This window comes from Camellia sinensis, chromosome 11, assembly GCF_055761805.1.
Source record: "Camellia sinensis isolate YWXY chromosome 11, ASM5576180v1, whole genome shotgun sequence".
Lineage (NCBI taxonomy): Eukaryota > Viridiplantae > Streptophyta > Magnoliopsida > Ericales > Theaceae > Camellia > Camellia sinensis.
The window spans coordinates 130408201-130480289 of NC_138971.1; the positions used below are offsets into that span (position 1 = coordinate 130408201).

The following is a 72089-nucleotide window of genomic DNA, read 5'->3' on the forward strand; positions in this document are numbered from 1 at the left end:
TTAATCCCTAATGCCTCGGTGTGTTCTACATCTATATCCTCAACAAGATGCCTTAAACTAGGCCTAAGAATGCCTAGAACGGGATGAGGATGCAAAGATGCACATTTAAAAGCATTTTCAGAAAAACAGAGTCCCGCTCGAGCGCACGTTTCCCCGCTCGAGCGGTCATGCAACAAAGGTACACGCTCGAGCGTAAACTTTCCCGCTCGAGCGTACTGTAAAAGTACTGGATGGGTGAAATCTCCGCTCGATGCCCACTCGAGCGTGAGACCTGACTCCGCTCGAGCGCCCAATCCTCCGCTCGAGCGTAAGGTAAAACAGTGCAGAGATACTGGATGCTCGAATTCTACGCTCGAGCGGCACTTCCTCCGCTCGAGCGGAAGTGCAAAATCTGGAAAACCCAGATTGCACCTCCAAGTTCAAAACCAAGTTGTTAACAACTCAAAACCGATCCCCTTGGGCTCATTTTCTGGAAAACTCTTATAAACACATAGAATATCATGTTTCAAAGCTCAATTTTAAGAAATCAAAGCCCAAGGTGAGTCAATTAAAACCATAATCAAACCCATTTTCAAGAACAACATTCAAACATGCATGGATGAGTTTTAAACCAAATTAAAGCTCTAAAGCTTGCTCAAATGAGCTCATTTCTTTTCAAAACCAGATGAAAACATGGTCTGTAACAACAATATGAGCATGCATGTACTAATGTCCATGTAATCAACCTCAAAATGCAACAATACTAACATGCATGCAAGAGATGAGCTTCAATCTACCATTAATGAACCAAATCATGACTTAGCTCTACAAATTAACTTGAACCATGCATGAATCAACTTAAAGACAAAATCAAAAGATGAAATTCATACCTAGGTTCCTCGAATGCAAGTCTAGAGGTTCAATATAGCAATCTACACTTCAATTCCAAGCAATTCAAGCCAAATCAACAAGAACAATTCTCTCTCTCTCTCTAACTCTCCTCTCATGGTCGGCTAAGCTCAGGAGAAATGGCTGATGGAAATGTGTTTTGATACAAGGTGTAATGAGGCTCAAACATGTATGTTGAGTGGGCCACTAAGGGTGGCAATATGGTAAATAAACCAAACTCTTTAATTAGCTTATTTTATCTAATTTAATCATACCTAATCAGTTTTCAGATAAATATACCATAAAATCACATTAATTATGTGGATCATAAAACATCAATCAATTTCTAATTCGGCCGCCGATATGGCCTTCAATTAGCAGTTTAAACATATAAGCATGAACAGATAATCATACGGTCAAACAGATAAAATGCAATTTAACTAACATATACTCAATCAATTCGGTTTCCAATTTCAATCAGTCAGTTCAGTACTTTAATCAGTCCAATTATCAGTCATAATCAATTCAGTTTAACGGTAATCGGTGTTTATCGGTAATCAATCAGTCAGTAATCGGTAAACAGTATGAGGGTTGTTACAGTCTCCCCTCCTTATAAAGAGTTTAGTCCTCTAAACTCGAGTTACCTTCATTCTGGAAGAAAACAGGGTTCAGTGGAAACAGTTCAGGATATCGTTTGGCCATGTCATCTTCCCTTTCCCAAGTGGCATACACGCCACCGTGGTTTTGCCAGTCAACTTTCACTAACGGGATCTCTTTGTTCCTCAGTTTCTTGATCCGTCGGTTTACAATCTGTATAGGCCGTTCCTCATAAGTGTAGTCATCACTCAGCACTACATGAGTAGGCTCTATTATATGGAAGGGATCCCAGAGATAATCTCTTAACATCGAAATGTGAAAGACGTTATGCATGTGCTCCATTTCAGGAGGAAGCGCAACTTGATACGCCATCGGATTGATTTTCTCAATGATCTCATATGGTCCGACGTATCTCGGTGCTAACTTGCCTTTGACTCCAAAACGAGTCTGGCCTTTCATTGGTGTCACTTTCACAAAAACGTGATCACCCACTTCATACTCTCTGTCCCGTCTTCTGACATCTGCATAACTTTTCTGTCTACTCTGTGCAGTTTTCAGTCTTTGCTGTATCAGTTTCACTTTTTCAGTTGTTTCATACACAATCTCGGGCCCAAGCAAAGGCCCATCTCCGACTTCTGCCCAGCAAATCGGAGATCTACATTTTCTGCCATACAATGCCTCGAAAGGCGCCATACCAATACTCGAATGGTAGCTATTGTTGTAGGCGAATTCAACTAATGGCAGATGACTTTCCCAGTCTCCCTGAAAATCAAGGACACACATTCTCAGTAAATCCTCCAGAGTTTGGATGGTCCTTTCTGATTGGCCATCTGTCTGAGGATGATAGGCACTACTCAGTCTCAGTTCAGTACCCAGTGCAGTTTGTAGGCTTTGCCAAAACCTCGATGTAAACTTCGAATCCCTGTCGGAAACAATAGACACAGGCACTCCATGCAGTCTAACAATTTCATCAATATAGATAACAGCCAATTTGTCCGCGTTATAGATTGTCTTGACAGGTAAGAAGTGAGCAGATTTGGTTAATCTATCAACAATAACCCAAATTGAATCCATACCTTTTTTGGAGCGAGGTAATCCCACAATAAAATCCATCGTGATATGCTCCCATTTCCACTCTGGTATGGGTAGGGGTTGCAATAGTCCGGCAGGTCGTTGATGTTCAGCTTTGACCTGTTGGCAATGAAGACATTTGGATACAAGATCAGCAATTTCTTTCTTCATTCCCGGCCACCAGAAATTCTGTTTCAGATCTTGGTACATTTTCGTATTCCCCGGATGGATAGACAATTTCGAATTGTGGCCTTCTTGCAGAACTCTTCTTTTCAGTTCAGTATCATTCGGTACACACAGTCTTTCTTGAAATTTCAGTACATTATTCTCAAATTTGAATCCCGGTCTCGGTTTAGATTCTCTTTCCTCGATGATCTTCTTCAAGAAATCATCCAGTTGCTGTTTCTCTTTAATCTCTTCAATCAGTGCCGGTTGAGCAGAAATAGCAGCTAAGGTTCCACCTTGTTCTCGTAAAACAATTTCAATTTCAGATTTTTCAAGGTCACAAAGCAACTCTTTCTGTCCGGTGAGCAAACATGCTAGATTTCCAATCGATTTCCGGCTCAATGCATCGGCAACGGTATTGGCTTTTCCCGGATGGTACAATATCTGTAGGTCATAGTCTTTAATCAGTTCCAGCCATCTCCGCTGTCTCATATTCAGTTCTTTCTGTGTGAAGAAATACTTTAAACTCTTGTGGTCGGTGTAAACTTCACATGTCACCCCATACAGATAGTGACGCCAGATTTTCAGTGCAAACACCACTGCAGCAAGTTCCAGGTCATGGGTCGGGTAGTTCTTTTCATGTGGTCTCAGTTGACGGGAAGCATAAGCAATAACTTTCCCATTCTGCATTAAAACACATCCCAAACCCTTATGAGAAGCATCACTAAATACAGTGTAACCATCCGTACCTGAAGGTAAGGTAAGAACCGGTGCAGTCACTAATCGGGTTTTCAACTCCTGGAAAGCAGATTCTCTTTGGTCAGTCCAGTCAAATAATGTCCCCTTCTGTGTCAGTTGAGTCAACGGTAAAGCAATCTTGGAGAAATCTTTGACAAATCTTCTGTAATATCCAACCAATCCCAAAAAACTTCGGACTTCAGTCACATTGGTCGGTCTAGGCCAGTTCACTACAGCTTCAATTTTCTGTGGATCAACAGAAATTCCATTTTTGCTAACAACATGCCCCCAAAAACATAACATGGTCAAGCCAGAATTCACATTTAGACAGTTTAGCATACAGTTTCTGTTCTCTTAAGGTTTGTAGGGCACGTCTCAGAAGATGTTCATGCTGTTCTATACTTTTGGAGTAAATCAATATGTCATCGATAAATACAACAATAAAGTCATCAAGGTATGGTTTAAAAATTCTGTTCATGAGGTCCATAAAAGCAGCAGGGGCATTCGTGACTCCGAATGGCATAACTAAAAATTCATAATGGCCATACCTTGTTCTAAAAGCAGTTTTATCAATGTCTTCTGGTTTAACCTTCAGTTGATGATACCCCGATCTGAGATCGATTTTGGAAAATACTTGTGCACCCTGTAACTGATCAAATAAGTCATCAATACGTGGCAAAGGGTATTTATTTTTCACAGTTACCTTGTTCAGTTCACGGTAGTCTATACACAACCTCAACGAGCCATCTTTCTTCTTGACAAACAAAACTGGTGCACCCCATGGTGAGGTACTGGGTCTGATGAACTTTTTGTCTAACAGTTCTTGCAGTTGCACTTTCAGTTCTTTCAGTTCAGTTGGGGCCATTCGGTAAGGGGCTTGAGAAACTGGTTGTGTTCCGGGAATCACATCAACGGTAAATTCAATCTCCCTGTCAGTCAAATCTCCTGGAAGATTATCTGGAAAAACATCTGGAAATTCTCTGACTATAGGAATACAATTCACGTCAGTTTTAATACTATCATCAGTAGACACAGTTAGTACAGAACACAGATATCCTTTACAGCCCTTTCTAATCAGTTTAACAGCCTTCACAGATGAAATCAAATACGGAGGAGGTACTACTCCACTCCCATTAAACACAAATTCAGGCAAACCAGGTGGACGGAAAACAACTTGCTTGGTCACACAGTCAATAGTGGCATGATATTTTTTGTAACCAATCCATCCCCAATATTACGTCAAAATGATCAATGTTCAATGGCAGTAAATCAATAAACAGATGCATATCCCCAACAATAATTTCACATGCGGGGTACATATAAGCACATGTCATGGATCCCCTACGGGTGATGATACGGCTAGCAGATAGTTCATGGGTTCTAAGGGTCTATTCAATTTCCGTGAGAAAGCATGCGATACATAAGAATGTGTAGACCCCGAATCAATCAGTTCATATGCATTTTGAGTACAGATAGAGAGAATACCTAACACAACGGTCTCGGTATTCTGCACATCTCCCGGTACTAATGCGAACACTCGGCCTTGCCTCATAGGCTCTTTTCCGGTAGCTTTAGGGTTCGGTTTTGGTGGAGCATTTGATGCTGCGCCGCTGGCTGCAGCTTTGCTATTGCCTTGAGGAGCAGAAGGGCAATCTTTAACCATGTGGCCCACCTTGCCACACCTGTAACAGGCTCCAGATAATTTGTGACAAACCCCTTTGTGCCTGTTGCCACATACAGAGCAGGGTGGAATGAACCCACTCCCTTGGCTGGGGCTAGTCATTGATCCCGTGTTCTGTTTCTTATTGGGTGGGTTGTGCTTGCCTTTCTTGAATTTGAAACCCTGCCTTTTTCCATGCCATTCAGTTGTTGGTGTTTCAGATTATTTCACTGCTGCAATGTTCGACTCGGCCATCAATGCCCGGTCGAGAACACCCACAAAGGTCGGTAATTTCAAAACATTTATCCGGTCAAGTATTGCCACATTAAGGCCACCTTCAAATTTCCTGGCCTTCTTATATTCAGTATCCACCATATGCGGTGCATATCGGGCAAGTTCAGTAAATTTCGTCTCATATTCTGCAACAGACATTGTGCCCTGCTTCAGCTGTTCGAATTCAGTCACTTTTCTATCCCTGACACACTGAGGGAAATACTTTTCAAAGAAGGACTCCTTGAACTGAGCCCAAGTCATAACAGTATTTGTATCGCGGATCAACATCCACCACCTTCTAGCTTCTTCTTGTAGGGTGAAGGTAGCTAGCAATACTTTATTCGCTTCCGAGCACGGAAACACTTCAAATAATTTTTCTGTCTCAAGCACCCAAGCTTCAGCCTTTAGCGGTTCCAATCCTCCCTGAAAGGATGGCGGTTTCATCTTGCTGAATTTATGGGTGAGAGCAATAATATCCCCATCATTCACATTCACATTAGGCTCCGGCTGTACCGGAGGAGGAGGAGGTGGGGGCTGTTGGTTCTGTTGTTGTTCCAGTCTAGCAGTTATCAGTTCTATCATTCTTTCCATTCTTTCCATTCTTGCCTCAGTAGATGAGGACTCAGGTTCATTTGCATTGTCCATTTCACTATAAGCAGTTATAACAGTTTTAAACATAAGCAGTCATTGGTTTAACAGTTTACCACATTAGCATGTATTCAGTCATAACATAACCACACACTTATCATGCTCATGAGATGCCCTAATAACTTTTCTAGGACACCCTATAGCTCATTTGGACACGTGTGTGCAGTATAACTCGTGGTAAGTATCGCTCTGATACCACTCTGTCACGACCCAAACCCGGCCCTATGGGTTTAGCACCGTAACCGGCCAGTAATCCGAGATTACCGAAGGCCTGCAGATACAGTAATACAGTAAAACAGAGTACAGGGCCTGGCGGAAGCCAATACAGTAATTAAACAATGTCCAATGAGCTGTGACAGTCTGTATGCAAAAGATTTTTCCATGCATTCATACATAAACAGTACAGAACAGTATGTACAATACTTACATCCATTCAAACTAGGGACTCAACCCTACATAACAGTACAGAAAACATTCCGTCTGTACAAAATTTACAGTCACACAGTACAGGGACCTAATCCCTTGGTAACAGTACAGTAACACCCAGTCTGTACAGAACAGTAAAACAGTACGGAAGGGGGAAAACAAACAAAACACCCCAAGCCATAGCATGGCAACTCGGAACCTCGCAATGAGGCACAAAGGCTGGCTTGACAAAACTGGAGTCTAACCCTGACGCTCCTAGCTCCGATCTGGTGCCTGTACACCTACATATATATATGAGCAGTGAGCTAAAGCCCAGTGAATAACATAAAGCGTAAAGGGGTTTAGGATGAATGTCCTTACAGTAATGAAAACAGTTCAATTCAATCAGTATTTCAGTTGTTCAGTACAGTAAACAGTCATATGTGGTACATCCATTAGTATAACAGTAACAATAGGTCTTAAAAGACCGAACAGTAATGATGGCCATCAGTCAGTAAACAGTAGTGGTTCCACGAGGGAACCGACAGAGAATTCTGTCGCAGTAACAGTAACAGTAAACAGTAGGTACTAAGGATGCCACAGTACAGTTCAGAAATAAAGGACATACATTCATTCAGTAAATAATACCAGTTCAGTAAACAGTTCAGTTCAGTATTCAAAAGATAATCAGTTGAACATATCTTTACACAATTGTTACTCACAGAGTTCTGGGCTACAGTATGCTAGAGCGCGTCTCCCCAGTTGCCAACCCTACACAGTTAACAGGTTGAACACACTAAGCTACACAGTTGGGAAATCTCATAACTTAATCCCTAATGCCTCGGTGTGTTCTACATCTATATCCTCAACAAGATGCCTTAAACTAGGCCTAAGAATGCCTAGAACGGGATGAGGATGCAAAGATGCACATTTAAAAGCATTTTCAGAAAAACAGAGTCCCGCTCGAGCGCACGTTTCCCCGCTCGAGCGGTCATGCAACAAAGGTACACGCTCGAGCGTAAACTTTCCCGCTCGAGCGTACTGTAAAAGTACTGGATGGGTGAAATCTCCGCTCGATGCCCGCTCGAGCATGAGACCTGACTCCGCTCGAGCGCCCAATCCTCCGCTCGAGCGTAAGGTAAAACAGTGCAGAGATACTGGATGCTCGAATTCTACGCTCGAGCGGCACTTCCTCCGCTCGAGCGGAAGTGCAAAATCTGGAAAACCCAGATTGCACCTCCAAGTTCAAAACCAAGTTGTTAACAACTCAAAACCGATCCCCTTGGGCTCATTTTCTGGAAAACTCTTATAAACACATAGAATATCATGTTTCAAAGCTCAATTTTAAGAAATCAAAGCCCAAGGTGAGTCAATTAAAACCATAATCAAACCCATTTTCAAGAACAACATTCAAACATGCATGGATGAGTTTTAAACCAAATTAAAGCTCTAAAGCTTGCTCAAATGAGCTCATTTCTTTTCAAAATCAGATGAAAACATGGTCTGTAACAACAATATGAGCATGCATGTACTAATGTCCATGTAATCAACCTCAAAATGCAACAATACTAACATGCATGCAAGAGATGAGCTTCAATCTACCATTAATGAACCAAATCATGACTTAGCTCTACAAATTAACATGAACCATGCATGAATCAACTTAAAGACAAAATCAAAAGATGAAATTCATACCTAGGTTCCTCGAATGCAAGTCTAGAGGTTCAATATAGCAATCTACACTTCAATTCCAAGCAATTCAAGCCAAATCAACAAGAACAATTCTCTCTCTCTCTAACTCTCCTCTCATGGTCGGCTAAGCTCAGGAGAAATGGCTGATGGAAATGTGTTTTGATACAAGGTGTAATGAGGCTCAAACATGTATGTTGAGTGGGCCACTAAGGGTGGCAATATGGTAAATAAACCAAACTCTTTAATTAGCTTATTTTATCTAATTTAATCATACCTAATCAGTTTTCAGATAAATATACCATAAAATCACATTAATTATGTGGATCATAAAACATCAATCAATTTCTAATTCGGCCGCCGATATGGCCTTCAATTAGCAGTTTAAACATATAAGCATGAACAGATAATCATACGGTCAAACAGATAAAATGCAATTTAACTAACATATACTCAATCAATTCGGTTTCCAATTTCAATCAGTCAGTTCAGTACTTTAATCAGTCCAATTATCAGTCATAATCAATTCAGTTTAACGGTAATCGGTGTTTATCGGTAATCAATCAGTCAGTAATCGGTAAACAGTATGAGGGTTGTTACAGTCTCCCCTCCTTATAAAGAGTTTAGTCCTCTAAACTCGAGTTACCTTCATTCTGGAAGAAAACAGGGTTCAGTGGAAACAGTTCAGGATATCGTTTGGCCATGTCATCTTCCCTTTCCCAAGTGGCATACACGCCACCGTGGTTTTGCCAGTCAACTTTCACTAACGGGATCTCTTTGTTCCTCAGTTTCTTGATCCGTCGGTTTACAATCTGTATAGGCCGTTCCTCATAAGTGTAGTCATCACTCAGCACTACATGAGTAGGCTCTATTATATGGAAGGGATCCCAGAGATAATCTCTTAACATCGAAATGTGAAAGACGTTATGCATGTGCTCCATTTCAGGAGGAAGCGCAACTTGATACGCCATCGGATTGATTTTCTCAATGATCTCATATGGTCCGACGTATCTCGGTGCTAACTTGCCTTTGACTCCAAAACGAGTCTGGCCTTTCATTGGTGTCACTTTCACAAAAACGTGATCACCCACTTCATACTCTCTGTCCCGTTTTCTGACATCTGCATAACTTTTCTGTCTACTCTGTGCAGTTTTCAGTCTTTGCTGTATCAGTTTCACTTTTTCAGTTGTTTCATACACAATCTCGGGCCCAAGCAAAGGCCCATCTCCGACTTCTGCCCAGCAAATCGGAGATCTACATTTTCTGCCATACAATGCCTCGAAAGGCGCCATACCAATACTCGAATGGTAGCTATTGTTGTAGGCGAATTCAACTAATGGCAGATGACTTTCCCAGTCTCCCTGAAAATCAAGGACACACATTCTCAGTAAATCCTCCAGAGTTTGGATGGTCCTTTCTGATTGGCCATCTGTCTGAGGATGATAGGCACTACTCAGTCTCAGTTCAGTACCCAGTGCAGTTTGTAGGCTTTGCCAAAACCTCGATGTAAACTTCGAATCCCTGTCGGAAACAATAGACACAGGCACTCCATGCAGTCTAACAATTTCATCAATATAGATAACAGCCAATTTGTCCGCGTTATAGATTGTCTTGACAGGTAAGAAGTGAGCAGATTTGGTTAATCTATCAACAATAACCCAAATTGAATCCATACCTTTTTTGGAGCGAGGTAATCCCACAATAAAATCCATCGTGATATGCTCCCATTTCCACTCTGGTATGGGTAGGGGTTGCAATAGTCCGGCAGGTCGTTGATGTTCAGCTTTGACCTGTTGGCAATGAAGACATTTGGATACAAGATCAGCAATTTCTTTCTTCATTCCCGGCCACCAGAAATTCTGTTTCAGATCTTGGTACATTTTCGTATTCCCCGGATGGATAGACAATTTCGAATTGTGGCCTTCTTGCAGAACTCTTCTTTTCAGTTCAGTATCATTCGGTACACATAGTCTTTCTTGAAATTTCAGTACATTATTCTCAAATTTGAATCCCGGTCTCGGTTTAGATTCTCTTTCCTCGATGATCTTCTTCAAGAAATCATCCAGTTGCTGTTTCTCTTTAATCTCTTCAATCAGTGCCGGTTGAGCAGAAATAGCAGCTAAGGTTCCACCTTGTTCTCGTAAAACAATTTCAATTTCAGATTTTTCAAGGTCACAAAGCAACTCTTTCTGTCCGGTGAGCAAACATGCTAGATTTCCAATCGATTTCCGGCTCAATGCATCGGCAACGGTATTGGCTTTTCCCGGATGGTACAATATCTGTAGGTCATAGTCTTTAATCAGTTCCAGCCATCTCCGCTGTCTCATATTCAGTTCTTTCTGTGTGAAGAAATACTTTAAACTCTTGTGGTCGGTGTAAACTTCACATGTCACCCCATACAGATAGTGACGCCAGATTTTCAGTGCAAACACCACTGCAGCAAGTTCCAGGTCATGGGTCGGGTAGTTCTTTTCATGTGGTCTCAGTTGACGGGAAGCATAAGCAATAACTTTCCCATTCTGCATTAAAACACATCCCAAACCCTTATGAGAAGCATCACTAAATACAGTGTAACCATCCGTACCTGAAGGTAAGGTAAGAACCGGTGCAGTCACTAATCGGGTTTTCAACTCCTGGAAAGCAGATTCTCTTTGGTCAGTCCAGTCAAATAATGTCCCCTTCTGTGTCAGTTGAGTCAACGGTAAAGCAATCTTGGAGAAATCTTTGACAAATCTTCTGTAATATCCAACCAATCCCAAAAAACTTCGGACTTCAGTCACATTGGTCGGTCTAGGCCAGTTCACTACAGCTTCAATTTTCTGTGGATCAACAGAAATTCCATTTTTGCTAACAACATGCCCCCAAAAACATAACATGGTCAAGCCAGAATTCACATTTAGACAGTTTAGCATACAGTTTCTGTTCTCTTAAGGTTTGTAGGGCACGTCTCAGAAGATGTTCATGCTGTTCAATACTTTTGGAGTAAATCAATATGTCATCGATAAATACAACAATAAAGTCATCAAGGTATGGTTTAAAAATTCTGTTCATGAGGTCCATAAAAGCAGCAGGGGCATTCGTGACTCCGAATGGCATAACTAAAAATTCATAATGGCCATACCTTGTTCTAAAAGCAGTTTTATCAATGTCTTCTGGTTTAACCTTCAGTTGCCGGAAGGGAGCATACAACGGTGGCATCAGTTGGCCGAAGCGTTTGTTACGCGCTTCAAAACCAACACAAAAACACCAAAGGAAGTCGATCACTTGCTGAGTGTCAAGATGGAACCGTGCGACACACTGAAGGCATACAATTCAAGGTATTGGGAAACCTTCAACGAGATCCTGGATTGCCCGGTCAACCTTGCAATCACGCAATATAAGCGTGGTCTCCCGGTCGGACATAGACTGCGGGACTCGCTTACCATGCACCAGCCGACCTCCATGGGCCAGCTCATGCAGCGCATCAATGAGCACATCCGAGTAGAGGATGATGCATCAGCTTCCACCGTGAAGGCCACTCCGGTCGGAACAGACAAGAAGACAGCAGGCAAAGTGCACGCAGTTGGGCAAGAGTCCAGCCGCTCAAATGACCGAGCAGAGGAATCAGACCGAGGTTCAAATCGTAAAAACCGGGGAAGAGGACGTCGGAATGACCGGGATGATTACCCCCGGGATGACATTGAGGACGCAAACAGAAGAATGAAGGCGAGGACTGGCATAACCACGATCTTCAAGATTCCAATCTATCGCATACTTAGTGAAATCCGAGACGAGGAGTATGCCCGGTTTCCTGCTAAGTTGGGTGATGGACAAAAGGGCTACAATCCGCGGTATCGATGTACGTTTCACCGGGAGAGGGGCCACCGGACTGAGGATTGTTTGCCTTTGCGACAACACTTGGAAGAACTGGTTGCGGCCGGGCATCTGGACCTTTACATTGATGGCGGCGTGAAACCGAATCAGGCTCCGGTCGATCCCAGGGGACAGGATGACCGAGATGCACCACCACAAGGAGTTATTAATGTCATCCACGGCATCGTGGAACCGGAGCGTGTCTGTGAACTCCGGGGCATGATCAAGAAGGCAGAACATATGAGGGAAGTTTTGTCAGTACAGCCCGCCATCAAAAGGGGGAAGACAGAAGAGAAAGACGTGATTAGATTCACCTCAAGGGATTTAGAGCGTATCCAGACGCCGCACAACGATGCTCTTGTAGTAACACTACGCGTCAAAGAATTTGATGTTAGACGGATCTTGATCGATCAGGGAAGCTCGGTCGAGATCATGTATTATGATGCGTTCAAACAGCTCAAACTCCGTGAGACAGACTTGGCTCCGGCCACTTCGCCACTGGTTGGATTTAACTCGCAGCCGGAGTGGCCATTGGGAAAGATTATCCTGCCGGTCAAAGCGGGATCCGTGGTCAAGCAAGTGGAGTTTTGGGTGCTACAAGTGCCTTCAACGTACAACCTTATCCTTGGAAGAGGATGGCTTCACGCCATGCAGGCCGTAGCATCGACCTACCACCAGGTGATGAGATTCCCCTCGGCTATGGGGGCAATTGAGGAGATTTGAGGGGATCAGGTCATGTCCAAGCAATGCTTCGTGGCGGTCAACGGGAGTCGGGCTGCCAAAGGATTCGTTCAAATGATCGAGGGACCGGAGGACCGGAGTGTCTTGGATGATGTTGGCACCAAAGCCGAAGACAAGGCTGTTGAAGAATTGGTTGAGGTGCGGATTGATGCCGAGCAGCCGGACAGATTGTTCTTGCTCGGTTCAAGTCTCTCGGCCATGGAGAGAACCGAGATGATTGAGTTTTTGATGGCGAATATCGAAGTCTTTGCATGGTCGCCCTACGACATGCCTGGCCTTGACCCAAGTTTTATCTGCCATCACCTCAATGTCTTCCCTGGAGCAAAGCCAGTCATCCAGCGAACAAGGAGATCGGCGCTGCATCACGCCGAGGTAGTAGCGGAGGAGGTAAAAACTTGCTTGAGGCACGAGCAATACAGGAAGTGCACTACCCTCGGTGGATTTCCAACACGGTAGTGGTGCCTAAGAAGAATGGAAAGTGGCGAGTCTGTGTCGACTACAAGACAGTCAACCGAGCTTGTCCAAAAGATAGCTTCCCTTTGCCGCGCATTGACCAGCTAGTGGATTTGACGGCTGGACACAATCGGCTCAGTTTCTTGGATGCATACCGTGGCTATCACCAGATTGCCATGCATGGGCCTGATCAAGAGATCACCTCTTTCACGACTCCAAGGGGACTCTTCTGCTATCGAGTTATGCCCTTTGGTTTGAAAAACGCCGGGGCAACCTTTCAGAGGATGGTGACCAAAATGTTTGCTCCTTTGCTCGGCCGGACAATGGAGGCTTACATCGATGATATGGTGGTAAAGAGCCGACATGAGGCAAACCATTTGTCCGACTTAACCGAGATGTTCGCCATTTTGAAGAAGCACAAGTTGCGCTTGAACGCCTCGAAGTGTGCCTTTGGTGTGGGATCCGGGAAATTTTTGGGATTCTTAGTCACGAACCGAGGCATCGAAGCAGACCCTACTCAGATTAGAGCCGTGCAAGAGTTGAAGCAGCCCCGCTCGGCTAAGGACGTGCAGCATCTGGCCGGGATGGCCGCCGCGCTTAATCGATTTATAAGCCGGTCATCAGATCGCTGCCGCCCTTTCTTTCAAGCATTGAAGTCAAAGTTCTCATGGGATGACGAGTGTGACCGAGCTTTGGCCGAGCTCAAAGATTATTTGTCTTCTCCGCCGCTGTTGGTTACACCAGAGCCCGGTGAGGAACTCTACCTTTACCTTGTCGTCTCCCAGCACGCAGTAAGTGCGGTGTTAGTCCGGGCTGAAGGAATCAAGCACCTCCCAATTTTTTACGTAAGTAAGACCTTGCTGCCGGCTGAGACGAGGTACTTGCCGCTGGAAAAGCTTGCGTTGGCACTGATGATGGCTTCGAGGAAATTGGCACATTATTTTCACGCCCATACCATCGTCGTACTGACCGAGTTCCCCCTCAAGGCCTTGTTTGAGCGCGCAGACTTTTCAGGCCGAATTTTAAAATGGGCGGTCGAGTTGGGACAGTTCGATGTGAAGTTCCAGCCGCGCACCGCAATCAAAGCCCAAACCTTGGCCGATTTTGTTGCCGAGTTCTCACCTGGCACTCATCCGGTATGCCCGGTCGACATTACCGAGGCAGATGATGAGACGCACACAATGACAACCGAGGAACAACCAGCTGCAGAAGGTCGCGCCGCGGAGTTAGCGCGCACCATCGAAGTTCCCTCAGTTTGCACGGTAATACCTCCCGGTGCTGCGATGACGGAGTTGTGTATCACCAACCCATCCACTCTGTCCGGTACCGCATCACCAAGGGGGGAAGGAATGGTTCCACACAGCTCAGAACTTGATGATTCGCCTACGGACTTGGGCATTCTGAACCAACTTGCTGAGTCCGGTGCCGAATCATCAAGAGGGGGAGGAATGGTTCCAGACAGCTCAGAACCTGCGGCCGGCTTCACACCGCAACCTGGTGATTCGCCTACGGACTTGGGCATTACGGACCAACTTGCTGAGTCCGGTGTCGAATCACCAAGGGGCACTGAATTTGAACCGGTCAACACCAAACTTGACACCGCACAGCCGAGCAGTTGTGATCCCATTGCCCTTCGCAACTCTCAGGACCCATCTGACTGCTGGAAGCTTTTTGCGGGGGACATGTGGAAGCTTTTTGTTGATGGAGCGTCCAACCGTCATGGTGCCGGCCTAGGTATCGTTCTTATATCCCCGGATGGCCTAACCATTGAGCATTCTATCACACTCGGCTTCCCGGCGTCTAACAACGAGGCTGAGTACGAGGCGCTTCTTGCTGGGCTCAAGAGCGCAATTCAAATGAAGGCTGCCGAGCTTCTGGTATATAGTGATTCCCAGCTTGTGGTTAACCAAGTTTCAGGGATTTATGAAGCGAAGGACGACAGGATGGCGAAGTACCAAGCTCTGGTCAGGGACCATATCAAGCAGTTTGAGGCAATCAGAGTCCAACGGATTGGCCGGGAAGAAAACAGCCGGGCTGATGAACTCGCCGGCCTCGCTTCCATGGTAGATAGTACGTCTCCAAACCCCCTGTTGATTGACTTTCTTCCGCGGCCGAGCATTGAAAACGCCGGGCAGACGGATGTACTCTGCGCCGAGCTAGGTCCTTCATGGATGGACCCCTTGATCTTGTTCCTCAGAGACCGGACTCTTCCAGCGGACAAGAAAGAAGCACACAAAATCCGGGTGAAGTCAGAGCGGTTTTGGCTCTCTCCATCAGGCGCGTTGTATAAGAAGTCCTTCACCGGTCCTTATCTCAAGTGCGTGCACCCGAACAGTGTGGAGGCCTTCTTGTTTGAAATTCATGAAGGCATTTGTGGCAGCCACATCGGGGGCAGGTCCTTGGCCTACCAAGCTATTTCGCAGGGATACTGGTGGCCGTGCATGCAGGCCGACGCGCAAAAATATGTCCGCAAGTGCGAGAAATGCCAGAAATTCGCCCATCAGATCCACCAGCCTGCCAGGGAACTTCTTCCCCTCACCAGTCCTTGGCCTTTCGCCATGTGGGGGCTAGATATAGTGGGACCATTGCCAACAGCACCGGGCAACCGGAAATTCTTCATCGCGGCCACAGATTACTTCACAAAGTGGGTTGAAGCTGAGCCCTTGGCAACCATCAAAGAGAAAGACGTGAAGCGATTTGTCTGGCAGAACGTTGTCACGCGGTTTGGCGTCCCCAAGATTTTGATCTCTGACAACGGCACCCAGTTTGACGGTCGCCTATTCAGAGGATTTTGTGAAGATCTGAAGATAGAATTCTACAACTCCACCCCGGCCTACCCGCAGTCCAATGGTCAAGCCGAAGCGTCGAACAAGACTATACTAGATGGGTTGAAGAAACGGCTGGAAAAGGCCAAGGGAAAGTGGGCTGAGGAATTGCCCAGTGTACTTTGGGCATATCGAACAACCCCGCGACGTTCAACCGGGGAAACTCCATTTGCTTTGGCTTACGGCATGGAGGCGGTCATACCCTTGGAAGTTGAAATGCCCACCCTCAGAACCGAGAGTTTTGAGCCCGAGCTAAATGCCGAGGCTATTGCCTTGGAGCTGGACTTAGCGGAAGAGCGCCGGGAGAAAGCCCTCATCCATGTGGCCGCCTACCAACAAGAGCTCTCCAAGAAGTATAACAAGACAGTGCACCCCAGACCGTTCAAAGTTGGAGATTGGGTTTTGAGGAAGATTATGGGCAACACCCTGGTGCCAGGAGAAGGCAAACTAGGGGCAAATTGCGAAGGACCCTACAAGATCACTGGTCTGGCTGGCAAGGGGGCTTACCACTTGGAGGATCTAGAGGGAAGAGCTATACCCCGGCCATGGAATGCGGCCAACTTGAAATTGTATTATTTTTAAGCTTTACTTTCCTCTTTTTGTAAAGAAATTTTTTGGCTTGCAAAGCAGAATGTAATTCTTTTTGTCAAAATTATAGAAGTAATTTTGCTTTAACACATGGATTATTGTTTTAATGTTTAGAACCGAGATGGTGTACTCCGGTTGGAAGAGTTGGTGTTTTGTCCAACTTAGAATTCCCAACCGAGATGGTGTACTCCGGTTGGAAGAGTTGGTGTTTTGTCCAACTTAGGATTCCCAACCGAGATGGTGTACTCCGGTTGGAAGAGTTGGTGTTTTGTCCAACTTAGAATTCCCAACCGAGATGGTGTACTCCGGTTGGAAGAGTTGGTGTTTTGTCCAACTTAGAATTCCCAACCGAGAGGATGTACTCCGGTTGGAAGAGTTGGTGTTTTGTCCAACTTAGGATTCCCAACCGAGATGGTGTACTCCGGTTGGAAGAGTTTATGTTTTGTCCAACTTAGGATTCCCAACCGAGATGATGTACTCCGGTTGGAAGAGTTGGCGTTTTGTCCAACTTTGGATTCCCAACCGAGGTGATGTACTCCGGTTGGAAGAGTTGGTGTCTTGTCCAACTTTGGATTCCCAACTGAGATGATGTACTCCGGTTGGAAGTGTTGATTTGTTCGACTTAGTTACAGCCGAAGTGGCTACTTCGGTTCATGAATTTGTCTTGTTCTGCTGAAGTGCTTAGACCGTGTTATGTATTCCGGTTCGATGAGTTATACTGAGATGTTTTGCTGAAGACAGAACTGATTACAACCGTGCATACACTTGCAAAAATTTGAATTTTCATTGATAAGAAATTCATTACAAACGGAGGGGACAGAGCCCGGTTACATCAAAAGAGTTGGAAGCAAAAATACAAAAACAAGGAAAAAGAAACCTAAACTAAGGGCGAAAGATTGGTGAACGCATCCTCGGCAGCATCAGCATCAAGGTCAATAGCTTGGCTTGCTTCTTGGGCGCCGGGCTCATCGTTGCCGGGCTGCTCAGGCACCTCGGCCTCTTCTTCCTCAGAATCTGTCTCCCCGTCCCCATCTTCAAGTCCCTCCTCGGCCTCAGCCTGTAAAGCGCTAAAAACATCGTTTGCATATGGCACAAGGTAGACTGGTAGAGAAGCTGGAGGAGGGTTGGCAAATACGTCGGTGTCAGAACTTTGGCCGAGGTGTTCGCAGGCGGACTTCCAACCGGCCTTAAAGTAGATGTCTTGGGTTGCAAAGACCTGCTTTTTGTAGCTCTCCTCGGCCTCGTTGAAGCCAGCGGTGTTTGCAGCCCGGCAAGCTTTCTTCTTCGACTTCTTCAGAGCGTCCACCTCGGCTTGGAGCTCATCTCGTTTTTTCTCAGCTGCATCCAGCTGGCCGAGCAGTCTGTTGTTATCATTGTTGGCCATCTCGAGAGAAGCTTTAGCCCGGCCGAGCTCGGCTTGAAGGCTTTCAACCTGGCTGGCAGTGTCGTTGGCTTTCTGCCTAAGCCGATGGATGCGCTCCAAAACCAAGTGTTGTTTTTGAATGGCCTGCACAAAGAAGCAAAGTTGATCAGAAAGGAGACCGAGCAGAAAGGAAACCGAACAAACACTTATGAAATTTTTCAAAGCAACATCCACTTACCCTGGCCATGGACTTCACCGATGATTTGACCAACCGGGTGTCTGGGACGTGGTCGCTGCCGACCACGTCGCTCGGTAGCAGCAGGGCCTTGGTCAGATCAAAGGCGAGCAAATGCTCTTTGTCAGCTTTGATAGAAGCCGTTGCCGGGATGTCCTGACCCCGGTGCTTCAAATGTGGGCGCCAGGCCGGCACAGGGGCGGGCGCGTCTGTTGGGTGCTCGGTGGTAAGCTCGGTGACTAGCTCGGCGGACGGGTCTGCCCGAGCTCTCTTCCCGGCGCGCCTTGCAGAGGGTTCTCGGCTGGATTGCCCGGCGGATGGAGTGGCAAGGGCGACCACAGCGCTACTGGATTGGCCGGCGGCTGGCGACCGGGTTACAACGCTCGGCAGCTCGGCGGAGGTGGCGGTGAGAAGATTCTTGATTCTGCTGCGCTTTGCCATCTCTTGCTCCTCGGTCAGGCGAATGAGTGGAACGTCTGGAAGGGTAGGATCTGGAGGTGGCGAAGGAGCTCTGAGGAAGTCAGTTACTCTGCTCCGGCGCGGAGCGGAATATCTGTAAGTCGGGGTGTAGCCGAGCAGTTCATTGCAATCTCGGTGACGGTACCTAAGCACGGCCCGAATTGCCTCGACGTTTGGGAATTGATAGTTGGCTTGTAAGGCTTGGATTGCTGCAAAGGAGACAGGAAAACCAGTTAGATGCAGAGTAAAGAGTTAGACCAACCGAGCAAGGTGAGTGGCTTACATGAAGAACCAAAGTTTTTGTTTATAGACCAGCCCGGTACCTCGGCTGTTTCGTAGTTGCCGGACACCCAGAAAAAATCGTCGTCATGCATGTCTTTATCCGGGGTGCCGGTTATGATTTTTTCCTTGCCCGGTCTTATTTTCAAATAGTAAGCTAGGCCATCACCGGTATGGCCCATAGTGTATTGCCTCAGTATCTCGGCTAGACCTAAGTTGATGCCTAGCCAATTGTTTAATTCGTGGACGCCGTTGATTATTCTATAAGTGTTGGTGGACACCTGTGTGGGTGTCAGCCCGGTGCGGCGGAGGAACTCGGTTATAAGAGGGTTGAGCGGGAAACGAAGACCCCCTTCAACGATGGATAGCACGGTGAAGGGGCGTCCTCCCTACCCCAAGGTGTGGTCTCCTCTTCTGCGAGCTGCAGGTGGACATCGGTCGGGACGCCGTACTCCTCCCTGAACGTAGCCAGCGCAGCCGGAGTATCCACTAGGAAGCGGAATTTCCCCATTTTTGGTCGGCCTAGTGTATCCCGGCTGAGGGGTTTGGCTCTGGGTATTGAATGTTGCCCGGTCCTGAGAGCCTCAGGAATGACAGTGGTCCCCTTGGACTCTGCAGGAAAAGGATGGCAAGTGTTAAGTGTTAGCGCGGTCGCGCGAAAGGTGCTGGATTTTAGCTCAGTCATTAAGGGTGCCAAACAACCTCGGTTGTCTACTCTATCTAAGGAGCCCGGTCGCCCAAGCGGACCAGATGTTAGCCCGGTTGAACGGCCAAGTCCTTTTGTTATCTCGGTTTTCGCTGGGGTTGAAACAAACATGTTGTTTGCCCGGTTTGGTTGGTTTTTTGGATCAAAAGAAGGCCCATAGCCCTGTTCACCCCAGTTCTTCAGCGTTCTTCAGGAAGACGAAGAACACCAAGAACAGTGGGGGGTTTGGGACAGATTCTATGGCCTTTGCCCTAAATGCTACGTTTTTGTGCCCTAATATGTGCAATACGAGAGAAAATAACAACGAAATGAGGGTGGAATGACTTACCAATGAAAAGTAGGACCTAATCCTTCAAGCACGAAGAATGGCAGCGAGTCTAGATGAGGATGCAAGAGCTCTGGGATCGAATGTCGAAATGGCAGTAAGAGGATTTGGAGTTCGAGCAGGGCATGTATGTATAAGCAAAGAAAACCGCCCAAATTCAAATTCTGGCAAAAACGGCGGGTTGGCTGCCCGATGACTAATGGCAGACCGCCACGTGTCCCCATTTATGGCTTTGACAGGACTGAAGCGACGGGTTGAAAAGACGAAGAGCCAACCGAGCTACTTTCGACGAGAATAGGTCAGCCGAGGAATATAACCGGTCAAATCTGCGGACAATTACGTCAACTAGCTCGGTCGAGGCTTGGCATCTTGACGACCGGAGAAACGTTATCTCGGTCGAGGTGAGTAATCCCAGTCACGCTTCCGCGGACGGAATTAAGGGGCAATTGAGAGGGTGATTTATGATCTGGAGTTGGGCCGAGATATCGACCGATCAGGTTGAGAGCCCAGCAGTGCATTGGGCCGAGATGATCCACTGTTCGCCCAGAGAAGGGCTGCCAAAACTTGGGCCGGGCAGAGTTTGGACCGAGTGTGTGCCACCCCGGACCGTACAGAAATTGCTCGGCCAGGAAGTGACCTTCCTGGCCGAGCAGACCAGGATGCTCGGTCCGAGGATGGTCGAAGCCAGACAGGCTGAGAGACCGGCGCCCGGAAAGGCGCGGTCAGCCGAGGTAGTTGATTGACCGGCAGGAAGGCCAACCAAAGGAGGTGCCCGGGCTAGGCTTTGCCGAGATGCCGCCTAGCCCGGTCATCCACGTGTTTTTCCGGCTAGGCGCATGAGTATGAAGCATGACATGGCCGAGGAAGAGCAGCTCGGCTGCCGAGCTCCAGCTGCGAAGTCAGGCAGTTGAGGTTAGGTGGTGAATGGCATGGTTTATGCTGACAGATGAGATAGCAGAGCCACGTGTCAGGAGACGACTGAGAGTGGATATGGGGGTCAGAAGGTATATAAGCATGTCTGCGCCCCCCATACGGGACAGACGAACACATCTGTAAGGATTTCTTACACCCAAACACTCTCTCCCTTCTCTCTATCCATCCTAAGGTGTGTGCTAACTTGACCGTCGGAGGGTTTTTCCGGCCACACACCGCCGGGTAGCTCACCCTTACTTGCTCGCAGGTGATCGGACATCGACGGAGCTCGGAAGAAAGGAATACGGGCACGCTGAAATATTTGCTCCCCGTACATCACTCTTGGAACATCCCAGGCCTAACTCAAACTCTTGATACACTCTTGAGCCCCACGCCTGATACACACTTGATGCACTGATACACACTTGAAACACTCAACCTCCATACTTGCCGAACACACAGACTCCTCCATTGCCGTCGAGGACCACTCGTGACCGAACCTCCTTTGCTTCATCTTTGAACATCGACAGCCTCTGAACATTTTGTTAACACTCTAAAATTAAACCCCTTTGCTTCCTTCTCCTCTGAGCCTCTAAACCTCTTCACCTCTAAACCTCCTTTGCTTCCTTCTTCTCTTCTCCGTGGCCCAAACATCACCCTTCATTGCAGATGCCTAGCTTTTTCTTGCTTCACTCTCCTCTTCAAGCTTAACCGAACACAAACACCGACCACCAAAGGATTGAACGAAAATCATCCCTCAAACTCCCACTCGCACGGAGCGCTCGAATGAAGATCCTAAACATCTCTGGATCCTCCACCCCTCAAACTTCCTCTCGCAGCGAAGTGCCCGAATGAATTTCCTGAACCAACCCACCCAAGGTCAATGCAAGGCCGAAGCTAAACACCAAGGCCGAAGCTGAAACACCAAGCAAAACCACCCAAGGCCGAGAAAAGAACCCACCAAACCCACCCAACAAAGCTTCCAAAACACCAACCCACAAAGTGAAGAAAGATCTAAAACCACCCAAGGGATAAACAGCTAAAAAACCCAAAAAAAACCTGAGAACACAAACAACCTAAACAAAAACGAAAGGACCCTAAACAAATCTAGAGGTTAGATCTGAAAAGAAAGAAAACTGGAAAACAAATGGGGGCTCAAGATTATTAGGAGAAAAACAATAGCACAAAGAGAGAAAGTTAGGCCAGCCAACCGCCATGGCCAAAGGCGGCGGCCGGCTGGCCAACGGTGAGGCCGAGATGGAGGTTTTTTAGAGAGAGAATTTTTAAAACGAGAGAGGGTGTAAATTATTGAAACAAGTTGATTGTTTTTTCTTAATTTATGGACATGATTTGCATTCAAATTTAAATTTGAATTATTCCATTAAATTTTGATAAAATATTTTCATGAGTCTTACATATTTGGGTTGACCCAATTGTCAAAATAGATTCACTTTTCTTTAATGTGACCCATAATTTAAAATGGATTAAGATCCATTATTTTAGTACGATCCATATCTATTTGAAAATTTTGACCATCTTAATTTTGACCAATCAAAAAAATTTATTTTCCCTAATTAATCGTAATCAAGACACGTGAAAATTTAAGGTTCTACAGTTACACATCTTTCTCTCTTATTATTTCACCTTAAAGTTTTGTGTACATCACACCTTTATCAGTCATTTTCATCTTTGTGAGCTAGAAAATCATGTTGATTATTGCCAGGATTAGTGAGGCAAATTTATTAATATATATATATATATATATATATTTCCTTACTTCGTGTTCATACCCGTAGCTCTTATTTTTTAAATTTGTGAAACTATATACCGATTTGGTTCTTATAATCATACCAATCTGAACTGTTTACCTCAATAATTTACACCTTAATATATGATTCTGCCATGTGGGAACTAAACTTCAATAAATTGTAATTTTGTGCACAAAACTAAGCCTACAAATGTGAATTTTTACCATTTGAGGAAATTCGGCTATTTTTATTAGAGTTATTAAATGAACCAAACTACTCGAATTTAACTCGTATTCAGTTCATTCAAAATTCATTTGAAATCAACTCAATATATAAATAAATCAAACTTGAACATAATTTTCAGCTCAATAAATTCTTTAAGTCAAGTTTGACTATTAACGTGTACTATTCAGCTCCATAAATTTATATACACTACAACAAATCGAACTAATCGAGTTTTACTCAAATCTCATTTGAAATTGACTCATTATAAAAACAAATCAAATTTAAACACAATTTTTAACTTACTAAATTATCAAATACAACTTGAATAACTTACTACTCGATATATTTTCATGCTAATTTCAATTTAAGTTATTGATGGACGGAATGACTTGAAATTTAATCTTTATCAGTGTTTAATAATTAATATAAACAATGAAATTTATTAAATTGACATAATGATAACTAATGAAATAACTTATAAAACATAACATATAATAAATCAACATAATATTATTATTAGATTTTTATCAAAACCAACTGATGGGATCATAGGGATAGAAAATTAATTAGTTAGGAAAACTATGCAAATCCTAAAATTAAAAATTGAGTGATGCTAAGAATTCTAAATAATTTATTAAATTTTTTATCAAATTTCTCAAGCCTTATATACCTGTGAGTTTGTGTTGATCTTAGGCATTTGTGTTGATCTTAGGCACTTACAATAAGGTTGATAAAAAATTTAATAAATTATTTGACATTCATACTTCTATAATATAAAGTAAAAAGAGATTGCGCAGCAACATTTCATGATTTCATTGCTCCATGTTGACCAGTTTGACTGTAGGCAAATCTCCACCGTTTATCTTCCACCTTGAGTCAAATCCAACCGTCCACTTTCCTGAAGCATCTTCAGAAGCTGGGCCCCTTTTCTCCTCCCTCTAGCACTACAATCCCCATGCAAAGCCAGCGCCACAGCACGCGCCACCTCCTCCGGCGGAGCCGCCGTGGCCACCACCACCTCTTCTGCGCCGCCGCAGCCTCCACCACCGTAAATCACCGCCAATACACTTATAGCATATTCCTTCCCCCGCCCCGCCATCTTCCCCATCACCTCCACCATCATCGGCACCGCCAGCGCGTGGGCCCTCACCTCCGCCGCCCCCTCCGCCACCGTGCACAGCAATTCCAGCGCCGCCAAAGCCCTCTCCGCCGCCGCACCTTCCAAGTCCGCCACCGCCTCCACCACCCGCCCCACCGCCCCAGCCTCCACCGCCACGCGCCGGTTCACCTCCGCCAAACAAAGCGCTAACAACACTTTCGTCGCCGGTTTTGCCCCTGAACTTTCCTTCAAATACCCAACCACACCCCTCATCACCGCCGCCGGACAGGCCACCTCATCGCCTCCGTCCACGGCCGCGGCAGCTGTGGGGGGGTTCGGAACGAGCCAGCGTTCAAGCATGTGGAGGGCGTTGAGTCGGTCAGAATCGGATTCTGAAGTGAGTTGGAGCTCGGCGATGTGGAAGAGTTCTGGAGGCGGTGGTTGTGGGTAAGAATGGCGGTGGGTTTGGGGTGGTGATGGGTCAGATTCCGGCGGTGGTGGTGGTGGGTGAGAGTGGTGTGAGATGGGTGAGTTTGGGAGTGGGAATCTCCACTGGGTAAAGCTTTGGGAAGTGTTGGAAGATGAGGAGGACTCAGAGTCGGGTTGTTGGGGTGGTGGTGGGTCAGATGATGAGGATAGTAGGGGAGGAGGAGGTGGTGGTTGTGGTGGTGGGTCAGATTGGGAAAGAGGAAGTGGTGGAGGGTTGGAGGTGGTTGGACTGAGAACAGTTTGAGTGCAGTGACGAAACAAACCGCAAGAGAAGAGTGGGCGTTGTGTGGTCCTGAGCTTTGGACGATGAGTTTTCATGGTGAAGAGAGAGAGCGAGAGAGAGAGAGTGCACTGATAGAGTTAAAAAAAAAAAAAGAGAGAGAGGGCACTGACAGTAGTTTCAGAATGTGTAATAATGTCACGGCAGATAGAGAGAAGAGAGAGTGAGGGTTGCTCAATATTTGTTGTGAGTTGCAAGTTCAATAGTGTTTAAGTGTCAAATAGCATTCTGGGTTTGAAGAAGTCCGGTAAAAATACAAGACATAAAACAAAACAAACAAACAATTGAAAAAAAAAAAAAAAAAGTTAGGGATCATGAAAATGATCATGAAAAAATATGATTCTTAAATTATTTTGATTAGTGTGTGATGTTTTATTTTAATTGTAATTTAATGATCATAAAATTTTTATAATTATTTTCATGAAAAAAATTTCATGATACCTAGTATTACTGAAAAAAAAAATTCACAATCATATCACACTATCAATTATAGACATGAACCTCGTCTTTTTTCTGTGTTTTTTTGTTCTTTTTTTTCTTTTGTCTTTTTCGTATAAAAGAATCAATTTCACAGTCTATTTATTTATGGGGGTTTCATCTAAAGTCAAAACAAATGTTTTGTGAGTAATATTACGAATTATGAAAAAAATATTATGAAAATAATTATGAAAGATTTTTTTTTATATTATATTTAGAATAAAACATAACACACAAATTAAAGAATAAAAAATCTTCATAATATTTTTTTAATAATACCTAATATTATCCATGTTTTGTATAGACATGACTTGGAAGAGTGGGTATTGAATTTAAGATTTGGAGGGAGTATTTTTAGGTCCCAGACTTTGTCCACTGACCCAATCTCTTGAGGTTTATGGTCTCGTTTTTCTATAATCGGATATCAGTTCAAATTACACGCAAATGTATTTTAAGTTGTGCCAACTGGATCAAAATATGATCCCGTTTGACACACAAATAATGATAATATAAAATTAATATTTATAATATAATATTAAAAAATAATTACATATTCCAAGCTGAATCATCATCTCCATCAATAGAAGTTAAATGGTAAATTACACTGTTATTCCTGAGGTTTTTATTTAATATAGATCATTTTTTTATTTGAAAAAATATATTTATTTTTTATCAAATTAAAATGACATATTTATTTCTTAATTTTTATACATATAAAATAATAAAATAATACAGATATTTTATTTATGTTTTTTCAAAAAAAATAACAATCATTTTATTTGGTTTAACTCACACAAAGAATTTTTTTTCGTTTTTTTTATTTTTTACTGAATTTTTTTAATATTTGAAGTAATTTTTTTTTTATTTTTTAGATGCATCTAATCCAGATATACTTAAGAAGTATAATATTTTGAGCTTTTTTTTAAAAAAAAATTCACCAAATACAAAAAATAAAAAATAAATAAAAAATACTACAATTTAAAACATTATCTTTTTTTGTTGTATTCAATGAATTTTTTTTAAATTTTTGTATAAATTTTATACTCTTTAAATATATCTAAATTAAATTGATCTAATTTAGATATAATGGTGGAAATAAAAATGAAAAATTATATTCATATATAAAAGTTTATACAAAAAAATTATAAAAATGTTGTGATAGTGATATTGTTTTTTTTTTTTTGTTACAGGAAAATCCTCCCTACTCTCCCGCAGATTCAAGGCAGCGCCCCTTTTCAGAGATCACCAAGGTGCCCTGTTAGCCGTTCCGAGCGAGAAGACTATAACCTGGAAACTTGCCCCGACCTCCCAAGACAAGCTCCGCTTAAGTCAAAACTATGGGTGATAGTGATATTATTGTAAATATAAATCATGTCTATGGGTGTTTTGCTTTAAAGTGAAAGATCACCGTTGAGCTATATGATTATATTTGAAAATTCTATGTAAAATTTATGTTTATATATCACCATTTAATAAGAATATGTTTAGGTAAAATTTAATGATAAAAGTTGTACAATGTAATATGATGATAGGAAGAAGAAATTGTAAGAAAAATGGCAAGATAGCTATTTAAAAAAATTTAAGATATGACGTCAACAATACATGAGATAAATTATAATGAGATTACAAACCTCAATGAGAGATATTATTTTTTAAATGTGAAGATAAAATTTGTGTTAAACAGAAATGTCAATGTAATTTACCCAAGTTAAATCAAATAAATTGTCTTTTTATTGGTTAACAAATGACGATAAAGAATGTTATTGAAGTACATACATTGATGCAAAATAACTAGTTTATTTTTTTATGTACTTTTATTAGACATTTTGTCCAACATAATTGCTCATTCTTATATTTAGCCACATAGACTCTTATAGAAACCATTTGTTTAATCTCTCTTGGTTGTCCAATTGTAGCTAACTCCCTCACAAATGAAGCAAAATACCTAATGTATTATTTTACCTGTTGGAGAATTAGAATTGTAATTTGGCTATGTAAAAAAAAGGTGAGTTACAAATACATCTCCTAAGATTTGATTAAAATACGAATCGTCCTTTATAGTTTTGGAAATTACAATCTACTCCTGAGGTTTTTAATTTCATAACAAATCGTTCCTTTTATTAATAAATCATCAAGTCAATTAGCAGTTTTTAATGATATTAGAAATATGTTTTAATTAATAATTTAGATAATTTTATTATTGTATAGGAGAACAATTATGAATTTTATTTTTTTAATTAATTTTGTTAAATAAAAAATTTCTAACAATGAGGTATTTGTAATTTGACAATTTATAGTTTAATCAAATCTCAGAATGTGTATTTATAATTTACCTTTTAAGATAGTTAACAAGCACAACATAGAGAAGAGAGCTTGTTGAAGTTGCTCTTAATTAGATAACCTGGTGCACACTCGGAAAATGTTTGGGACTCCCACAAAGGAGGGCCCCTACCCAGTGACATGAATGGTTTAGATCATTTTGAAGGTTGTGGAGGTTGTGTTTTGTGGGGATCTCTATCATTACTGGTGCACACTCCAACAACATTCTCTGGCCTGTTTTGGCAACATGCATAAAAAGTTAAAAATTAATTTTTAATCTATTTTGAGCCACATTACCTCTCACATGAAACAGTAAAAAAAGTTAAAAAAATCAAAAAGTTAATTTTTAACCATCTTTTCAAAACAACCTTTATTTCGGAGATTAACTTACCTAATTCCTAAGACTCTAAATACAGGTAGTCAAGAAGAGATGAGACTAAATAATCTGTGTTGTCTATCTTGTTGAAACTCATTTTTGTTATGATATATTAAGCAAAATAGCTAAAATATAAATACCTCTCCTCTCGGAGATTCTATTAAGAGAAGTTATGGGAAAGCTATGCTCGAAAATGAAAAAATAAAAAAAAAATTAAAATTTTATTTGATGCTTTTGGAACATGCCACTCCAGAAGTATTGTGTACTGATTACTTTCTGGCCCCAACATATGAAGCTCACATGTGAAGGCCATTGGTGGGCCTTACCTCTGTAGTGAAATATTACCAAATACACTAAAAGCAGTGTTTGATTTGTATTTTTAAACGAATTATCATTTGTCTTTAGTGATTTTTTAATATTTATTTTAGATATTTCAAGTTTAGAAACATTTAAAAAATCAAAAAGTTTAACTAAAATATAAAAAAATTACGAAAGTCCGAACAAAAATATACATAGATTTTTGTTCCATTTTTCGTTTGTTTTCAGTAATTTTTTAAAATATTTTAGTCAATTTTTTTTTTTAACTTTTAAATGCAACTCGATTAGGTGCATCTAAAAAGTATTAAAAAAAAAATTGACTAAAATATTTTTAAAAAAAATTCTTAACAATAAATGAAAGCTCATCTAAAAATAGTTTTTGAAAAATTAAACAAAAAATTCACTGAGGTTTCTGATAAATATAGATTTTTTCTTATAATTTTAAAATTACAATTACCATTATCCTCTTATCAATGACAAAAACAAATTTTTTTGTGTAATTTTAAAATTACAATTACCCTCTTATTAATCAACTGACAGTAAAATAATATTAGTTGTTAGATTAATACTTCTGATAATTAGTTTCCTCATCATTTACAAAGTACCAAATGCTTGTCTTTTTAATTTAACTCTCCTAAGAGAAATTAAATCCATAGCATTCCCTTAAAAACTAAGCCCGTAAGCCTCCGTTTGAGAAGTAGATTGGTTTTTTGGCTTTTTGGTTTTTTTAGCTATTTTAGCCTGGGCTTAAAAGCTTGGTTTGGGAAGGGCTTTTTGGCTTTTTTGAGTTTTTTTGTGACAGAAGAAGAATGTAATGATTATGGGTTGGATGTGATGTTTTGTTTGTTATGACTAAAATAGCCTATTTTATTTTTTGTGATTAAAATAGTCAAAAAAACCTGCAAACTCACTTGTCAAACACAGACAGTTTCATCATCTCCATTGGAAACCTCTGTGAATGATTAGATGGTCAATTTGAAGGGAAGTGATTTCTACAAGATAACTTTGAAGCTATTAGATAGCTGTGTCCATAGTTACCAACAACAGTACTAAAAATTCAAATTTAACTACTTAGAAATTATTTTAAATTATTATCTTATGTGGGTCATATTTATTTTGTATATAGATTCTATGCTATACAAATTTAATTTTCACCATATAATCACTAAAAAAATTTATAGCGATAAGTCTTGGTTCCAAACTTTTGAGTTACAAATGGATGAAAAATTCAAAGGCAAAGTCTCAGTCTAAAGAAAATGACAAATGAGTGGATTTGATGAATATATTCTGGATTTTGATGAGTGAATTTTTTTTTTTTTTTTTTTTTAAAATTTGCCTTACCAAATATCAAAAATATATAAAGTAATTTAAAAAAAAAAACAAATTCATTGGAAACAAACGGAAGTTGAGTAAACAGTAATCACTTTGTTTGGGTCTAATTTTCAAAAAAATTTACTTTTTTATTTTTCAAATTTTAATGTTTTCAATAAATTTTTTTAATATTTTAAGCAATTTTTTTAATTTTTAGACACACCTAATATAAATACACTTAAAAAGTATAATATTTATAAAAAAATCTTTAAAAAATATACTAAATATCAAAAAATATGAAAATTCAATACATTTTTTATTTTTTTTGTGTATTTATTAATTTTTTAAAATATTTTTTCACAAATATTTTACTATTTAGATACATTTAAATAAGATGCATCAAAAAAATAAAAAAAAATACTTAAAAATTAAAAAATATGCACGAAAAATAAAAAACTCAATTTTTAAAAAATTGAATTCAAAAAACTGAAACCACAAATTCATCGGCAAAGCGTCTTGATGGTGAGAAAATAAATTTATTCACATTGATTGGGCACAAATTCAAAATTACAAGCTTCATATCTATATAAAAAAATAAAAAAAATACTAGAGACCAATAAGATTAAACTCATAAATTTATCAATAATGACGTAATAAAGGATTAGGCCTATAGGATTGTGTGTGACAAATTAAAAATTAATATCTATCATGTCACATTATTATAAGTCAAATTAAAAATAAAAATAAAAAAAGAATCCCTAAGATAGCATATAAACCCTACAAAAACTGGTGAATTCATAATTTTAAACTAATCAAAACATATATTTCATTTATACCTAACAAGGTTTATGAATAAAATTGGATTGCAGAAAACATGTATTACCTTATAACTCATCATATTAAATGTTAAAAATAGATAGAATAGCAAATAAAAAATTTCATAATTGCACATATTCAAGACAAAGAATATGTGATCGGTGAGAAGTTATTTAGTGATCTTAAAATATTTCTTCATACCACACATACTAGGACAAGTGATATGTTATCTTTTTCAAAGGAAACCGAAAAAAAATAAATAATGAAACATACAGCCACATGAGCAAACTATTCCAATGCTATCCTAGGAAGTTATTTGAAGAGCTTAGGGCAAAGCTAGGAAATACCAAGAGTGTTGTAATTAATGAAAATAAAATTCACCACTTTATATTGGAGCAAGACAATAATAAATAATAATAAAAAAAAAAACTTGATAATTGATGATTGATTGGGAGTAAGGTCATTTGATGCCATTGGGGCACCTAATAATTTTTGAAAAAATTGCTATTTAGTGATGTCAGCAAAAAAAATATTACAAATTCATAATAAAATTTATAATTTTGAGGCCTTGTTTGGAAAGTAAATTGGCACTGATTTAGTTCACTAAAAGATAAAAACAAGTTAAAAAAATAATAAGATAAAATGGTACATGTAAATCATAATCATTTTATTTTTTCTCTCATAAAATTACAAAAAAAAATTCTTTTTAAATAATTTTTTTGGGAAAATTATTTATAAGTCCTGTTAGGAAAACTTATGTTACATATGGTTCTACTAAAAAACTTATGTTCCCATAAGTCTTGTCGGAAGTTTGTTGACACATTTACCCTCAATATTAGTTGTTAATATCATAAATAATAGTAAAACCATATATAAGAATTGAATGTTACCATAGATCATATCGATATAAACGTAACGTAACGTGACACCTACATAAACGTAACGTGACACTTATGATCTATGGTAACATTCAATTTCCTATAACAATTTCCTATATAGGAAATTGAATGTTACCATAAATCATATCTACATAAACGTAACTGTACGAGCACGAAATAATCTTCTCGTATAATCCTGTTGATCAAGTCTGCGCTCCTCCAAACATCGTCACTTTACTCCCTGAAAATACAAACGTGAGCTAGCTGGCGGGTGTGTGTCGGATACCTCTCCGATGCATAAGTCAGCAAAATAGACAAATAGACAAAAGCTGTGATAACCCTGTTCCATATTATGCTAATGGGTCCTTATTATGAGTTTGATTATATGTTTAATATGATTTTGTGTGTCATTATGTGAAAATGTGTGATTTTGAATTTCTATCTGTTCACCATAGGAATATATGTTTGCTTGTATGCTTTGGGAATTAAATTGAAGGCCTTATCGGCCACAGAACCCGAAATTGATTACGCCATTGTGATTGGCATAATTTTTAGAGCTTACGGTGAAGTTTAATTGAAAAATTGATTCAGACCAGATTAGGTTGATTAAATTAATGAATTAGTGCCCAATTGTTATTATTATTATTATGAAATTAGTGGAGAGTGTTGTAAAAAAGCACTATACACTCAAAACCCCTCCTTCTTATCATTTTGCTGATTTTGGCTCCAAGAGAGGGAGGGAGAGTCGGCTGTAGAGAGAAAGAAAGGGAGAGAATTGTGCAATTTAGCTCAAAGCTTGGTGATCTTGAAAATTATTCAAGAATTTGCTATTGATTGGAAAAATTGAGCCACTAGGTAAGCAATTGATTCTTGAATTCATGAGTGTAATGTGTAATCTTGTGTGTTCAAAATTGATTAATGGTCAAGAACAAGAATTGAAATGAAATTGAGTTGATCATGTTGAATTGAAGGTCAATGTTGCATGCATGTATGTAGTTGCTTTGAATTTGTGTATTTGAGCACCAAATGCATGATCTGTGTGAGTTTTTAGTTGAAGATTATGTTCTTGACCACCTCTTCATCATATAAGTTGAGAATGAGAATAATATACCACATGCATGTGCAAATTACAAGGGAGTAAGTGTTGAATGCATGAAATTGTTATATTGGTAATGAGGTTGGTGGAAAATGAGCCATGCATGTGTTTGAGTCATGAAATTGAGCTTTATATTGATGTGTTTTAGTGTTGGTACCATGTTAATACAAGTATATGTGAAATTGAAGCCATATTATGTAAAGAATGTGGTTGGAATGTCGAATTTGAGCTCAAGAATACATTCTGGAAAACCCAGAAATTTGATGTCCGCTCGAGCGGGGGAACCGCCGCTCGAGCGTGAATTTCGTGCTCCCAGTATTTTCTGCAGACCATGATATCCGCTCAAGCAGTGAAGTCCACGCTCGAGCGGGGAGCTATGTAAGATGGACTTCCGCTCGAGCGTCGAAGTTCCACGCTCGAGCGTAAAAATGACATAACCAGTACTTTTACAGACCTCATGGGTCCACTCGAGCGGGTAAGTTCACGCTCGAGCGGGGACCCTGTTTTTGAAAATTTTGTGTGATCGTTCTGTGCTTCGTTTTCTGTTCTCTTTCACTTGCGCGCACTCTTAAGCATGCATTAAGCATTATAATTGAGTTAAAGAGATAAGAATGAAGCCTAAAGAGGAATATGTGAATTAAAGAATGGATTGAATCGTTTGTGAGCCATATGTGTTATATGATGTGTAGGGTCAAGCTCCAGGGCAAATCCACGAGCCGATCACTGTGAGTAATATCGATGTTCTGAAGTTTGTCAATTGTCCAATTGCTTATTTCTTTGTGAGTTTGCTAGTTTGAATTATGGACAACCGATTGATATAAATAATTGGACCGAAGGCCGATGGATATAAATGATTGGGCCGAAGGCCGATGGATATGAATGATTGGGCCGAAGGCTGATTAACACGAATGATTGGACCGAAGGCTGTTTTGACAAGAAAAAATGATTGTGGGCCGAAGGCCGATTGACATGAATGATTGGGCCGAAGGCCAATTGACATAAATGGTTAGGCCAAAGGCCGTTTGACATAAATGAAAGTTTGACATGCATGAATGGGCCAGAGGCCAGTTTGACATGCATGAATGGGCCAGAGGCCAGTTTGACACTCACGAATGGGCCAGAGGCCAGTTTGACATGTATGAATGGGCCAGAGGCCAATTTGACACGCACGAATGGGCCAGAGGCCAGTTTGACATGCATGAATGAGCCACGGCCAGTTTGACATGCATGAATGGGCCAGAGGCCAGATTAACATGAATAAAAGTTTGAAAGGCCTAAAGGCCAGTTTGATATGAAAGGCCTAAAGGCCAGTTTGATATAAAAGTTTGAAAGGCCTAAAGGCTAGTTTGATATGAAAGTTTGAAAAGGCCAAAGGCCAGTTTGACACGAATAACAGTTTGACACTAATGAATTGGGCCCGAGGCCGTATGATGTGTTTGGAACCGCAGTTACTTAACTTACATATGTCTATGTATGTATGTATTAGTAGAAATATAAATTGGGCCCAAGGCCATTTGATGTATATTGTTCCAATGTGTATTCTTTATTTGATATTATTCACTGGGCTTTCGCTCACGCTCATTCATGTGTTTGTAGGTGAGCCAAGAGAAGTTCGAGGCCAGCCCCAGTGAAGTCTGTATGGAACAACTAAGGTTTTGAAGAGTCAGCCTTTGCGTCTCATGCACGAGACACGTCTTCGCCCTTCCGTCATTCTATGTTATTTTGTCATGTTGGCGAGGACTTTGGTGTGCATCTGTATATAGCTTTGTTTTGGCTGACTTAGATTTGAATGATCCTGTCTGTATAGAACTTTATGTTACTATACTTTCTGTTGTGAGTTATTAACATATGTATGTATGGAATGTTATGATGTGCATATAAGCTCGACTCTATGGACAAAGTTTTAAATTTGCTTCCATTTGGTCCCTTTACTCTGATGAGTTTTGTCTCGTTTGGTTTGAGGCCATAGGTAATCTCGTGATTACTGGTCAGTTATGGCTTTAACCCATAGGGACGGGTGCGGGTCGTGACAAAAGCTCTGTGTATTCGGGAATCAAAGTTGTGTTACCTGTACATAGGTTCTGTTGAGAGCTTTTATAGTTTTTGCTTGGCATAATCCTAGTAGGGCTCTTATTCTTCTATGTAGAGTCCTCCTAGGAATCACACTTCTGAAGGATAATGCTTATCCTTTAACACTCTCCTCACTGCTTAAACCAAGTGAGATGGTTTTACCACGGGTGGATAACAGTATGACCGAGCTAACACTTGCCCATTGTCATAATCCAGCGCCTTCATACGCAACACGTAGCTCGGCTCTGATTCTCTGGTACTTCGGTTTTGCTTGTTTAGACCGAGCTAATCTGTGGCAATAACCGACCGAGCTAACAATGTGAGGTCCAATTTGTAAAGTACAAACACCCCGGTTCATAGCTCGGCACATACGTTATCTGGCCCAAGCTCATTAGTTTTATGGACCGAGCTATAACAGCTCCTACCTCGGTCCGTTGTGCAACTCGACTTCCAAAGAAGCCTGTTACTTATTTATAAATTACCCTCTCAGTAACATAACGTAACACCTACATAAACGTAACGTGACACCTATGATCTATGGCAACATTCAATTTCCTATTTAGAAAATTGAATGTTTTCATAGATCATATTCATATGAAACGTAATGTGACACCAATATAAACTATCAACATTTTCACATTTAATTTAAAAAAATAAAAACTTATTAAGTTTGCGAAACGTAACGTGACACGTTACGTTACATTTATATAGGTGTCACGTTACGTTACGTTACGTTACGTTTATATAGGTGTCACATTACGTTACGTTTATGTAAGTGTCACGCGACGTTACGTTTACGTAGGATCTTGTGGAATACATTCTTATCTAAATAGGACTTGAAACTCTATAAGAAATTACACAAGACTTATCCTACTATAAGTATCTGAAAAAAGACTTATAAATAAGTCCCCCAATTTTTTTTAACCAAACTAAAACAATTATAAAAAATTAAAAATTAGACAAAAATAAATCCTTCTAAACGAAGGTTAATTATTAATATTTACTACTTATTTATAATTAATTTTTATTGACCCTTGGGTGTGATTTGCCAATAATTTTTTCATAAAAAATGATTTAGAACTCTAATTATTGAGCTTTAAATCCAGCTCTGACAGTGAGCCCTACCTAAGGTAATATTTTGGTCTTGATTTTTTTTTTCACCTTGCTATGTTATTATTGTTCCATCAAAACACCAAAATTAATGATTATTGCTGTTTTCCATATGAATCCGGATCACCCGTCGCCCTTTCCTGTCGCCATCCCCTGTCGCCCCCAAAACGACGTCGTTTTGGGGGCAAATTTTCAAAAAAAAAAAACGCAGAGAAGAGGGAGGAAGGAGAGGAAGAGGGAGAGGGAGGAAGGCGAGGAAGAGGGAGAGGGAGGAAGGAGGGAGGAGGAGGATCCGGAGGCTGTGAGCTCGCCGTCCTCGTCCATCGCAGCCGTCGCAGCCGCCGTCGCAGCCGCCGTCCCACCTCGTCGCAGCACCTGCGACCACCGTCGCCTCCGCCTCCGACCGTCTCCACCTCCTCCGCCTCCTCCCCTGTATGTAAGGCCCCCTCCAGTCCGGCCCCTCCTCTCCTCCTCCTCCTCCTCCTCCTCCTCCCTCCTCCCTCCTCCCTCTGTCTTCCTCTCCTTCCTCCCTCTTCTGCGTTTTTTTTTTTTGAAAATTCGCCCCCAAAACGACGTCGTTTTGGGGGCGACAGGGGATGGCTACAGGGGAGGGCGACCGACGATCCGTTTCCTTTTCCATATGGCGGGGGTGCTGTACTGCAGGAAGATTCAGACAGGCACGCGGCACCATGTAACTTCCATACAAAACAGGAAAAAGTTTAGGGTAATGTTTAAGTGCGCAACTCCCTTACGGTTGCACATTATATGTAAGGTGTAAATGTAAGGTTGAATATTATTGTTTACACCATAGAAGGTGTAAATGCAAGGTCGTAAATGCCTTGCATACCATATGCAAGGCACACTTAAGAAAAGTCCAAAATTTTAATATACATTTTTTTTTTTTTTTTTAAGAAAAATGCTTGGGACTTCTAATTTAGAGATACTACTAGGGACACCCACTGCCACTGGCAGTCATGTGTCTTGATTTTTTTTTTTTTCCCCTTTTCCACCTCATTAGAGGTGTGTTTAGAGGTGTGTTTTTAGAGGTCTCTAATATTATTATTTTTTTAAATAGTATATCATATCTACTCTAATTATATATATTTTTAGCTATGATTAATTATTTTTTAATTATAATATTATTTTAGCTATGATTTATAAATTTTTTAATTATGCCTCATATTATATTGAGTTATAATATATTTTTTAATTATGATTTAAAAAATTAAAATTATATATATATATATATATATATATATATACATATTTAATAATAATGTATATGTAATAGACACTCTTTCAAAAATATGCACTACAATGTTTCTCTACAAATAGTACTCTGATTCCACAAGATTAATAGTGATGTATTAATAATCCAATCAAATTAGTGTGGTATTCATAATCTCACCTTTACCCCATTACTAATAATCCTACAAATTTGTTGGATTAATTATCCATTGAATTGATAATCTTAAAACAAAATGTCGAAACGAACATAGGATAATTAGGTCCGCGAATTAATAATCTCAATCCCATGCTCTAATCCTTCCAATCAAACAAGATGGTCATTTCTTCCATTGTTTGCTCAAATTTAGATGGACTAGGTACTATTCCTTCTCTTCATGCTCCTGGGAATTATTTATTTGCGAATTGAAAATAATTGTGATAGATATCTCCACGCATACATATCTCACTACCTCCACTCTTATCCCAATCACTCATAATGTGAGACCTATACATACATAAATGGACCTTATACAAACGTAGGACCAAAATCAAATTGAAATTCATAAAATCCCCCAAAAAAGAGGATCCAAACATTTCTAAAATGAAAAAGTACTCTCAATGAAAAGATGGTCATTTCTTCCCTTGTTTGTTCAAATTTAAGCTTTGTTTGGATAGTTAACTATTTTAATTGGTTGTTTGACTTTTTTGATTACTTTTACTTAATTAAAATAGTTGTGTCTGAAAAGTCATTTGGCCTTTTTTTTATAGCTAATTTAATGATTGTGAGAAAAAAATTAAAGTGATTATGAGTTAGATATGATATTTTATTTTATTAACTATTTTAATATATTTTATCTTTTAGTGAGTTAGTTTAGCCCAACCCTCTTCCCAAACACCCCCTTAGATGGGACTAGCTGCTATCCATACTCTTTGTGAGTTTCAATTCGCATACATAAATGATATAAAGAATAATGCTTGGGACCCCATTTTGGGGGTCACCCCCTCACCCCCCCTTTGCCACGTGGAGGGTGGTGATTGGAGGAGCAGGAAAAAAAAGAAAAAGAAAAAGAAAAGGTAACCAATGAGAGAGAGAGGGGGTGGGGGGAAAAGGGGGATGAATCATTGTTGTGATATAAATTACTTACTTTATAAATCTGACAGTGAAAGTTATCCTCATAATAAATCAAATTCATCTAACAACTATAAATATAAGAATAAATCATATTTTGTTTTATAAAATGAATAATTCATAAATTATAAACTTAAATTTTATAAAAACAAAATGTGATTTATATCTATTTTTATAATTATTCGATGCAATTAATTTTTTACATAAATAAGCTTTACTGTGAAGTGTATGAGATCAACCATTTAAATCATTAATGTATGCCCAGATCTATAAAGCATGGACATTTCTCCAAGGGTTGCATATCAGTGTTGGATACAGACATGTATCAGATACGGACACACGTCCAATACACGATGGACATGCAGTAGAAGGTGTCCGTTTTTTTTTTTTTTTGAGTTTTTGCAAACGGACACGTAATGAACACGTTCGGGACACCGCAGGATGAAATTCATGATTTATGAAACTTCTGTGGGGTCAATTTGTAAAAAGACAAAAATAGATCAATTTGTAACCTAGAATCAAATAGAGAGAACAAAAGAGAGTGAGAGAAAGGCTTGTCGGACACACCTGGTCGCTCTTCACTAGTCAATCGTCACTTGTCGGTGGTCGATCGTCGATGGTCGCTGCTTTTGTTGTTATCTAAAGTACAACTTCGATCTTCTTCTTCTACTCCTTCAATCTTCTTCTTCTCGGATCTTCTCTCTCTCTCTCAGTCGCCCTCTCTCTCTTCTACTCTCCTCTTGAACTCTTTTTTTTTTTTTTTCTTTTTTCTTTTATAGGCAGATGGTAACATCTATCTCTTTTTTCTATATTTTTTCGATTTTATTTTATTTTTTCTTCTCTCTACCATTGTTATTTGATTATATAAGTTATGCTGATTAGTTTTGTTAAATCAATGAAATGTTTTTTATTTTTATTTTTATAATAATTTTAATTGTATTATTTTATATTTTTTTTATTACCTTTCAATGATTTTTTTATATAATTTTATGACATATAATAAATAAATTTAATTATATATATTGAACGTGTTCCCAACATGTCGTGTCTCTTATTTTTTTAAAATTTATATATTCGTATTATGTCACGTATCCGTGTCTATACTTCACGGGCCCAAATTGTAGCCCATAAGATAAATATGGAGATGAAGTATGATGACAAGTTCCTGCCAATTAGATGGGATGAATGGACGGTAGGGAACGCCTCGGTATTTGCACATTGTTATACAATTTTTTAAGAAAATACTATATTTTTTATTACGCATTATTTATGATTTAAAAATAAAGTTTCACATTTTTGTTATAATATTACAAATATGTATCACAAAAATACGAAACATTATTACCAAAATAAATAACTTGATTTTAAATCACAAATTATAATAACTCTACTAAAAAATTATATAAAATTTGTCACAAAAAACATAACAAGATGTATACATAAGGAAGGGATTTCATGAACGGCAGTAGTAGATGAGAGTTGCCGTAACGTTAATATATCCGAAGCTGAAGAGTAATAAAAGAAATTTCTTCAGATATCATCGTAAAGATTTGGTGTTAAAAGAAGATGAAAACTTTAAACTAAAGATAACCCCATTTCCAGGATGCAATCAAACCTCGTGAACATTGCAAACTTTTTCTATGAAATTTCGAGTTTTACAAAAATTAAGGCACTAAAAACCTAGACATTCCATAACAAAATCTAATAAAAATAACACAAAAGGAGATGATGCTACAAAAATTAAGCAAAATTACTAGTTAGTAGCAGAGCTCCTGATCGAAAACAAAGTTAAGGTGTACCGCGACTGAGAAAAATTAGAAAGGACAAAAGACACTTCAAAAGGCAGACTTCACTCACCTCCACTTCTCTTGCAGTTCCTTCCTCTCTGACAAAATCCACGTTACAAAGATTGCGACAAGGAGAACGACGATTGTGATGAGAAGTAGAGCGTAGCTGAAATCCTCTGTAAGTGAATCGTAGGTCCTCGAAGGTGCAAGGCGGGTAAAGAAGAGATCCACTCCATATGTGAAGACAAGGGTGGTTGACTCTAGCTTTGCAGGGACTGTCACTATGCCTCTGAGGCCTTCCACTTTAAGGGCGTGTGTCACGTAAGACTACAAAACAGTCCTCCAATCAGTATAATAAGCAAACAAGGAACAAATCACAAAATGTAGTACTGTGTGGCCCAAAAATAAGAACTGAAATCGTTACCACCACCTGACGTCCACATTTTGACTATTATTAACACAGTTCTAAGGACAGGTGTGATTTGACACACATGAAGGGTGGTAAAAGAAACAGATGACGACCTCAGAGGATTCGGGTTGAGGAAATAAGATGAGGAAGTACGTGACTATCTTAAACTTAATTGGAGATATGACTAAGACTGTTTGGAGCATGGATTTGGGTAAGGATTTAAAAAGGAAAAGGGAAAAAGTGTGTGAAATGCAAGTGAAATGTAATTATATTACATTCCCATTTACCTACTTTTTCTTTTTCCTTTCTAAATCCCTATCCAAATCCATACTTCAAACACAGCCTAAAGGAAATAGATTCATGTAGCTGGCTCCAAGTAAATGGGACAAAGCTTGTTGAGTTGAGTTGAGTTCCAAATCTTACAATTACTTATCAAACTCCAGCCTCGTGACCTTTAATATTAAGGAGCATAGAAAAAGCTAAGCAAAAGCAAAGACTGAGCTAAAACATTGGAACTCTATGCTCAATCATTCCCTTTGTTATACAATTCTATTTGAGAGGCACCTACCAACGAGCAAGGATGAGAACTCGACACTCAGATGGTAAGGAGACATAACAAGAGATGGCATGGCAACAATTACGGAAAGAAGAGAAAGGTATAGGGTTAATGCACCTGTGGGATGATTGGTAATGAATCTGTAAGAGGTATAATTCCTTCCTCTTTCTCAGCTTGAGTGGGATTGACTGTTCGACGAGGATCTAGAAAACGCTTATCAAGAGCCAGAACCTGTAAAATGTAAGTTGGTCTCAGTGTGTGTACCCAAAAATATCCCAAGTATACATCACAGGATGAAGTATCAAAGAACAGACAAATCACGAAACCAAAATGAAACCTTTGTGAGGACGTAGAAATTTGATTTGAGCTAACCTGATCACCGATTGTGCCGATAAGAAGCTGCTTGGAAGTAATGCCCTTCGCTGTTGATGTTACTGCAATATTTTTCACAGTATGGGTGAAATAATATGATTGCGACTTTGTTACAACCTCAGGACGAGAATATGAAGAAATAGGTGAAGTGAGATTATGCTTTCCAAGGACAAGTTTCCAGACGTCTTTGTTATCCTGCAGATGGCAATCGTCAATTTAGAAAAGTCAAACTGCAAAAGTTGCAAACACAGATACCGAAGAAATGCAGAAATTCAAGTTCAAATACATACCGCCCGAGACTGATCATAGATCTCAATGACTGACATCTCATATCTGTGTGCTTTTAGATTGAAGTGGTGGTAGACAACCCAATTCTCACTAAAAACCTTCAGAGAAAAAAAATGCATAATTTAAATATGGTCTATCCATGAAAAAGATGAAGTCGAACAAGAAAAACCATACTTACTGCATGGACAGGACCCTGAGAACCATGATGAGTCATGCGGTGCAGAATACGTCCAGTCACAGTATCAATAAGATATACAATCAGCCATGACTTCTCTGGGGTTACCAAACCAATTCCGCCAATGGCTTTGGGTGCAACAGTAGCCACAAAAAGCAGATTTTTCGATACATATTTATACATCACATCATGTTCAGCCATAACCTTTGCTTGAGTATGAACCACCTAAAGAACATAAGAAATGAAAGGATTTTTACAGTTACATAAATGAATCACCACAACCAGAATATACTAATAAGAACAAGAAACATCCGGATTAGAGATAGTAGTAGGTCACAGGAATGCAACACACTTAATCTAAATGATTGCAATTTACAAATACTACATACAAGTCATATGGAGTGACAATATTCCGTTTAACAATCTCATAATCAAGTGTAACACTTAAAGCATAATACAATCATGCCAAGATCATGCCAGTGGAAGCCCCAAAGTCTCGTAGACAAGAAATTTGTAGCACTGTGCTAGTGCAGAGACAAGGTCTAAATTAAATGATTTGTAATTAGGCACATATGGCAGTCCTATGCTTGTGTTTCGAGCAGGATCAGCATTCAAGAGAAAATATTTATCAGAATTTTCATAATCCAAGTAGTAGGGAAGAATCAAGTGAATGTACATATTGCCACATGTCAAAGTCCAACACTTCTTGGACAATCCTAGAAACATGTTCGACACTTCCTCAATATGCCATAATTACAAAATGAAATTTCATTTCTTCCAAACTTTGACAACACCAATCAAACACTACCTCAACGTGACCTATGTGGTGAATCTCTCAATAGAACAGTATTCTGCATTGTTAGTAATACAACTCACACACCCCAAATATATCATGAAACATTTTTAAAAAGACTACATCATAAGCACAGAAAAGAATATAGTAATAAAGATAAAAACTGGTGAGTACAGTGAGGAATAAGGAGGCAGTTGAGAAGGGGAAGAAATAGAGGGTAACAGAAGAAATTACGAAGGGAATGAAAAGAGAAGAATGGGAGAGAGAGGTAATTCTTTCAATTCAATTCAATCAAATCTTATCTGACTGAATTCATTACATCAAGTCTTATATATAGGCAGACAAATTAAGGGGTCAATCCAATAAGGAAACAATTGTAGAATACGAAATAAAATTCTAAACAAATTCAACATTGTAAATAAATTAGAATTCCTAAAAATTCAATTTAGGCCTCGTTTGGCAAATGTCTGTTTTAGCTTAAAAGCCAAAAAGTCACTAAAAAAACTAAAAAGCCTACAATTTTTATCTTACAAACCTATGCACAGTAGCCTAAAAACCTATGCACAGTAGCTAGTGTACTAGGCAGCCAAATTGGTTTTTTGTTTCACACCTTTTCGTGTACTAGGCAGCCATCAAAAATTGTTCACTGTGATTGTGTGGAAAAAATTTATTGGAAGTCTTGGGTGTATTTGATTTGTGTTTTGAGATAAATTTTTTTTAAAAAAAATTTAGGGAGAGAATTTAGAAATTTTTTTGATTTGTTTGGTTGTATATTTTGAAAATAGTTTTGAAGTTTCGGAGTTTGGGATGATTGATATTTTGTTATAGTTGAGTAAATATGTATGAGAGAAAAAGTGATTGAGAAAGGGAGGGAAGAGAGAAAAAGTGACGTACAATAGAGAGAGAAGTAATTTTAAAATTTTTTTGAGGAAATTTGTAACCAAACATGTTTTTAGAAATTTTCAAATCTAAGTCAATTTTCAAGAAATAAAAAATAATATTGAACACAAGTTACAAACATGACATGATGGCTGCCAGTCTGCACAGTGTCGTGCCATCATACTGTCACGGGTTATGACAAGGGTTGTCAATTTACCCATTTTTATATTATTTATTATCATAATTTTAGCTAAAAAGTCAAAAAGTTCATCCCAAATAAATTACTTTTTTTTTGGGGTCATATTTTAGCCAAAAAGTGAAAAAGTTATTAAAATAGCATGTTCCCAAACGAGGCCTTACTCTTCAACCAATCCCCTTATGATCCCCATCATTTCTCCTCGGCTGAGAAAATCTCTCATCCTGAGAGTGATGATAGCAAAATTACTTCAAAAAATGAACGGAAGTACTGACAAACCCATGTAAGAAAACTATGACCCAAATAGCATCAGTAAAATATGAACATTAGAATACTTCCTCAACCACAATAGCATGTGAACAGTAAAGTACTTCCTCACCAAGCTAAGACCGACAAACCCCATGTAAGAAAACAATGACCCGACTCTCTATAACATCAATAATCAGGTTTCCAATAAACTGACTGAAATAAAGTAACTAGAAGAACAGGTGCTGGACCAATACTTAAATTTAATATTGGTCTGAGGTGCCCCAATCAAGTGACATATTGGATGAATATTTAAATTTATAGAAAATCAACAAAAACATGAATTTAAATTCAAAGTGAAATGATTGAATGGAGAAGGAACTTGATGCAAAGGGATGATAGTAATGCCCTAATGCTTAAAGTAGTAGAGAACATCCAAACTATTAATATTAGACAAAGAAACATGATAACCAACTTAGGAAGTGAATAGTGAAATATAATTTCAAGTGAACTCTCAACATCAGAGAAAGAGCTACTACAAACTCAGCCATATAAGATGAAACAGACTTACAAGAAACTGCAGGGTTATGGATTTAACATGTGGTGCCTCAAGTGTCCCATTTAAGGATTCTTGGATCACATTAGCTTCTATAGATGAGGACTCAATCATCAACTCAGATGTTATGGCCACTTCTAAGGAAGGAAAACATATACAAACAACTGATTGTGTAATCTCTCCAACTAGATAACATTCAACAACCACTAAGGCATCCTCATAGGCCTCTGCTAAACTGCTATATGAGATCAATATTTGCCCACTAATTTCTAGTCCCAACCCAAGAAGAATTTATTTAAAAATAATCAAAGGTTGAGTACCAAAGTCCCATATGTCCTTAAGATACTCGAATTGTGTACAATAGTCAGATACACTAGCAATTTGTTGTGCAAGATTGAGCCATTAGATATAAAATTGACTCTTGTACGAAAATGACACATCCTTTGTTTTCAATATCCATTCCATTTCAGTCCACAAAGTAATGTGTGGCCTTCCTAAATCAATTACACTCCTTAGGACATCTTGCCAAATTGCTTGGCTGAACCCTTCAATTTCATTGCAGCAAAACGAATGCAAAGTGAGTTTTAACACACTATGCCATTCAAAATAATCCTTCAAATTAGCTACCTAATCCAAGAATACACTAGGACTTCATGTACCATAAAAAAAAAAATTGACAGGGTTGGTTCTATTTGAAAAAGTAACATAATATGGCTCATACATACTTATGGTTGACTCTTGAAAAATGTGAGCACATACAACAAAAGCAACCATAGACTTTTGCAAAATTTACCGACTTTCCAATGAATAAAAATATTATTCCCGATTATGGGTGAACTGGGTTGGATTCAAATCGGGTGTCATTTTCATAACAAAAATTGTACAAACCCAAGTCGGCCCAACCCAAGGCCAAAATTAAATTCCCAAGCCCGTTCATACAGCCCATTAGCTAATAAAAATAAATATATTTGTATAGAAATTAAATGCAATCGATATTGGTAGTATAAATACTTTTGTAAGTAACTTTTTAATGGCCCTGTTTAGCAAGTTGCTTTTTCAGCTTCTTTGTCTAAAATAGCCAATAAAGACAAAATAGGCTAAAATAGCCAATAAGACAAAATGTCACATCCAATCCATAATCATTTCATTTTTTCTCTCACAACTATCAAAAAAAAAAAAAAAACCCAACTATTTTGCCAAGATAAAATAGCCGACTTCCCAAACAAGGCCAATCTATAACAAAGCAATACAATATAAAATATGATATATGTAATATCTGTGTGTAAATATGTTTTATATACAAAATTTGCAAGGCAGGTTGAGCTTCAAGCGATCTTGTATGAGAGTTGACTACCCCAAGCCCGCACAAGAAGGAATCATATAATCCTAAGCCCATCCATACAGCCCCTTAGTTAATAAAATTAAATATATTTGTATAAAAATTATATGCAAATGATATTGGTAGTTTAATGGGTAGAGTGTTTGTTTATAAGCTTAAGGTTAAGAGCTCAAATCTTTTAAAAGATTCTTTTGTAAGTTAATTTTTATATCTAACAACAAAATAAAATAATATAAAATATGAATATGAATATATGTAATATGTTTGTGTACAAATATGTTATATACATGAAATTTGTGAGACAAAGGGTATAATCGTCATTGTATCACTAATGTTAACGGAGTTACAGTTACAATTTAACCCAAAGCCACATGGGGGTCATGTGGCTATTTTTAGAAGACGGGGGGGGGGGGGGGGGGGGGGGGGGGGTGGGTTAAAGGGCTCTTGGCCTATACCACAAGGGGTAAAATGGATTTCACCCTTATGGATAAGATATATGAATTATACTAAGGTCTTGTTGTGTCTTTACCTTGTTTGTGTTGTGCTTGTATCGTGTAATGTATGTGTCTATGCTATATATTACATAACTAAACAACAAGGGTTGTCAATATAACAAGGGATGGATAGTAGAAAATATTATATCAATTAAGATCAACGAGGTAGATTATACCATGTTATGTTAGAGCAGCATTAGGTGTTGAAGCTGAAAGGCAATGGTTAAAAAAAAGTCAAACTCTACCTCACCCTGGAAAGGTATCCAACCGTTCTCAAATACCCAAAAAAAAACCCATATTGTCTTGTTGGCTATTTTAGCCTCTTTTTTTTTTTGGTCTTTATTGGAGATTTTAGCCAAGAACGCTATTCCCAAACACAGCCTTAAACTCAGCTGGAAGTGTAACTACAAAGTGAGAAGTCCATACCATTTCAAAAATTGATTGCAGTAGGCATACAAGGGAAAAATAAATAAATAAAACTATCAACAACCACAAAATAAAAGTTCAGATTGAAAACTTAGGATATCTGAGAAAGCAAAAGGAAGATACCTCATTTGATTTTCTTGTCACAGTTGCAACAATCTTTTCTGACTCAGATGGCAATACAATGGACCATAAATCTCTTGTGCTAAAACAGTATTCATCTGCTACCTCAAGAATACAATTGTCCTTCAAGACATGACCCCTTATAATGCCATTATCAGCTTCAACTGAGTACCAGTATATGTTCGCAAACTCACGCTGGAAGATACCAAGTGCCTCATGAGTTCTGGGGTATAAATGGGCATGCTGGTCGGCATCTATTAGTAGATGAAGGCGCTGTTCTGTTGAATCAGTAAAAGGCAGTGGAATAACTTGCACGACGGAATGAACAGCACCTAAACGATTAAGCTCCTTCCCTGTGTATGCATCAACAATTGAAAGGACACCAGGGGCATCCAAACTACATCCACATCTGCCAACTACAAGAACAGATGGATTCTCATCCAACGCATGATGATGTGGGATCTGCCACTGATATATGTTAAGCCCGTTGGGATAGTCACATCCTTCAGATTTACGAAGAGAATGCAATAAGCGAGACCAGACAACTCGTCCATCTCCTGTGTGTAAAGCAAAAAGTTTACCCGCTCTAGTAAGTACTATGAGCAGCTTTCGAAAACCATTGTGGTCTCGGGTCATCTTGCTCTTTTCAGAGCTTTTCAACCTAATTTTTTGTATCTCTGCTATTTCATCAGGGCTTGCGAGCATTAGAGTTCCTTTAAGCTTCAGCACGTGTCCCTACCAACACCAGAACATATCAAAAACCCATGGGAATAAATCAGTCAATGAGTTGCATCCACATGTGGAAGTAAGGAATATAGTACAAAAGATAACATCTAATTGAAAGAAAGATGGAAAAAGAGAAAAAGAAAGAAATACACAGAGAGAGAAAGGAGAAGAACAAGAAACCATTCTTCATCACAGTGGTTCTTCTGTCCTGCCATTGAAGGTACCTGATTCTTCACAAATATAAGAGTAAAATGTCCTAAAACTACTACAGGTAACCTTTCCAAAAATATGCATCCAGGCAATAACAAAAGACTAGGAGATTAAAGCACAGTAAAAAATTACTAATTCTTTTTTACTTTTGATCAGGTGGGCAAGGTTCTCAATTCCAGGACCACTCTTAGCATTCAGAATTTCAGCAAACCTTGTAAATGCCAAGATATGAAATCAAATATCACTTAACTAGAATTGGTAAAGAAGTATACTGCATCAACCTCTAACTCTAAATAAGGGAAACACCCATGTTAGACACAAATTTGGACACATGTAGGATACTGAAACTCCTGGTATTCTGGTATATACAATGTTTATTTTATTTTATATTATTTGGTGTGCAAACATTGATTAGTGTAGTTTACAACATAGACCATATACCATGCACAAAACTTCAAGAAGCTGTAGAATAATAGCACAATCATGAACCTTTTATGACTCTCTATATTTAACACAATTCATACATGCATTACCATTTAATCTAAATTACCCTATTACATAAGAATCATGACTCCAAATACATGGGATTCCAGAACCTCACCAGTGCAACAAATAAAAAGACTTGTCCTAATAATAATTTGTTCTCAGTCAACTCATCTTCAGTTCATGCTACTCCTACCATTTCATGAATATTTCCATTTCTATTATGTATTTCCTAGTCTCACAGAATATCCATCTAAGCATCCTCATCTCGATTCTCAACTACACTCATTTTGTGAAGGTTGTTTCTTAATTGACCAACATTATGCCTCATAAAGCATCATTGGAATTATAGGCTATAGTTCTATAAAATGTTACAATGTTGTTGGTATTAGTAGATCACATAATATGCCAGAAGCACTTGTGCACTAGAGTCAACCTACTTTGATTCAGTGGATATGTATCTCCAACCTATCCATCCTTGCTAGTAATCAAACTTGAGTAATGAAAATGTTCACTCTTTGTTATCTCCTGATTTTCAATCATCACTTTGCCATTATTTCTACTTCTATTGCTACTAAAGTTAGTTCTACTAACTTCAAATATTTTTTACTCAAGTGCTTCTATGCAAATTTCTATATTAGTGTCAATTCATCCCTTAGTTTTTCGTCCACTTAAATGATTCATTTGCAAACAACAAGTACCATAGGATATCATCGTAAATGTATTTAATTAATGCATCCATGAATAAGAAGGCAAATAGGTAAAAACTCAAAGTTAACTCTTGATACAGTTCACTAGTCTCACCTATAGGTAATCTAATTTTAGTCACAACTTCGTCATACATGCTCTTTATCACATCAATAAATCCTTCGGTCACACACTTTTTCTCTATCACCCATATTATATCTCTAAGCATCCTATCGAAAGTTTTTATAAATCTATAGAAACTTGTGTAACATATACTCTTTCATTTCGCCCAATGTACCTATGTCCACCAAGCATGACAGGGGTACAGATGTGAGATATGTGTTTGACACATATACCCAATTTAGACATTTGGATCCTCTAATGAATGGGAGACATAAATTTCAAATGAATGGGAGGCATAAATTTCATAGTTTTCTTAAATTTCATTTAATTAAAGTACATTTCTAAATAATTTACAACATCTTATCTAAAAATATTATACCATATAAACAATATATGTGTTTATGACGTGTCCTAGTATCCATATTCAACTTTTGAATGCATATCTTAATACCCTAAGATTTAGGTTTAGAAAGATGTGACACTTGGACACGCATTCGCACCCAATACTCATATCCGCGTCTATATAACATAGATAAAAACCACATGCATCTCTTCTCTTCTTTATGTACTTCTCTAGTAATTTTAGTAGATATATCACTATTATATTTGATCTACCGAGCATAAATCCAAGCTAATTTTTTCACTTTTGTAAGTTGTAACTCTTACAAAATCTAAGGATGCATTTTTGTAACTCTTACAAAACAAGTGATGTTGAATCCAAGGAAGCACAGATCAGATACGATACGGATACGGATACAGCGATATGACAAAATCTAAAATAGTAGGATACGGGTACGGTAGAAATACGTTTGTAAAAAACATATTTTTGTAATTTTTAATAATATAGTATGCATAAAATAAAATAAAAAACATGAGTTCATTCATTTAGTTAATATCAAACGTTGATTTTGAAAATACCAATTCCTAAAGCAAACTAATAAAAAAAATTATATTAATTTAGAATATTAATCTCAATTTTTGCTTGTTCCTTTTTATGAGAGAGTGGCATAGAGGTATTTTTGTGAAGAAAGAAAGAAAGAAAGAAAGAAAGAAAAAAGAAAAAAAAAAAAAAAGGAGAGACAGGATCAACCTTTGGAGATCAATGGTGCTTTTTCATTTTATTTATTTATTTGTATCTTTATAGAGGCTAAGGTTCCTTCAATTTTCCTTCTTGTAATCATTCCATAAGTGCTTGGTATTTTTTACTTGCATTAAACTTTATAATTTTCCAATTTGACCCCTACTAAAATCTATAAGAAAATTATGTTTTTGGCCCTTGTCGTATCCCGAACGTATCCTTCCCGTATTTTGAACGTATCCATCCCATATCCGAGACGTATATTTCCCGTGTTCGAGACATATCCAAAATTGAAAAAATAATAAATAATTTTCGAATACTCGTCAGTTGCATCCGCTACGTATTCGGCCGTATCGAACGCATATCCATATCCGAAAAGTATCCGATACGCGTACGTGACCTTTTTTAGAGTATCCATGAAGATAGGTTGAATCCCTCTCTCCCACAATTTCATTGTATGACTCACCAACTTAATGCCTATATAGTTGGGCAATTTTGGATATCTTTTTATTTATTTTTATATAGGTACTAAAATACTTTTTCTCAACTTGTCAAACATTTTCCTAATCATTAAATCTTATTAAATAATCTTGTTAACCAAAACACCCCCTCTTTAGCTAAATATTTCCATGCCTCAATAGATCTACAATCTGGTCTTAATACTTTAGCTAACCCTCTCATCCTAAGCTTTCTAATCATTTTCCACTTAACAATTTCTCAAAATAACTTTTTCACCTTTCCTTAATCTCCTCATTCTTCATTAACATCATCGAATCCTCACTTCTAATACACTGAGCCCAATTTTAAAAATTTACCTATTTTTCTCTCAATTTAGAAAGTTTGTAAATGTTTTTTACTCCATCCTTCCATCTAATCTAGAATAAAGACCGTCATAAGCTTCTTTTTTCTTTTCTTTTTTTGATAAATAAAGCAATTTATTAGAAAAGCATCAAGATGATGCAACAAATACAAAATGGAATCCCAAAAGGGAGATTTGAAACCGAGCACTACCCAATTATATCATCTAGAAAAGCAAACAAATCAGGATCAACTGTTTTCTCCAACCTACTATACAAAACTACAATAAGTCGATTCTGTAACCAAAGAACACCATAATAAACCTCATGAAAAGTGCGTCTACTGCGCTCCAACCATACAAGCCACATCAAGCAAAACAGCACCAACACCCACACCCGCCTCCGTCAACATCCAATCCGAGCACCCCGCCAAGCCCAAAACATATCCAACACCCCTCGAGGTTGAACCCAAACAACCCCAAAGAGTGACAAAATAAAACCCCACAATCGCGAAGCCACCGGGCAATGCAAAAACAAATGATTCACAAACTCCGCAGCTGCACAACATATATAACACCAATTCACTAACACATGCCCATGCCGGATCAAATTATCCAAGGTAAGATTCTGCTCCAAAGCAGCTGTCCACATAAAGAAAGCCACCTTAGACAGGACGCCGGGCACCCAAACACTCTCCCAAGGAAACATCCCGCCACACTCCCCGACCAAACCCCTATAGAATGAATAGACTGTGAACTGACCCTTAGCCCCCAAACCACACCATAAGCTTTTAACTTAGCATCCCTAATTGTCCTTTTACTCTCTCTTTATTAGCCAACTTATATCTCTTAAAATTGTGCTTATTTTTATTCTTTAGCCACTTTTTAAAGCGTTTCTTTTTATTTTTCCTACAACTTGTACCTCATTATTCCACCACCACTGCGACTACAATATCCCTATCTTCATTATCATTGACTTTAGCCCAAGAAAGTATATGCATAAGTAGTAAACTATATTTTTCAATGACAAATCACTCCAAAACACAAACACAAACACAAAAGAGCAAAGATAAAACGTTTTACACCTGAAGTTGGGGGTGTTTGTTCCAGATTATTTAACCCAACTTATAGCTTTTAACTTAAAAAAAGCAAAAGCTAACTGTTTGTTAGAGATTAATGCCACCAACTTAAACTTCTATCAGCTTATGCAGAGGGCAAATAAGTTGAATTTCAGAATCTGCTCCCAGGGTGCTTCAGATTCTCAGCTAAAGCGGAAGAGGGTCAAAATTACTTAAATGCCCTTCACCAATTTGAAGTATTACCAAATTGCCATTATATAAACCACATCGCCTCTCTGGTCGTGCTATGATACCCTAGCGATCTGAAACCCTAGCATCGCGAAACGAAACCCTAACCATCCCGATGCAAAACCCTAGCGTGACGATCGACGATGTGACGATCAACCTTCCGTGTTCTCTCCGGTGTCGCAATCGCGATCAACCCTAGCGCTCTCTCTCTCTCTCTCTCTTCGCGATCAACCCTAGCTCTCTCTGTGTTCTCTCCGATTTTGCAGAGGGATGAGGAGGAGGAGGAGGAGGAGAAGAAGGGGGTGGCCGGCGGGGGCTAGGGTTTAGTATTATTGTAATGAATTAATAAATTAAAAAACTAAACAATTTTTATATCATTACTTGGTTTTAATTGTAATGAATTAATAATAAATTAAAAAAATAACAATATTAATTGGTATTAATTGTAATGAATTAATAAATTAAAAAAATTAACAATTTTTATATTATTAATTTGTATTGTAATGAAAAAAAAAATTAAAATTTTTAATTAATTGATATTGTGCATGTTATTGTAATGAAAAAATAAATCACAATTTTTATATTAATTGGTATGTTATAAAAAAAAAAAAAATAAAGAAAATGAAATAAATTAACAATTTCTATATCTAATAAGGGCAAAAAAGACATTACATAGCAAAAAGCTATTTTACAACTTATTAAACAAACATTACTCAGCAATTTAAATCTATAATCTAACAGTTATACCAAACAGATTAACAGCTTCTGATTAAATCTATAATCTATTAAGTTATAAGCTATAATCTGTTTTAAAAGCCGCCCCAAACGCCCCTGTTATGCATCAATTAAAACTCAAATCATAGGATGTTAAAGTACCATCATAAATTGTCTAATGGTAATGCCTTCAAGAGTCTGAAATTCAATGTTAACTAGCTTTCAAAGAAGTTTCTACAAGTTCATTACCTTAAGCCATTCAAAAAGATTCTGCTCCACTTTTGCCACAGATACACCATGCTTTTCTACAGGTAGTTCTGATGTTGTTACATCTATTACTGAAGCAAGCCCATCCTCCCTACTCCATACAATTTCACCTTGTTGTACTAGCAATAATGAATGATCTTCCATGACAATCAAGGCCCTAAACCCATAAGACCTGTCTGTTCGGATATAGTTGTTTATGAAGACCTTATGCACAAGCCCTCTCTGTTGATCCATCTCAATGCCCTCCTTAAGTAAATCATTACTCCAGTCCTGACCTTGCTTCACTGTGAGTTGAATCTTATTATCCCCATGCTGAATTAATGCAAAAGCTTGTTGATCCTCTAAAAATGAGAGAGCATCACTAACAGTTGCTCCATGATCTATTTTGTCCACTACCTCCAACGTGCCTTCATCTGTGACTTTAATAAATACTATAAATGCATTGGTTTTTATGGAAAATATCCCTGTAAGCTTCGAAGGTAATACTACAGCTGTTCCAGAAAAGTCCTGCACAAGATCTGAAATAAAGGTCTGTTGAAAGCTAATTCCACTATCCCTGACATTTATTAATACCAAAACTGATTGAGTAGCATCAGATGCTACAAATGTGTCACTTGAAACTGACAATATTTCCCCAGAGAAACCACTAGGAAGTGTTGCACTTTCATGCTTCAGCAACTCGCCATTCTTAGCATTGATTTGACATGCATCAAATTGGGACAGCCCACTAAAACCTACAGCATATATTATGTCACTTCCGAGTGGATGAATCAACTGCTGAACATCAATGCTGCAAACAATAAACATTCAATACATCAATGACAAGCATCGTTAAGACTAAATAACAAAATAGACGCAGTAACTTGTGAATTTGTCAAACCCTTCAGCAGTCAAGTCCTTCTTCCAGAGAACCTCGCCATCTATGCTTGAAATGGCATGAAGACACCCATTCCCATAAACAAGGATCACATTGTCCTTGTCAACTTTCAAATTTGTCTGCGCATAACTCCATAATTAACGCTATTTCCAACAAATTTAGAAAAATGCATTACATTGAAGAAACAAGCTTGGAACAAATCTCTTATGCAGACCACGAACAAGATAAAGTGTTGAGAGAGAGAGAGAGAGAGAGAGAGAAATGTATAAAGTTAATAACATGGATCAAAAGTTTTCATTTAACATAAAATGCTTTTCACTAACCGGAATAAATAACAATGACTTTGATGGCTTTGAGCCTGAAAGGAAAGATTCCCACACCATCTGCCCATCAGGAAGGTTCCAAGCTCTTAGAATACTTCCCCCTGATGATAAGGTTATGACATCTGGGAAAAAATGAATGATTCACTTGCATTTAATTAAAATTAAAGATGAACATACATACACACCAACAAAATCTTATTTACTAGCAGCAACTGAGTAACCTTTTTTGGAAAATGTCAGGCCAAAGCATTATTCAGGAAAACATTACTAACAAGCAATTGTTTCTTGATACTTAATACTGAATGATTAGCACACACATTACTGCTGTGGAACTTTCATAGATCAGCAATCAAACACTTCCAGGGTCAGTAAGGGAACAACAAATTTCAAAAAATTTCATCAAGATTCTTACAGATGCAATAAGTGAACGATCATACCACCAGAGATAACAGTGTCCACAGTCAATAACTGCTTCTCATTATATATATTAACCGGTATCAGAGATGTACACAATTGCCACTGTAAGGTCAACAAAACCATCTTTTCTTTTTATACCACGCCCTCATATTAACCAGTGTTAGAGATGTATACAATAGCCACTGTAAGGTCAACAAAACCATCTTTTCTTTTTATACCACGCCCTCATATTAACCAGTGTTAGAGATGTATACAATAGCCACTGTAAGGTCAACAAAATCAAGAGAACTAATAGAAAATCATCTCAGGTTGGATTTTCGGAATGTCTGGCAGTTTATTTCCAAAATCTAATAATAGGTGTCTTTCTAATGGGTGTATTTTTTTAACTACTTCCTTCCAAAATACTAGACATACAATTAAAAGTTAATCTACATACACAAAATTAAGCCAGAGAAAAGTACTAAAAATATAAAGATCAACACAATGGGTCAGGTGGACCCTATTGTGTTGACACGTCCATTCTTGATATTTTTATGCGTTTAATTCTGTGTATATAGACTTGTGTTACGTGGTCTCTTCTATTTTCTCCAAAGTACCGAGTTCACCGGATATGACAAGGGTAAGGGTGTGGGATATGTGTCCAACACCCGTACCCAATTTAGTCACTTGCAACTTTTAATTTGTTACAATATATGAAAAAGAAGAAACTCACCTTTGTTAGTGAAGCAATACTTTTAGTCTCTCACGTGAATTAGAGATAGAAATTTCATATTTTTCTTGAATCCTATTCAATTTCTGGTATATTTCCACATAATTTATAATATTTCATCTTAGAATATTATACAATATGCAATATGTGTTTATGTGACATATCCCCGTACCCATATCCAAGATCCTAAGATTTAAGTTTATGAATATTTGACACTTGGATACACCCCCGCACCCTTGTCCGTGCAACATAGATATAGACTAACTCTTTGTCAAAATGTCCACTTAGATTTTCACAAATTTTATTGTTTCAGCATATATTTAAGTACTGATAAAAATACAACTAATTTCACAACTTTTGAAGAAAAATAAAAAAAAGTTAGATATAGACTAACTCTTTGTCAAAATGTCCACTTAGATTTTCATAAATTTTATTGTTTCAGCATCCATTTAAGTACTGATAAAAATACACGTAATTTCACAACTTTTGATGGGGAAAAAAAAAAAGTTATCATCTAGAAGGATGTCAAAAGATGGAATATTGTTAAATAGTTATACAGCCCTGTATCTAACTATGTAAAATTCAAATTGCAAATAAAATAATTCAATTATAACCAAAAAAAATATATTGTAAAAAATATTTACATTTTCCAAGTGCGATATCGATTTCATCGATGGCATCGTCGGCCCCAAGAACATGTCTCCAAACTGCAAGAAACCAAACACAAAATCAAAACTAATTTCTGAATCAAAATATAAGTTTTGACCACTCAACCTATGCAACCCAATTAAACTTTCGAATTCTAACAAAAACATGTACATACAAATCTCGCCGCGGCGGAGATCGAGCGAGGCGATGACATTCTCTTCGGTAGAGACCACTACGCGCTTTCGTCCCGCCTTCTGAGTGTGGAACACTGCGTGCTTTACTTTACCTATGTACTGTTGATGCCTGCATTGAAATCAATTTAATACAAAAGCTATAGGCTTTTGATTGAATGGAATAGAATAGTGATCGATTGAACTATCATCAATCGAATTTAGTAAAGTATAAAGATGTGTGCGTGTGTGTGAGGAGATAGAGATGAAGAGTAACCAGTCCATGAGTCCGACTTGATCTTCGTAGAGGGAAAAGGCAAGGTGAGAAGACGATAAAAAGAGAAGAAGAAGAGGAAGAAAAACCCTAATCGCCATGGTTACGGCGATTGGTTTACTCGAGCTCGAACTCTCTTTCTCTCTTTGTGAAAAAGACGGATCTGAGGAAGCGAGGTCTGTAGGAAGAGACCAACCAGGGGGAGGCTTCACAACGTCTCTAAAACAAAACTAAAGCCGGCTGCTTGGAAGAAAAAAATCAAAAACAAAAGATTTCGGTTTTAGTTTTTAATTTATATTTATAAAATTTAAAAAATTTATCACAAAAATTTATGGGAAAATCGGTCTAGGGTCCCTCTCTCACTTTTCGTAATGGAAGACATCCACAAAATTATTTTTTGATGTCTAAGGTCCCTTTGTAGAAATAAGGTGGCACATATGCACTCCTCGATCGGAAACCCATATAAGGGTTGTTGGGACGCCGTGGACGGAACTGCTTCATCCCAGGGACATTAGTACGCTTGGCTGATACCTTCAATTGGCGGCCATGAAGTTGAGATTCATTCAGAAGCAGAGCCTCCTGAACAGCTTCTGTTTCAAGGAATTCCACATAGGCATACCCCTTTGGTTGGCCATACTTGTTGGTCCGAATAGTGACTCTGTTAACTGTTCCACAAGACTAAATTACATCATACCTGTAATGCGCCTGTTCGGGTCAAAGACGAGCATTTTCTCCAGCAAATACCAAAAACATAATTTCTCTGGGTTGTTGTTGTTGTTGTTGTTTTTTTTTTTTTTTTTTTTGGTGATGCAGAAAAATTTTCTGGTTAGATGTGAATGAGAAGAAAAGTAGAGAAACTCATCCAGAGAAATTTGGTCCAGAGAAATTCGCCTGGTCACTGTTCATAGAATTTCTCTAACCAATTTTCTCTGGACTGAAATTTCTCTGGACCAAATTTCTCTGGGCCAGAATTTCTCTGGACTGAAATTTCTCTGGACCAAATTTCTCTGGGCCAGAATTTCTCTGGACCAATTTTCTTTGGACTGAAATTTCTCTGGACTGAAATTTCTCTGGACCAAATTTCTCTGGGCCAGAATTTCTCTGGACCAATTTTCTCTGGACTGAAATTTCTCTGGACTGAAATTTCTCTGGATCAAGGTTGAGGGACCTTAGACATTATGAAAATATTGTTGATGGACCTTAGACATTATGAAAATATTGGGTGTCCTTTATGCTATAAAATCATAATACCAGGGACCTGAAAAAAAATACCCCAAAATTTATTTGATAATTTCTTTATTTATAAATAATTATCTTAATTTATAAATTTGAGAAAAAAATGTACATTCAAAAAATGAATTTACATTAATTTTTAAAATTTGGCTAATAATTTTTTTCTCAAGTAATTCTTTTTTAATTAATTTTTTTCATTTAATTTTTTCCAATTGATTTTTTATTTTTAATTAATTTTTTTTTCCAATCATAATATGTTTGATTTCATTGTCATAAATAATAAAATATAAATATAAATTTTTTAAGCTTGAATAAATATATTTTTTAGTTTATATTTTTAAAAATTTTCAAGTATTTTGTTCAAACTAGACGCGTTTTTAGTTTATATTTTTCTAAAAATAAATAAAAACCAATTTATAAAATTTTTGTAAACATAAACTGAAAACATAAACGTTACCAAACACTACCTTATAATGTGTGTATATATATATATATATATAAAATGTATATATGGGGTGGTTTGGGATGTTTTAAATAAGTGTACTTTTTGAATTTTATAAAAAAATATGTAGAAAAATAGAGAAAGTGGGTAGAAAAGTAGAGAAGAGATGTTGATAGGTGTTAATTGATGTGACATAAATAAATGTATATATAAAAAAAAATTTATATTTTTTTAGTGCATGCCAAACAACTACTATATATAAAACTTCTGCCAAAAATATGGGAGACAACTTAATTTCTTTAGATTTTTTAATTCTTACTTTTTTTTTATTATAATTATATTATAAAGTAAAATTACAATAAAGAATAATCTTTAATAGAACACCCACTTACTAAATAAAGACAACTCTACAATATGGTACACTCACCTCTTCCACCTAAATGTATTTCTCACCCACCTAAAGCTAATGTATTCATCTTCATTAACGCTCTTCTTCTTCTTTTTTCTTTCTTTTTTTTTTTTTTTTTTTGGTAATAAAGGGTATTATAAAAAGCTAAGAGGAGTCAAATACAATTATGAGATAAGAAGTTGCCAAAGCATCCTCACAAACATTTTCGAGAATAAAACTAGGCATAGTAGAGTAGATATGAAAGCCTTCATTTGTTTCCTTCTTTGGCCAGCAAGTCCGCACAAGTGTTTGCTTTACGGAGGATATGATTTACTTCCTGCACTCCGAGTTGGTCGAGGAGCCACCTACAATCAAAAATTAGATTACTAAAAGGATGATGGTTTGAAGACCGATTGTTCAACAGGTGTTACACAGTGGTTGCATCTGTCTCTTCATCAATATTTTGCAAATTAAGGTCTCTCACCAATTATAAACTGTCTCGAAGTCCCTACAATTCTACTGCTACACTAGTTGTGTATCCAATGTTGCGGCTGAATCCACTTATCGAAGTACCAATTGAATCTCTGATGATACCCCCTACTGAAGCAGTCCCAGGATTATCGCGAGCTGCTCCATCAATGTTGAGTTTGAATCTGGGATGGTCGGGGGGTTTCCAGTTCACAAAGGATAAAATCCTGGTCTTGGGAGGTTGGGGAAAATTTGAGATGAATTGCCATTGGACGACATTAGCAATGATGGCGGTGTGGTTGAGAAAGGGCGTAGGTTGTTTTCAAAACAGAAAGCGTTGCGGTATTTCCAAATGGTCCAACAAGTGAGTGGGAAAATGACAGCCCAAAGACACGATTAATGGCGAAGGTTGGATTCACAATTAACACGGAGCCATTGGGGAGTGTCCGAAAAGAATGAGGGGGTTCGAGGATGCCCATAAGGGTCCACAAGGCCCAAGAAGAGGGATAGTCGCGCAGTGCATAGGTGACGGTTTCAGGATGGGTTTAACAGCGGGGACAGAGGTTGTCTTAAGTTATCTTATGAGTGAGAAAGAAAGATTTGGTAGCTAGTCTGGCATGTAAAGCAAGCTAAAGGAAGTGGTGGACCTGAGGGGTAGTAGGAGTGTGCCAAATCTATTTCCAACTTTGGACAGGTGGGGAATAAATTGGTTTGAGGGCAAGAAGGTATGCCGATTGGTTGGTGAAAATACCATCATTTGAGGATGTCAAAGTGAAATTGTCTTCAGCTTGAGCACGCCAGAGAAGGGTTGTGCTCTTAATTTTGGACTGAATATGGCTGGGGAGGGTGGTGGAAAGGCAATTAAAATTCTAGTGGTGATCAATCCAACAATCATTTACTTTGAGACCTAACTCTCTATGGGTAAGAGGGTCCTATATGTGACTGTATTAACTCGACTCTCTCAAATGCTCAATATGCTTTAATTCCCTCATTATATGTGTGCTTATATGTGTGGTTATATGGTTGAGGGGAAATTCCATGTTTTAAGATGCGAATTACATGTTTATAAAATTATATCTGTCGGTTATAAGAAAATCTATTGAAATTGCGACCTTCGGACTGCAAATTAAAAGCTTTAGAGGCGCGATAAACTGAAATTGACTTTATAGTTATAGTTAGCATGATTTTTAAGACATTATATGAAGTTTTGTAAAAATTCGATTCGTAACGAATTAATTAGCTTTATTTGGCTGAAACTCCTAGAGTTAAACGCTTTGAAACTGAAATTAACGGCATTAATGAGTTCAGAAATTGGAATTGAGTATATGATTATGTTAATGGAAATTTTTAGAGCTATTCGGTCAGTTTAATTGAAAATTGATTTTGTCTGGTTCGTTAAGTTATGTTTGGTTGGCCAAATAGACACATGACTTGAAATATATATATATATATATATATATATATATATATATGAGCCCTATATGTTACTTAGGCTTGGTTTGGCATATTCAAAATAAGATAAAAAGTCAAAAAGTTACTAGTAAAATTAAAAAGTTATCACTATTCACAAAAAAAAATTATAATTTTTTTTTTTTTTTTGTACAAATTGTGAGACAAATCACTCGCCTAACTTTGGTGAGGACAAATTACACAGGTGGAAGCAAGCTTAAGGACAATGTTGTTCGGCCCGTGGGGGCCATCACGGGTCCCGTTTTGATAATCTAAATTGTTCAATGTGTAGAACTCGTCGAGTACTATATGCTTATAAAAAATCACGTTGGTCGGATATCTTTAACTATATAATCAAATCAGTTTTGTATAAAAAATAGATGGTGTTATAGTTAACAATTGAAATAAAACTAATCCGATCAGATAGCTATCGATATCCGATCAACGTGATTTTGTATAAATTTATAGTACTCGACGAGTTATATATATTAAACGGTTCCGATTAGAAAAACGACACCCGTGGTGGGCCCCACGGGCTGAACAACACTGTTCAATTTAATGCCTGAAAAGAAGAGAATCATCTTCTATCCTACACTCTGCACACGCTGTCCCTTACGCCTTCCAACCGTACGGCTTATTTTATCACAATCTTCTCCTATACTCAAATTTATACAATTTTTTAATACATATTTTTTTGTAAAAAATTAAAAAGTTATCCCAAACAACTATATTTTTATCCTCAACTTTTTAGTTCAAAAATTCAAAAAGTGCACTTATTTTAAACATTCCAAACAACCCCTTAGACTCAACAACACACCAAAAATATCTCCTAGAGAAGGAGAGAAAAGAAAGAGAGCAAAGGAGAACTCAACTTGAAGCTTGAAGATTTAAGAAATTGAAAGGGGATTCAAGGAATACAAATCAAGGTAAGTGTAAATAAACTAAAATACCTTAAATCTTTCTTCAATTATCTAAAATGAAGCTTTGTCACTCTTACAAGTTAGGGTTTATGGTTAATGAACGTGATTGAGCAAATCTCATGAAAATGAACATGTAATCCTTATATTTGTTTCATTGATGAGTTGATTCCTTTATTTGGAGTTAGATTTGAGTTAGATTGTGAGAAATTGTTAGATGATCTTGAGCCTTTGTATGTTATGAACCCATGTAAGCATGTAAGTATATATATATATATATATATATATATATATATATATATATATATATATTATGAAAAAATGAGGAAAATGAAGGATAATGAACATTAAGAATTTGTATGTCAAATTAAAAGATGTTTGATCTCATTGACTTTGTGTTTCATGTTTAATATGTTCCTATAGCATGTTTTGAAGTAAATTTGCTTGAAGAAATGAGTTTAGGAAGTTTGCCTTTGATGGATTTTTGGACTGCTCAAACAGAGCCCAGGACCGCACATGTGGGAGGCACAGCCGCACGTACGGAAAACAGGGGTAGCAAGGGTGGTATTCTGAAATAAAAGCACGTGTGAAGCTGCACATGCGGTGGGGGACTTCCGCACGTGCGGCCAATGGAAAAAATTCTGTCATTTTCTGTTATTCTTTTTGACCCTCTAAATATGTTAATGTGTGTATTTAATTCCTCTGAAATGCTTAAAAATGAATGGAAAGCGAACGAATTGGAAAAAGGACTAAATTTATAAAAGAATACTTTGCTTATTAGTTGTGTGTTTGATATGTAAGGGCACTCGCCGGAGGGGACTACTACACGACCAAAGCACAGTGAGTAATAATAGTGTAACGATGTGTCTGATTTATGTATATTTAATTACACATTATATGTTTATTGTAATGGTGTACATTATGTGAATTATGTTTTGATAGAAATGAAGAAGCAATGGAATATGAAAAGAACTCGAGGTTGTTCTACTTTTGTCACGACCCAAACCTGCCTCTATAGGTTTAGCGTCGTAACTAGCCAGTAATCCGTGATTACTGAATGCCTGTTTAACAATAATGACAATAATACAATATAAAGGGACTGACGGAAGCCAATCAATAATAACATACATCGTCCAATGAGCTGTGAGGACTTGAATGGAAATAAACTTTCATATACATAGTTGTAACCATAAACACTTATGTCCATAAAACACATATATACAAGGCAAAACACAAGTTAGGAAATTAAATCCCATTATCAAAAATAGTATTAACAAAAGTCATAAAACACTCTTTTCACTTAGCAATATCAAAAGGGTGAATTTGAACCACCCAAAAAGCCTTGACACATGTTGGTTCGGAACCTCGCGATGAGGCATAATAGTTGGCTTAACAAAACAAGGGTTCGGGTTGACGCCACTAGCTTTGATCCGGTGCTTGGTCACCTACAAATATATAGTAAACAATGAGCTAAAGCCCAATGAATAGCAGTTATGTAAAGAGGTTAAGAATGATATCCTTACAATATTTGAAACAGTCGATTATCAATAGAATAGTTGCAATCAATATCTTTTTGTCAATCAATCGTTTAATCATACAATTCAATCAATCATATTCGTATAGGTCATACGTGGTACATCTAATAGCAACAATACAGTAGGCCTTAAAGACCGAACAATCAATTGATGACCATCAAACAATAGACAATAGTTTCAAGAATTGAAACTAACAGAGATCTCTGTAACAATAGCGATATCAATATCAATAACAATAGCAATATGTATTGGATGCCATGAATACAGTTCAGAAAATAGGATCATCATTCAATCAATAAAAGTATTACTTCAGAAACCAATATAATTTATCAATTAGAAAATAAATACAGTTTAAACATATCTTTACAACAGTGTTACTCACAGTGGGCTCCTGAAAAACATGTGCTAATCGTTCAGCATCCGACCTAAACAAATAAGTCAAGCACAACACGATTACAATTACATTCTTACAATCTATTTAATTCGGTTACTTGTTTGTCTTTCCGCTTCTCTCATTTAATTCTAATTTTTCATTTGGTTATTCTTATATTTTCTTCCTTCCATTCCTCTTAAATATGGATGACTAGTATTAGGAATTAATTAGATTATTAACCTCTAATTAAGATATGTTTAGCTATGAATTACTCAAACTAATTAAATATAAATAATTGAATCATATGCAAACCCTTATTAGGTTCACTAATTGCACAATCAAACTTAAATTAGGCTCATACACATTAAATTACAATTATTCAGTCATGTTTAAATTACTGAACCAGAAACTCATAAATATGTACATTTTGCAATTTCAACTCCATTTTCAAGCAAATCAAGGCCCAAATAATTAATTTTCACATTTATTTCCATAATCTTAAGCCTAACTCAATTTCAATTGAATTTAATTAATTCTTAATTAAGGTTTAATTTGATTACATCTAATTTTACGAACCTAAATTAGATTTTTAATTGAATTCTTATAAGGCTCTAAATATCAAATTAAACTCATTCTTCCATTTTTGAAACTCAATTTCATGAAACATCCATTTTCTTGAACCCAAGCTCTAATTCATGCTTAATCTCTCCTTAAACTCCATGAATCATGGTTAAAAACAAGTTTAGAACCCAAGTTCTCTTAAAAATATGTCATGCATGTAAGGATTATGAGTTAAATTGATCAATTCTTCAATTTGTTTTAACATGCATGCCCTAAGTTCTCAATTAAATGAGCAAATCTTCTAATTAATTATAAATTCAACTGAATGATCTTCCTATTTGAACCTAGATTCTATGAATTAACAGTGTATCATTTCAACTTCATGAATTAGGAGGTGGAAATTATCTTAGTTTGATGATTTAATTCAATATGAATTAAGCCCCTTCTTTCTTTTTTCTTCAGTTCTTCTTTGAGCTCAAACTCTCATTTCTTTCCTCACTCTCTCTCTCTTCGTGGGTCTTGTTTGGTGTGTTAAATGAAAGACTCAATATAATAAACAACTCAATATAATAAGCAACCAAATACTCTCTCTCTTACTATGTTAAAAACTGAGTAGTATTCTACATTGTTATTGTCATTAATTAATTCAAATTTAAACCATTAAATCATTCTAATCAAGTTAAATAAAAATCAAAGCTACGCAAATTAAATTAATCCTCACCACAATAAAATCTTAGTTACACTAAATTTAATTATATTAGTGTGAATTAGGCTCTAATTCCTATCATATTATTTAATTTTAACTTGTTAAAATTAACGAATCAAACAGGTTTAATTCATATTCTAACCTATCTGTTCAATTAAGCAATCAAGCAAGTCAGTAACACATAAGCACTCAATTAACAATAAACATATAATCAATATAATTAATTTGCTTAATTAAGGAGGTGGTTGTCACAATTTCGATTATGAATAATGGGCCCAAGGCCGTTATGATATGGACTACTTATGATTCGTGGCTCTAAGGCTGAGGGAGATGGAGACATGCCGATGTTCCATCTACCCCATAATGATATGGATTGTTTATGACTCATGGCCCAAGGCTGAGGAAGATAGATACATGCCAATATTCCATCTACCCTATAATGTTCCGAACAGCTGTTGATATGTTGAGTCTAAGGTCGTTGTGTTGATATGTTGGGCCTAAGGCCGTTGTGTTAATATGTTAGGCCTAAGGCCGTTGTGTACTACGTTGGGTCTAAGGCCGTTCCGTTTTACTTTGGGCCCACGACCGTTTCGTCTTACGTGGGCCTAAGGCCGTTTGAAATCTACTTATGGATATATAGATATTCTCCAAGACATATGCCTATTCACACGAACCTCCTTATATTATTATTATTCACTGAGCCTTGCTCACTCTATGTTTTTGTATATGTTTGTAGGTGACTAGCTCGGAAGCCAACCCTCGGTCAGCTCCAGGAGCCTTTGTTGACCCTGTTTTGTCAAGCCTCTCAAAGCGGATGTCTTTTACCTTTTTATGGAGTTTCTTTTATATCTCACATTGTTGGGCCATTAGTTTTGTTGAGATGCATTGTTAAGTTATATAACTTTTGAATTATCAACTTTTGTACATAACTTGGACTAGTATATTATGGACTGTGTATGTCGTATATATCTATATATGATGTCATATGTTTTGAATCCTGGTATTTATGTACTGCTCAATGGACGTTCTGTTATTATTAGCTTTCGCTTTAGGCCTCGTTATTGTATGAATATTTTGTTAGACTTTTGTTTTGAGGCCAAGTACAGGTCGGTCATAACCTAAACTTTTAGAGGCGAGTTTGGGTCATGATAATGACTATGGATGCTCTCTACTTCTAGCCAATTATCAAACCAAAAAGAAGTGTGGCTATCAGTTTTGATTAGCTTACAAGAGCCCTCATTGAATAACTCTTTGTCTTTCCTAATGCTGCGCCAAGTGTAGGAATGTCTACTCGAGATTTTTGTATCCGCGGAGTATTTGGCCCTTAGAATTTTGGTCCAAAGGGCTTCCTTGTCTGAATGAAGTCTCCAATTGAGTTTAGCCATGGCAACTTGGTTAGAAAGGTAAGAATGATGGATACCTAGACCTCCTAGGTTTTTAGGTTTGGTGACCTCACTCCATTTGGCAGCATGGATTTTTCGGTGATTTGGGGAAGAGCCCCAAAAGAAGTCCTTGTTTAGTTTGTCATTATGGTTGGTGACCGATTTGGAAAAAAGTGGCATTGTATTACATGAGCTGGGATGACCGAGGTGGCGACTTTTATAAGGGTGCTTCTACCCGTGATGGAGAGGGTCTTGGCTTTCTAGCCAGAGAGCTTTCTTTGAATTTTTTCACTGATGAATCTGAAGGTGTCCTAGTTAGGTCTCTCTTGGATGATGGGACAACTCAAATATTTACCAATGGTTTGAGAGATAGGAAATTGGAGAATATTAGCCAAGTGATTGCGGTGGGATTGTTCCACATTATTGGAGAATAAAATTTTGGATTTAGAGGTATTGATTTTTTGACTCGAAATGGCACAAAAATTGTCCAAAATGGTTTTCACCATGACGCAGTTATTTTCAGTAGCTTCTCTAAACAGAATGATGTCATTTGAAAGAAGAGATGGGAGAGGCATGAGCAATATCTGGCAATTTTGATGGGTTTCCAAGATTTATCAATGTAAGCTTGAGAAATGGAAGAAGCTAGATATTCCAAGCAAAGAATAAAGAGGTATGGAGAAAGGGGTCCCCTTGACGGATGCCCCTGGACAGAGTGAAAGTTTCGGTGAGTTCACTGTTGAAAATGATGGCAAATTCCCTGGAGGAAATACAAGTAAGGATAAGGTTGATCCAATGAGTGAGAAAGTTAAATTGTAGGAGCATTTGTCTGATGAAACTCCACTCAAGGCTAACGTAAGTTTTGTCAAGATCCAGCTTGATAAGAAGACTGCCCTTATGACCTTTTTTGTGTTTGAAGTTTATTTACCACTTCTTGGAGGATAATGACATTGTCTATGCTCTTGCGGCCCAAAAGGAAACTGGATTGAAATGGGCTAATGAGATCATTCAGAAAAGGTCTCAATCTATTCACCAGAATTTTTGAAATGATTTTGTATATGGTGTTACACAGACCAATGAGACGAAAATGGGTCATCATCTCGGGTTTTTCCGTTTTAGGAATTAAACATATAAGGGTTTTTTTGAAGGAAGGATTGAGCTTGCCAGTGCAGAAAAAATCAACAATAGATTTATAGACCGAATCTTTGATAGTCTCCCTACATTTCTGAAACAAGATGGGGTGAAGTCCATCGGGGCTTAGGGCCTTGAGAGGTTTCAAAGTCCAAAGGGCGTGTTTGATTTCTAGCATGGAAGGAACAGTCGAGAGGTGAGAGTGATGGTCTGACTGAATGATAGAGATCGAGACCAGAGAGTGAGATAGATGTTTATTGTTTTTCAGTTTTTTATTTTAGTTATTGTAATATTTTAAATTTTTTTTTTTACTTTTTAAATTTAAATAATTTATATATACTTAAAAGAAATATTTTATTTTAATTTTAATAATATTTTACTTTTTAATTTTTTTTAAAAATTCACTAAATTCAAAAAAATATAAAATTTAATACATTTTATATATATTATATATATATATATATATATTTTACAAATATTTTATTTTTTAGTTGTATTCAGATTAGGCACATCTAAAAAATAAAAAATAAATAAATTATTAAAAGAAGGAAAAATATCAAATCAAGGTAATTTAAAAAAATAATAATTACAAATTAGTGAGAAGCCATATAAATATTAATCATTAAAATTATAAACGTTTTCATGAATGTGTAATTTTTTTTTTCCAAAATCCCACTGGGTGCAATTATCCCTTAAAAAAGACATTAAATTATAAAATAATGTATAAATTATTTTTTATGTTGTCCTTAATTAGGAAAATTTAAGATGAGAAGCTTGGTTGGAAATTGTTAGCTTTTTAAAATTAAAAAGAAAAAATTGGATTGAAATTTTTTTAATAAAAGTTTTCACGACATGCTAATGCATGCCGTGTAAAATTATAATATTTTACGACATGAAATATATGTCATCTTAAGTACAAATATTTTATGACATATTTTTGTGTTCCGTGAAAATATACATTTTTTTACGGCATGCTTTTGCATGCCATAAAAAAAATTTGGATTGATTTTTTTTTTTTCCGCAAAAGTTTTCACGACATGTTAATGCATGTCGTGTAAAGTTATAATATTTTATAACATGAAATGTATGTTGTCTTAAGTGCAAATATTTTACGGCATATTTTTGTAAGTCATAAAAATATACATTTTTTACGGCATACTTTTGCATGCTATAAATATATGAATCAACGACTTACATGGTATGTATGCTGTTATTGACAAAACATTAACGGCTTGCAAAAAAAAAAATGCCGTAGAATGTACTAACTACGACATGCATTTAATGCATGTCGTAAACATGATGCTGTGAATAGTTAGTTTTGTTGTAGTGAGAGGATTAAGTCGAGAGATTGAGACAATGGTGCAATGTAGAGACTTGTATGAAACAGGTTTGTGAAATGGTCAACAAATATTTTCTTGATAGAGGCTAATTCAAAGGTCCAAAGATCATTCGGGTCTTGATTGCGAGAATTTTGTTGTGTCTGCGACGGAATAAAGTGGTGAGATGGAAAAATCTAGTGCTGTAGTCGCCATCAAGAGTGTAATTGACACAGGACTTGATGGCCCAAAAATCTTCTTCTAATTTGAGAAGGCTATGGTATTATTGGGTGAGAGTGAGTTCCAAGTTAAAGAGGAAAGAGGATGAGTGGGACTCTAGAGCCCGTTGGGTACCAAGAAAGCGGTCAACAATCTTTTTTTTTTTTCAAAAAAGCGGTCAACAATCTTTTTTTTTTTTCAAAAAAATAGGTTTCCAAACACCTCTTTGTTCTAGATTTTAATTTTGTCGGTAAAAAGGTTGGCACAATACGGGAAAGGGGTCTCATGAGGTTGTTAGCAGCTATTTACGACACTGAAGAAAGAAGGATCCAATAGCCAAATGGTTTCGAAACAAAAAGGGCGGGATGTGTTTGAGGTGGGATAGGGTTAGGTGTCAAAAAGGACAGGATAGTGGTCGGAGTGGAGCCGAGGGAGGTGTAAAACTTGGTTATTGGAGAACAGGGTGTTCCAACTGTTGTTGCTCCAACATCTATCAAGACGTTCCCGTATATGACTACCCATGGCTCTAAGGTTTGACCACGTGAATCTTGGTCCATAAAAATCCAAGTTGGTGAAGCCACAAAGGTTGATGCAATCATGAAAGCAGAGGGCTTTATGAGTGTTAATGGGTCTACCGTCTGCCTTGTCCGAACTTGTTAGGATTTTATTGAAGTCCTCCATCATCAGCTAAGGGGATTGATGAGAATCCACAAAACTTTTGAGCTTTGACCACAGAATTTTCCTGTTGCTATACAAGGGACTAGCATAAATAGAAGAAAAGATCCAAGGAGTTGAGTTAGAAGATACCTGGACACGAGCATGGATTTATTGGGTAGAGATAGACAATATTTCACAGCTGATCTTAAGTTCATTCCACAGCAACCAAATACCTCCTGCATACCCAGGTGGTTCGATAACAAAATTGTTGGTGAAGCCTAGGTTCTCAACAAGAGATTTGCCTCTCTTTCCCCCTACCCAAGTTTCAGTGATGACCAGCATTTGGGGCTTATACTAAGCGAGCAGATCAAGTAGACGGCGGCGAAAGTAAGGGCTCACTACACCCCTATAGTTCAAAGTAGTATCTTCATTGGTGGTTTGAAGAGTGGGGGTGAGGGGCAAGAGAAGTCGCCCTCCAGCAGTGCTTCATCTGTCGATGTCACCCATTCGGGGTTCAAGGGCAACTGTGAGTTCATCTAAAGAGCCGTGATAAGAGTAATCAAGTGTTTGAGGTAGGAGCTTGCGAGCCTCAGACAGGACTTCACGATAACGCGAAGTTTGTAGAGATCTGGTTCTGCCACTATGTGTTCGGCATTATAGGATGCTCCATCCATTAAGAATTCCCTTGGACTCGTTACCAGGCAGTGAGAGTCCCTCTGAGGTGGCGGAGAGGTTGTGAGATGGAATTGACACTTGGTTATACTGAATCGTTTGGCGGGGAACATCCTCTACATAAGTGTAAGGTGTTGATAGGAAATGCACTACCACTGCCTGTCTGGATGAGGGCAGGCTTGGAGGGGGGTAGTAAGGGATTAGAGACATCCAAATGTTTAGAATGTCGAGGTCGTACTAACCGAGAAGGTAGGATGGGTCCCTTTGGATCATGAAGATCAGTTGGTCATCTACTTGGTTTAGAGAGCCTGGGTGCCCATGTACCGACCCTACTCTGCTTGTTGGGGAAGATTTTGTGGGCAACGTTCTTCTTCATCACCATCATAAACTTAACGTATTCCTCATTATCACTATACTAAACCTTAAACATAATTCCTTTTTATCACAATCCTAAATCCTAAACTAGAAATCAGTGGCTAAATTGGAATGTACGTCTGTTATTTTATTTGTTATATTGAATTGGAATGGAAAAGAGTAAATTGAGGGTTAAGATACACAGTGCTGAAAAAATTATTCAGTGCGTTTGGTTTCAATTTTTTGAATTCAATTTTCTGGAAACTGAGTTTTTTTGTTTTCGTATTTTTTTAAATTTATTTTTAGTGAATATTTTTAAAATTTTAAGCAATTTTTTTTACTTTTTCATATGCACCTTAGTTAGATGCATCTAAAAAGTAAAATATTTGTAAAAAAAATATTTTAAAAAATTAATAAATACACAAAAATACAAAAAAAATGTATTAAATTTTTATATATTTTTGGTATTTAGTGAATTTTTTAAAGATTTTTTCACAAATATTATACTTTTTAAGTATATTTATGTTAGATCTGTCTAAAAATTAAAAAAATTACTTCAAATATTAAAAAAATTCAGTAAAAAAAAATACAAAAAACAGAAAGTAGTAGAATTTTCTGAAAAGTAAATTCTAGAAATCAAAACCAAACAGAGTGATTTATGTTCAGCAACACAGTGTTGAAAAAATTGTTTATGTTCGGCAGCACAGTACTAAACAAATAATTTCAATTCGGTAACACAACGCTGACAAAATTATTTATGTTCGGCAAAACAGTACTGAACTAACCCTTAGGCGGTCGACCGGCTAGACAACCGGGCGGATGACCGGGTGGTTGACATGTGGTGTGATTTTGGTTCAATTTTACAACAATGATGCAATGATTTTGATGGACAACGTCATTACCTGATTTTGAATAAATCAAAGAGAAGGACTGTCATCATTGTCGTTCTTCAACAGAAGATGGATCATTGGCATCGTTCTTCAACAATAGAGAGAAGGAGATGGACTGTCTTCAACCATGATGCAGAGGATGTGCAAAATTAGGTGGGTATGCACTTGGGTGTGATGATATTACGAATAAGAATAAACTGGGTATTAGGTGGGGTGTTAACATAAATTTTATTGAAATTTAGAGATTAGGGTGGGGGTTCAAAGAATTGGAAGATCCAAAGAATTAAGGTAGGTACTAATAGTAAAATCGAGAAATTACAATAATCTCCTGTAAATTTAGGCCTATTTTCGCAACACGATTAAAAGTCAGTTTTTTTATTTTTTTTAATCACATCAACTCTCTACTTTTTATATGTTTTTTCAAAAAAAATTAAAAAGTCAGTTTTTAACTTGCCTTAGAGTAAATATAATAAAGAATTATGTAATTTTCTTCTTTAATTATGATCAATTTTATTTTTTAGTTATGACATTATTTTGAGATTTTGGATATAGCTTTTTTGTATTTGGTTATGATTTTTTATTTTTTATTTTTTTTAGTTACAACTCATAAACTATGAAATTATGTCATTTTCTTCTGTATATATAAGGTGCATATGGTACCATAGTCTTTCCCAAATATAATAGGGCCTTGCTTGAGAACATGTTATTTTAGTAACTTTTTAGTTTTTTGATTAAAATATGAGATAAAAAAATTAGTATATTTTGAATGATTTTTTAAGTTTTTACGAAAATATGTGCAAAAGTATAAAGAAAATGGTATCTTTGACTTTTTATATAGTTTGTTGGCTTTTTGACATTTTTAATAACTTTTGAACTTTTAGGCTAAAAAATGATATTCCCAAACGAGGCCTAAGTTTTACAGTTGGGAAACACTATGCACTTTATAATTAAAAATAAAAATGACATAATTTAAATTTTTTTAGTTGTAACTGAAAAAAAAAAGAATAAATATTATAACTAAACACAACATGAGCCTTAACTAAAGAATTCACGAGTTATAACTAAAAAAGAAAATTGATCATAACTAAAAAAAAAAGATATAACTAAGAGTGCATATGATACACTCTTTTTAAAA

General features: G+C 37.6%; 2 protein-coding genes across 2 annotated transcripts; both read right to left on the reverse strand.

The window, feature by feature from the left end:
* Positions 1-23316: 23316 nt before the first annotated feature.
* On the reverse strand, positions 23317-24923 carry LOC114278439 (ARM repeat superfamily protein). Its single transcript, XM_028220476.2, has one exon. It carries the CDS (start codon positions 24728-24730, stop codon positions 23684-23686), a length of 1047 nt encoding a protein of 348 aa, XP_028076277.2. The 5' UTR covers positions 24731-24923; the 3' UTR covers positions 23317-23683.
* Positions 24924-39414: 14491 nt separating this feature from the next.
* LOC114283355 (uncharacterized) lies at positions 39415-56538 on the reverse strand. Its single transcript, XM_082894787.1, has 12 exons — positions 56268-56538; positions 55996-56123; positions 55817-55879; positions 54047-54168; positions 53727-53842; positions 52829-53636; positions 46459-47190; positions 41410-41631; positions 41234-41329; positions 40944-41138; positions 40689-40802; positions 39415-39933 (listed from the first exon to the last, which is right to left on the reverse strand). The coding sequence occupies exons 1-12, from the start codon at positions 56363-56365 to the stop codon at positions 39673-39675; spliced, it is 2955 nt and encodes a 984-aa protein (XP_082750913.1). The 5' UTR covers positions 56366-56538; the 3' UTR covers positions 39415-39672.
* Positions 56539-72089: the final 15551 nt, after the last annotated feature.

What these genes read in the sequence shown, in the direction of transcription:
- LOC114278439 (XM_028220476.2), bottom strand. Translation starts at nt 24,730, where the DNA reads ATGAAAACTCATCGTCCAAAGCTCAGGACCACACAACGCCCACTCTTC.
- LOC114283355 (XM_082894787.1), bottom strand. Translation starts at nt 56,365, where the DNA reads ATGGCGATTAGGGTTTTTCTTCCTCTTCTTCTTCTCTTTTTATCGTCT. An exon ending in TCTCCGCCGCGGCGAGATTT is followed by an intron (nt 55,880 to 55,995) that starts GTATGTACATGT and finishes GGTTTCTTGCAG; the next exon opens with TTTGGAGACATGTTCTTGGG. An exon ending in TCGGCACAATCGGTGATCAG is followed by an intron (nt 40,803 to 40,943) that starts GTTAGCTCAAAT and finishes TACATTTTACAG; the next exon opens with GTTCTGGCTCTTGATAAGCG.